The 71,573-nt window shown below is 39.5% G+C and overlaps 2 protein-coding genes across 2 annotated transcripts; both read left to right on the top strand.

Moving 5' to 3' along the window:
* The first annotated feature begins 15,921 nt into the window (after nucleotides 1-15,921).
* Nucleotides 15,922-53,205, top strand: CUL3 (cullin 3). The gene is made up of 15 exons (XM_008638188.2): nucleotides 15,922-16,140; nucleotides 23,488-23,601; nucleotides 30,418-30,578; nucleotides 31,870-31,984; nucleotides 33,252-33,480; nucleotides 35,115-35,260; nucleotides 38,140-38,316; nucleotides 39,343-39,513; nucleotides 40,904-41,011; nucleotides 44,095-44,219; nucleotides 44,578-44,674; nucleotides 45,676-45,810; nucleotides 50,676-50,862; nucleotides 51,612-51,757; nucleotides 52,389-53,205. Exons 1-15 carry the CDS (start codon nucleotides 15,943-15,945, stop codon nucleotides 52,518-52,520), a joined length of 2,241 nt encoding a protein of 746 aa, XP_008636410.1. The 5' UTR covers nucleotides 15,922-15,942; the 3' UTR covers nucleotides 52,521-53,205.
* Nucleotides 53,206-62,683: 9,478 nt separating this feature from the next.
* On the top strand, nucleotides 62,684-67,757 carry FAM124B (family with sequence similarity 124 member B). Its single transcript, XM_008638193.2, has 3 exons — nucleotides 62,684-62,784; nucleotides 63,689-65,027; nucleotides 66,534-67,757. Exons 2-3 carry the CDS (start codon nucleotides 64,299-64,301, stop codon nucleotides 67,158-67,160), a joined length of 1,356 nt encoding a protein of 451 aa, XP_008636415.1. The 5' UTR covers nucleotides 62,684-62,784; nucleotides 63,689-64,298; the 3' UTR covers nucleotides 67,161-67,757.
* Nucleotides 67,758-71,573: the final 3,816 nt, after the last annotated feature.

The following is a 71,573-nucleotide window of genomic DNA, read 5'->3' as shown; positions in this document are numbered from 1 at the left end:
TAGTAGAAATGGACCAAAACACTGGACAAGCACCAGTCTTCTACCTGGAGATCTTAATGCTTAGGAATTTGCTTTATTCTAGATTTCTTTTTTATTATTCTTGTAATTGGTGCCAGATTATCTATCATCCCAAGTATCCATTAAGATTTGCTAGCTCCTGGTATGTGCTGTGATGGACTTTTTCGTACCTCAATGGCAATGACGTGGGGTACACTGTTTTGCTGAAGTGAGTTGTACAGTAATCAAAAGTAACTGAGGAAAATGGCTTTCTGTATGTTTAACCAGTTTTTCTTTTCACAATAGTAAAAAAGTATTTCTTTTCCTCATTTATAAACTGTCTAACTAAAAAGAACTTTCTTGTATTCTCTTGTTCATCGTGACTTAAAGATAAACTTTGCATCAGAAGTAGTTCAGATGAGGCTACATTCTCTGAGGCTTCAGACTTGAGCATATTTCAAACCTGGGAAGAATAATAGAAATAAATTTCTAAGAGAGTTTGTTGTATATTCAGGAAAGCAAACTCATGAGGTTAAGCTTGTGCAGTTATCCTTATGTACCACTGTAGAAGACTTCCAGTGTGCTACTTTCAGTATTCTGGTACTTTTAACACCTCCATAAAATATAGCTGTTCCATATTTATATAAGGTCTATCCAGAGAGTATTCAGGGTGATGTTAAAGCCAGAGATGGAGCAGTGGAAGAGAACTTTTGAGAAACAGAAGGTTCCTTTTTCTTAAGCAATCTTCAAACTTTGTTGTTTCAAATTCATACACGCTGCAACAGATATGAATATGGATGCTAAAAATAACCAAATTTCAGAAATGTCAAATAATTGTCCATGATGTAAGTTGACTGTAGTTAGTAAGTTGGGTTTTTTAAATTATTTGGAAGAGTGCAGTAGTCTACTGAATACATGTGCATCATATGAAAATGCAGGTTTGATACAACTACAGAACGTGAATTAATTGCACCTGGTTTGAAGAAGTGTTGGGGGTTGTTTCATTCCCTGGTTTAAAGGTGCTCTCAAATTGGTTCTCACTCCTTAACTCCCAGTGAGCCCATTACTGCTGGCTACAGGAATACTTTCAAAGCTCTCAAACAAATTTGCAGCAAATCTGATTTTAAGATGCTTTAGTTGATCTGTGAAAAGTGGTGCCAAAAATGGTAGATTTGCACTTAAAACTTCTGCAGAGATGTGATTTCTGTAAGGGAGATCTAGAATGTATAAATTATGTTTCCTGCAAGTATATTTGATCTGTTTTGCTGTGACTGGCTAGCCAGTGGAAAACTGTAGCCTTAAATGTGTTTTGATGGAAAAGTTATACATAATAAAAAAAATGCACCTTTCTTACAGAAATAAACAGATTGTGAGAATTCAGAAAGCATTTGGGGAATTAATTTTCAAAATTTAAAAACAAGTAACATTAAGCATTGTTGAATGAACTTTTTTACAAGAGCTCATTCTTCTCTCAATGCAGGTGTCACCATAAGATTGGTTGAACAGATCTTTCTGAAAACCAGCATGACCCAGTGTAGGTTATTGGGTTTGATCATTACAGTTGGAGGGGGTTTTTTGAATGCTTTCCATAATTTTCCTTTCCTGCAGAGCCGTCTTTCTTCTCTACAGCAGTGCTACAAAGTAATGTTTTGCCAGTTCTCAGAACTATTTTGGTGGATTAGTGTTACATAGTTATATTATGAATTCTTCACAGCATTTAGAGAGGTTCTACGCATGCACTTGCAATATAGAACAAGTCTTAAAAAAATATGTAAGTTTCACTGACTAATTTTATTTGAAATACTAGTGCCTAAGAAAATTCTCATTTTGTTCAATCTTCTGCAGAAAGACAGACAGCCTTTTGTTTCTTTCAACTGTTTATCAATTGATGTTACTTCCTCAAGGAAAGTTATATAAACTTAGAAGTAACTAACTCCAGCTCTTCCATGAGCAAATATTAAGACTCATCTTTTCATTGCCAGCACTCCTTTCTCCTCGCTCTAACAGCCACTTGTTCTGAGTTTTGTGTAGGCAGAAGGCTTTTTTTTTCAAGGAGCACCAACTGCTTCTGTGGTTTGAGTCTTGGGGAATTGATGATGCAAATTGAGATGAAGTTTGTTAAATTTGTACTTCAGCCTGCAATGTGTAGATCTATCAGATCCAGAAGTTCGTGTAAATTTTGTCCATCTTGAGCATCTTAGAGCAGATAACCCCAAGAAAAAACACTGAAGTGTGGTTAAATTTTGAAGCATTCAGGTTATGTAAGCAGTATGTGAGGATCTGCTGTGGCTTATAACCCTCGGAGCCTGAGTGTTGGGGAGAGCATGGGGAGGCATGGAAGGTGGGAAAAGAGTGGAATTGGGGGGTGGTTTACTGCAGGTTTTTTCATCTCTGACTAAAATAATGTGAACATACCATGTGCCGCAAGATCACCTGGTTAACTCCATGTTTTACATGCTTGGCTTGTGAATCTTGATTACTTTATAGTCTCAGACATTTACGAGAGCATCTTAGCTTAACCCATGTAGCATTTGCAGTCGTAAGTTCATATTCACAGCTGAAATTTTGGTAGGCTTAAAAACTAGAAACAAAACAGACCAAAAAATTGAAACACTGTTTGTCATATTCAAAGGAAGTTTTTTTGTTGCAAATTAAGAAAAATAAGGAAATACTTGCTATTTACTGGACATGTAAACTTATGAAGTCCTTCCAGCTTTCACATTATTTTTTTCTTTCATGAAATGCTGTGAGCAAACTGAATGTCCTAATAATATATTTAGAATTTTTAAGAGGTGACAGCACTCGTTCCAGGGTAGTCTAAGTAGTTAGTTGTAAGTGGTTTTTTTATTTGGTTGGTTTTTTTGTAACACAATGTACATATTATCTTTCAGCTTTCGCCTAACCTAATCTCGTTAGCATTCCTCAGTTCTGTAGATGTTCAGGTTTCAGTTGCAAATTTTCTTGTTTTTCCTTGCTAAATTGGTCTTAAATTCTGAGCAATCATTGTTAGAGTTTTGAGCCAGTGCCTCTGCATGGCACTGGAAGGAGCAGTGTCATTGATGAAGCTTGCTGTATTTGAAATTTGCTTGATTTTGCACAGGATGACAAGGCTAAAGCTAAAGTGTTCTGTTAGGATTTTTATACTGGCTAATTCAATCTGAGCTTTTTCAAATGGCTTCATTAGGTGTCTCCATCCCTTCACTTGACTTGTATAGTAATGCACAGGATTTTACTTGTATAGTAATAAGCAGGAATTACTAGTTTTCCCTGGTAGTGGTAGGTAAAAGAACTTTATGAGAGTGGCTATAAAACTGATGAAGAATTTTTGATATTCTGCATGAATAATTGTAATGGTAGTATGAAACATAAAAATAGGCTTTTTTCTATAAGAGTAAAATTTTTCAAAATGTTCCTTTTAATCTATTCTGGACAGTTATATACAGCATAAGTGACCTCATTTTTCAGCATTTCAAACAGGTATTCTGAAGTCTTAGGCTTTGATCTGTAGGGCAGATGGTCTGAGTGCAGGTGCTTTTAAATTTTCATCACCACCACTGATGTGCAGTGTCAGTGTCCCTGTATGTGGTGAAAACATTTTGTGATAGACTGGGACAGATTTTTCTTAAGATAGTTTGATTGAGTCCATTCATAAAACACAGTGATTGTGTTACAGTCTAAAATAGGTTCTTGACCTTGTACATATGTTCACTGGATGTTGTCTTTGATTTCTAGTAGCTGTACAAGTGGAAAACCAGCTCTTGAGGAGTAAGGTCATGCTTTTCATTCTGAGTCAGGTTTTGTGGAAACATAGAGCAGGAAAGTAGCATTGTAGAAAACTCCAGTACAGCCAAGCATACTTTTAATCTCATGATTATTTTATTTTTCTGAAGGTCAGCTAAAGCCGGTAGAATTTTTTAATTACTGATGTTTCTTTTCTGGGGGTACAAGTACTGGCATCTCAGCATAAGTAAATACTGTTAGATGGCTTAACAAAAGAACTTTCATACTGACTTTTTTTACATTTTAGGAAAGGTAAAAAGTGCACTTAATACCTGAGTACTGCAAGGAGGGCAACACTGTAATAAACATGTATGTTTGGATGGTGTTTGCAGTGGAGTGGCCTCAGTTCTTTAATTAGCTGTGTATAAAATCAGTGCTTGAGAGCTGAAGCTGTCTTGCTTGTAGTTTAAGTAAGGTATAATACTATGCAAAATGTGAGCAGATAACTTGCTTTATTGGTTTATGGTTATGAATGAGGTGCATTTGTGGAAATGCCAACTTTTGTTTAATGCTAATGAGAATAAATATAAACTAATGCAATAACTTAAATTATACATGTGAATGATATAAAATTAGACAGGCTTATGTAATAAATTCATAACATTAATTTCCTAGACTACATGTGATCTGAGCATAGAGTATGCATGTCTGTTTCTCTACATTTTGTATGTAAAGAATCATTGTTAAAATAAACAGTTTACTTCCACACTACTTTTGTTTTTAAACTGTTGATAGCATCTGAGTGGACCTATTATTTTATATTATATACATGAATTTAATTTTCTGTATACCTGTGAATTTTTTTCTCTTGCAATCATTTCAGTGTTAGTCTTAAGTTTTCCAGGCACTGCTGATCTGTGCATCTGATCATGGTGTATGCACCGTGTGGTACAGAAATTCCCCAGAGGGATGTTATTGTCAGGACACAGGGGTATTGATTTTCTGTAAATTTGTAAGAGATTTATTAATTGTATCTTCCTTCTCCTACCTGAAGTAATCTGAGGGGGGGAAAAAAGAATCATCCTGTGTTGGCCTCTGTTCACCATCCAATTTTGTCTTTCAATTCCTATGCAAGTTCTCGAATTGTTCTGCTGCTGTTATTATGGAGGAGGAGTTATCATCAAGCCCCCAAAACCTCTCAAGGTCCTTCAGCTCCATCATCTCCCTTTCTTCCTTCATCTCCCTCATCATTCATTGTGTTCCTTGTTTCAAAATGACTACAGGAAATGTGTCTACAATCTGTATGAGCTGGTGTGTATTTCACAGATTTCCTCTTTAAATAGTGTTGATTTTTTGAACAATTGTAAAATACTGAGCTACTTGTAGGTTAATTGAAAAAAAACCCAGAAACGATTCTTGTGGGATTTGCCTTCAGTGTTGAGTAGGTGAGGAATGGGCTATTTGTGGTTCAGGGAAGCTTTCTGGATTCAGGTCATCAAAGCTGGAAAGTTAATGAGCTAATTGATTTTTTTCACTTGGATAAATGATACCTCTGAGGAGACTTGGTGCCTCCACAGAAGGTATGGATGTGCAGACCAGCATTGCTCTTTCCTTTGACACTTCTTAACTGGGATTGAGGCATGCAGCATCTCTGTTACCTTTTTTTAAGGTTATTATAATGTTAATATTGTACAAGTCATCAATACAAAAGATGTGCCAAAAAAACCTAATTAATTTAATCCCTTATTAAATTAAGGCTTTTTAGTTCTGCTTTATAGTGTTTGTTGGGTGATGGTCTTAAAACTAAATCGACACATGACCACATACTGAATCAAAGTTTTAATCTATTTTGGCTAGGTTAAAAACAGTATTTCTATTAGTTTAGGGTTAGGAATGATCTGGGGTATAAAGGTGCTGCTTCTGCTGACAGTGACCTGTTGTCAAGACAATCTGCTGCATGTTACCTGCAATGCTGAGGTCCCACACTGCTGTAAAAGGAAGTGAAGAGAGTCAGGGACCTAAATCCCATTGAAATTTAAGATTTCCAGCGATCTTCAGTCTTTGCTAGCAAATCTTGTTAGGTTATATGTAAGCAAACAACTTCCCTTTTTGCTCTTAAGTCTTAGTAAATTGGAAGTAACTCCAGTGGAAGAGGAATGAGCCACCTTCTCCTGCAGTGTAAGAGCCTGCACATGGCCTCTTATCTCGAATAAGCTGCTTTGAGGAAATTTGCAGGCAAGTATACTTTGTGTAGTTTGCTCAAAGTCACACAGTTCTCAGGTTTTGAAAAGCTTGTCCTTGGCTCTTACAGGCTTTAATTGCAGTGGAATGCTAAATGACTTCAATGAAATTTTTAGGATTTGGCCCTGTTTGTAAATGGGAAAAGGCATGCCCAGTAATTTATAAAACTTTGTGCCACTGTTTGCACTGTCTTATCATTTCACCTTTGCCAAGAGCCTATTTGACAGCCACAGATACACAGCTGAGCTGTACCTGTCCCTCCCCATACTTTTTAGACCTCCAGAGTCCTACTGACATGTGAGAGGGATGATTCACTCCCAGAAATCCAGCTTTTCTTTGTTCCATATTCTGTTGTTCTAATTAGGTTCAAATATTTTCTTTTAACACCAACTTTGTTTAGCATAGAAACAAAGCTATTGTATTTCTTTCAGGAACATATTTCCTCCTGTTACACAAGCCTTTTTATTTTTTTTTTTTCCATAGCTTTAATTTGAGGAAAGTTGTTTTAGGATTACTACTTCTGAAGTGAGTCAAGAGGACTCTGAACTTCTCATTAGTCTTCAAAATATTGATAATAATTTTTATTCTTTTGGATAGGACAGAGGAAGTAGACAGATCTTTCCTGTCAAATCCTTATATTTCTTCCTCTGTTTCATTCAGAATGGGTTTTTCTTGAGTTAAGGAATCCTGACACAAAACACTTTTTTTTCCCCCCACATTATTTGCACCATAGGTGACAGTACATCTACTAAAATGAGTCAAAAACTTACTTCAGGTCTGAAAATGCTTCTGTTAATTTGCAAAGCTAAAAGTGAAAGATCAGAGTTTGTGAACTGTGAACTTAAATCTGGACTTCAGCTCTGAGTTTCCAAAGAAGTAAGAGTATAGACAGTATACAGCAGTATATAGTATATATACAGCAGTATAGACAGTTCTTCTTTACCCTTGTTAGTGTGAAGTGCTCTTGGGTAATGAGTTGTTTCATTGCAGGTGTTTTATAGTCCTCCATTTTCAGGTGCTGTAGTAATGAGCACTGTAGAAATGTCACTGAATGTTTTTGAAAGAGCCTTGGTTCATAATACAGACAATGTCACTCTTTTGGCTGTATAAGCACTTCCATTCTATATCAGTGTCAACTATCTTTTGAGCTAGAATTTCCTAGATTTAGCCTCTTATCAGTTCAGTTCTTTTAGAAGCTTGAACAAAACCAATTGTTTTCTTTTAAATACAATTTTTTTAAAAACAAGTTTCATAATGTGATGTCAGGTGGGCAGAAGCTTGCATCACGGCAGGGGAGATTTACTCATTTACAGCTAATACCTTTTGATATTTGAAAGGCATTTAGATTTGTCTGCACATGCTGGGGGAAAAAAAAAGATGTTATGAAAACTTGGATTTCTGTATTTTAATTAAACACTATTCTGCTATCCTCTTTGGGCAAAGCATGCAACTGTAGAATCAAGTCTTTAGTGTAAATAGTAGCATCTTAGAAAGTTTATGTTGAAAAGAACTTAATTTTGGTGTGTTTTCTTTGCTTTTCCTCAGTATCCAGTCCTGTTGGAGGACAACATCCATTAATCCTTGCTGAATTAAGCATATGTTTATTTCAAGCATTGGGTTTTGTGGGAAGTAAGTAGAAGGCAGATGAGTGTGGAAGAGACAGAGTTAAGCTTTGTGTGAGTGATCACAGATGCAGATGGTACCAACTTTGATTATCCCAAGTTTTTACTTAATCAACTGATGCAGTTTTTATAGAGAACCTTGAAGACTGCTCTGGGTGAATCCATATATGCCAGTAAGTGGATGAAAAATGAGATTGGTGAGCCAGCATTCATTTTTCATTGGCCCACTCAGACAAGTAATATTCTGCTTTTGTCTGTATTAATGAGAGTTCTTTTTATCTGTATTAACAGAGTGATTGAAGGTGGATTTTGTACGTTGTACATCATAAATTGCAAAGTGAACTCATAAGTTGATTTTTGGGGAGTATAACATAGTTTGTAGTTTCTCATTAGTGTGGGATAGTGTTGGGAAAGTATGTAAAGGTCTGTAAGAGGAAAGTTGTCTCTGTTCACAGAACCACTACTGTGTAACTATGTGTTTCAGTTTATTTGTTTGCCTCTTCAGAGTGTCTCCGTTTTTTGCATTTTTTTAAAGAAATGAAACAAAAGCTTTATTTATCTTTTGCCTTGTGTTTATCTGGTAAGTGATGGCTGCTCAAATTTACATAGTTCATAGTCTTAGTTCAGATGAAGCAGGTGTTTGGGAGGAGTCGTTTTTCTAAATTTTCTCCCCTTCAGCATTTTATGTTCCATAGATTTGCAGGACTAAAGATGAGGAAGGGCAAAAATTTGGGAAAAACAAACTGTGTTAAAGGGAAGTTGAAATAGAGTAAGAGAGGTATGTTGGCAGTTCAAGATTAGTCTCATTCTTCTGAATTGGTTCCTAAAATATGAAAGATAAATGAGTATCTGATCCTTAATTTTGTTCAGTTGCCTAAACATGTCAAAACTGTTGCTGCAGTATTACATGTTCTATTAAAGACTTGTTTTAAACTTTTCATATAGGCTAATGTTGCTGTAGTGTAATGAAACTCCTGTTAGGCCTAGCTACTATGCAGGCAAATGTTAGATTTTGAGAGAAGAAACAAATCTATTTCCCTGGGATTTACTATTAAAGCAAGTTCTTGGAGCGTATTACATTTTGCTGTAAAGCTTAAAACCAAGCAGCCAACCCCCTTTCCTCTTCAAGCCTCTACCCCAAAGTAGCACTTTTTTCGTGAAGAGACTAGCATGCTCTGAGACAGTGCCTTGGAGGTAAACCAAAGCTGTCAATCATTGTGTGGGAGGTGACTCCTTCTCTTAAGGAGCAATCACTTTTAGGCTACTTAACCCATCTGCCCCGTGCTGGCAGAACGGCTTTTCAGTGCTGCCGAACCAATTCAGGCAAAGTGGAGAAGGAACGGGTTTCGCCTGAAGCTCTTGGATGTTTCAGTTGAGGAGGACTCCTCTTTGATTTAATTGCATGTTCTGCTTGCTTCTGCTGAGTAAAGCCTGGGAAGGAGAGGTGGGGTATTCCAGTTCCTGCATTTTTATTACTGGTTAAGTATTGTCGTGGAGCCCTGCCTGCAGAGGCTCAAGCCTTTCTGAGGGTGAGACTAGAGTTGATTCTTCCCTTGGCCTTTAGAGGATTTCACTCAGCACTGGTTATTCAGCTCATTTTCTGAGCCTGGAATGGAACATGGTGCAGGCTGTGAATCTTCCCTGCAGGAGGAATCTGGATAAGTTTATTGTAGGATTTGTCCACCCAAACAAGGGCAATGCTTGAATATCAATGGAAGAGTGAAGAACAAAACACAGATACTAAAAATTGTGTCAGTATTTAATCTTGTAAATGACAACTGGCAGATGTCATAAGCAAGCCATAGGCATTGATTCCTCCCACCACACACACCCTCTGAGGGAGTATAATAGTGTAATGGACATTTCCTGACACTCCTTAGGAGATGTGGATAATACTCTGTTGTCATCTTTGATTGTTGCTAAAGGTCACCTAGGAGCAAAAGGTGTCCTACTTGTTAGGACAGTTTTGGTAGCACATTTATATGATTTCCCTGTGACTCTTGACAGGTGTCCTAAGATTAATAGCCCAGATTCAGGAGAAGAGCAGTGAGACAGGGTGCCCCTTACTTTCTTCATGCTCCTTCTCTTAGCTTCCAGTCATGTTTTTGGTGTGTCACAGTCAACCTGTTCAGATAACACTGTTGAGGACCTTTGTGGAACTTTGTGTGTGGTGGTTTTGGTTGTTCAGAGATCAGTTGATTTTTTTTTTTTTTTTTTTTTTTGGTGGGAGAGTGTGTGTAGCCCATGCATCCTCTTCCAGATACTCATCATTACATAGTGAGGAAAACTTCAGAACTCAGAAAAGTGTGGATATTGAGCTCTCCATTTGACATTAATAGGAGTATATTTTATCTTTTCTGTAGTTGAAAAAAATGTAGTTCCATATGCCATTTTCCAGAGATATTCTTGGAGCAAATGCTAGACAATATATCTCTGTCATTGTAAATTCTTGTCTTTTAAATTAACAATATTCAAAGGGTTTATAAAAATTCAAATAGTGATTAGGTTCTGAGGCAGGAAATGTGCTGCTCTTGCCCTTCTCTGGGTAACCTCAGCCAAACTTCATCCAGAATGAAGGATAAAGGCTAAGGATACTGAGTTATTGTGTAACAGACTATTTAATACCATCTTGATGAATATCCTGTCTTGCAGTGGAAGGGAAGACTGTTGGTGACAATCTCCTTTGCCTCTTGGACTGCACCCCTGTGGTGGCAGTTTTAGATGACAGCTGTCGGACCCTTCTTGTTTTTTCTGCTGAGGGATAGGAAATGGGGGAGTGAGAATAGGTTGCAATTATTAGGTGGAAGTGTTACTCCCAGCACTGCTAGCTAACTTGAATTGTTGGTATCCACTCACTTCCTTCAAGGTAGAGAACATGAACACTTGTATTCTGTAATTTCAGTTGGTTCTTGTCCCAGTGCTCCATGGTATTAGACCTGTGAAGGATGTCATGGAAAGGAATGAGGCAGATGGTTGCTTTCTTTGAAGACTTTGAGAAGCCTTGTTCTGCAGTAATCACTTTCAGATTGATGTGTTTCACCTGCTGATGTGTAGAATCGTGATAAACACTCTGCAGCTATGCAGTAGAAAAACTGAGTAGTAGTGTTTGCAACCTTTTTAACAGTAAAAATGTCCTGCAAGTGTGTTGACAGTCTGTTAAAACTTCTGAGATTTAACAATGGCTGTTTGGTCTGAGATCTTTGTGGGAACTTTATGGAACTTGTCTAGAAATTTCTTCTGCAAGAAGGATGAGAAGCTGTGTCTGGTCACTAGTCTTGAGAGTACTGGTTTGTGTGTCGCTGTTGCTGGTGGATACTCCTACTGACACTCTGTAGGATGTTTATTTACCTCTATCTCACTTCTTTTTTAACCACCTCTTGTTAAGAAAACTAAATAGCTACTTTAATCTGGTGTAAACGATCAAGAGTTCAGCATGCTCTTAGCAGCTTACTCCTGTAATTTTTCCTTGCAATTTACAGCATTTCAAGCATGGTTATATAAGAGGAGCAAGCTCTGTAGTGTTAAGGGCAAAATGGTGACAAGATAAAACAACTGACAAGAATATGGAATGAAGTTGTGTTCAGAGGAATCTGTTGTAAAAGTTAAAATAAATAGAATGGAAATTATTCCCCAAAGCATTTATTTCTCTGTAAAGTAATATGGATTTCCAGCAGCAGGTATGTTGGATGTTCCTGCATCTGGGAGTTTTAGTGTTGTTTTTTGACTGTAGTTGGTATAAGCTAGGGAACGAATGCCAGGTTCTACTGGTGACCACAAGTTATTTTGTTGCTCACCTTTGTTATCCTACAATGCATTTCCGTTGGAAGACTGGTACAGGCAGTTTGAAAAGATCACATTTACTCAGGAAGCTTGGTTTTCCGGCTTCCTCAGCCTACAGCTGTAATGTGTATCACCAGATCACCCAGTGGGTTGAGGTTGGAAGGCACTTCATGAGGTCATGGTGTCCTCCCCGCTGCTCAAGCAGGGTCACCTAGAACTGATTGCTCAGGACTGTATCCAGATGGCTTTGGAATATCTCCAAGAATGGAGACTCTGCAGCCTCCCTGGGCAACCTGTGCCAGTACCTGGTCACCCACTCAACAAAAAAGTTTCCATGATGTTCATGAGGAATCTCCTGTGTTTGTGCCCGTTGTATCTGGTCCTGTCACTGGGCACCACTGCCCAGGCTTGCTCCCTTTCCAGTACACCCTTCCTTTGGATTTTACATACACTGGTTTGATCCCTGCAGGGTTGCTCTAGAGGCTGACTCTAGAGGGTCGTTTGTGGCCCTTCACTGGACTGTCTCCAGTATGTTCACATCTCTCTTATACTGGGGAACCCAGAACTGGGCACAGTGCTCTACATGTGTCTTTTCAGTGCTGAGTAGAGCACAGTGCTGAGCAGTGCCCCCTCTTGGCCTGCTGGCAACTCTTCCAAATGCAGCCTAGGATACCATTAATCTTCCTTGCCTCGAGGGCCCATTGGTTTGTCATTAACTTGATGTCCACCAAGAGCCTCAGGTTCTTTTCTGCCAAATCTGCTCTCCAGCCATTTGGCCCCAGCAGGCATTATTAATGCATGGGGTTGTTCCTTCCCCCTAGGAATGGGATGTTGCACTTCCGGTTGAACTACATGACTAGAAGGGGGTGGATAACATTTTGTATAAAGTTACATGTTAATCAGAAAACAATCAGAATTGCTGTTTGCTTGTTCCGATTGAATGCTGGCAGGTTACTCAGAAGAGGTGGTGCCTGTGAGCTTCTAGGAGGGAGAGGCTGAGAAGTCTCTTCAGGACTGTTACCAGCTTTACCTGCTTTACAGGTGATAATGGCAATAGATTGCTGACAGTGTTTATTTGACTTGATTTTAATGTGGTAGACAAACATTGTTAAAGGAAGGGGCTTGAGTGTCTCTGATCCTGCACTGTGGAATAAAGGACCTTTTGAGTCCTTTGCAGTCTCTTTTTTGTGAAATGATTGCACTTTCATGTACACTGACATTTTAGTCTAATTTCCTCAAGATGTACTTGTGCTACACTCTGAGTTCAGATGTTTGTGCTCGAGTTGCATCTTTGAATCATTAGCATTTGGGCAGCAGTGTGTGGAAGTTTTCCAACCAGTGGCTTCTTATAAACAGCTCTCTCTCCTGCCAATAACAGACTTGGTTGCTTTCCCATTCCCCAAGAAAGGTAATGTTCAGATAAGCGCGAGTACATTAACACATTTCCTCTGCTTGGATACTGGCTTCTTAACTATCTTGGTGAATCTGGGTGTAGACACTACTGAAATTACTGGGATTTTCCTTCTGAAGGCCTTTCCAAACATGTGTGGTTTTTTCAAAGACCAGCAGAAGCAGCAGTCTGGGTTCTGCTTAAATCTGCAAGAATACAGGACGCAAGCAAGGCAACTGTGTTCTAGCTGTGGATTTCCCTTCTAAAATATAACTATTAGAAGAAATCTGGGAATTAACACAGGAAAACATTGGGGCTCTGATCTTGTATTTGTGGAAGTGGATCACTTACAGACTTTGTTGCTGGGGATCTAGAGAGTTGCATAAATCTTCATTGTTGGGTCAGACTGGGGGATTAGGATCGCAGTTCTGTTTTCAGAGATGCTTTTGTAGAGAATTCTGAAAAATGCCAGTGTTCCAGCAGCATCAAAAACTTACTGGTTATTTGTTTGGATTTTAAATCTGCCTACAAGCCTGATTTAAGGAATGAGAATGAAAAGAGATAAACCTAAGAGTTAAATAATCCAAGAATAGATTTAGTCATTGCAATTCTTGCATACCCTTGAGAATACAGGAAGACCTCTTCTGCTGAAATGCTAAACAACTTTTCAGCATCAAAGAGGAAATAATACATTTTTTCTCAAACTTTACTGCAGTGACTTTCTGCCAAGTAGAATGGAATTATTTAAAGTATTAGGAGTCTTTGCTTTGTTAGAAAACACTGCTACAAACAAGTTAGTTATGCTAGATCTTTTTGGAAGGCAGTGCTCTTCTAACTTGATACCCTAGAACCTGAGCAAACCTGTTCCCATACAACCTCACAGATGTTAATCTGAGTCAGAAGCAGAATAGGAAGCTGCATTGAAAAGCAGAGTTTTTAATGCTTAATCCTAAAAGGTAATAAGATAATTTTATAATACTTTTTCATATATTTCTGCATATTTATCCTATGGAGATGTGTACTCCTTAAAATTACCTTCTGTGGATCTTTCTTGTGCTTTCAGAGTAGTTCGTGGTGTGTCAATTTTTAAGTGGCAAAGAGCTCTGTTTTCTTGTTTGTATTCAGGGACTTGTGAGGAAATAATGTTGCAATCATTCCTTCATCTTTTTAATAGCATTTGGATTAAGAGTACAAGAATTAAACAGTTTACTTTTAGCTTTTTGCTGAATGGATCTGAATTATCAGATGTGCTGCTTTATCTCTCTATGTAGCATACAGAGATGTTCACTGTGACCAACCCAGGAACAGGACCACTGTAAAACCTCTGCAAACTGGTGCACAGTGATTTGCCTGGTTTATACAGATCATACCTTTTCTTAGAATACAGTGTGCAATTAAGTTGCAGTTGAGATAAAAAGGTTGTGTTGACTGAGAGTTTTTTGATTAGCAAGGGGAGTCTCTGCTTTGTTTGAAAACAAAACCTTGGTTTTTTGAAAGGAAAGCTGAAAAGCTTTTACTTGGATTGCTGTCTGCAACTCTAAACGGTTGCCTTCATTATCAGTACATGTAAAATTGCTGGTTCAGGAAGGCTGTAGAAAATAACTTCCCTGAAGAAGCACCAATGTAGCAAATGCAAATTAAAACCAAAATTACTGACGTTTTAATGCTGTGCATAGCAGAATGAGGAAGAACTGTGGAGGGACCTGTGACATTCCATCCACCATTCCTCTGTTACTTTGAGGCTTGGCTTTTAGGAGATAGGGAGCTAAAATTTTTTCAACGTGTTTGTGATTTTATTTTGGTTTTGCTTTTTGATATATAATGACACTTCTTAAGTTTGGGGTGCATAGAGTTTAGTAGTCAAGTGGATCTGGTATCAGAGGAGTGGAAAAAGTAGCCATAGGATTATTTTTATAATAAAAAGCCTTGTTTTTAACCAAAACTCCAAAAGATGAGCAGGATAGAAGATGGTGTGTCTTGTTTTGATTTTATTCAGAAGCCCATTCCCTTCCAAGGAAGTGAATGGCTTATCTTTATTGTGAGCTGTATTGTTATTTATCATGCCTAGAAAACTTGATATGATATTTTGAAAACAGATGTTAAAATATACTTGGAATGAAAAAAATTCTGCTAAATAATTGTGTTTGATTACAAATGCAGTCAATCTAGTCTTCGTATCTTTCCCCTGTTCACTTAGTGTGTTTTGGTGGAAGGAGGAGAGGTAGATTAGAGCTGGTCATGATTTTCCTCTATAATGTCATACTATTATTCTTTATTCTTTTAATACTTTCAGTTCCTATTTTCAAGGCTACTTTGACAGTATTGATAGACTCCGGGATATTTTCACTTCCCATAGTAATTCTGGCAACAGCAGCTTTTTCCCCTTCTCTCTTCAGCCGTTTTCTTTAGCTATAAAATGGTAAATCAGTTCCTGGTTCTGTATAAACTAAACCAAACTTAGCTTTAAACATTGCTTTTTAAAGTGCTTCAGTTTAAAAGTGTTTGGGTTTTTTTTTTCATTTGGGCGATGAAACTTGGCTGAATCACAGACTTAAGCAATACTGACGTCTGATTTTTTTTTTTTTTGCTACACTTACTTGCAATCCCAGATACTGCTTTATCTATAAAACATCATATACTGAAGCACCTTTGCATTGGTAAAGCAGTGCTGTGAAATGATTCTCACTAAGTACTAGATAGAAGTTTGCTGTTGTATTGAGACTATTTCTTGTAAGAGTTTCTCTCCTCTGAATCGTTCTTTTTTCTTTCTTTTCATGTATTTACTGAAGTTTACAGCATTTGAATAACAGATTAAGCAGTACAGATTATGAGGTGCCAAATACTGTATTAATATGGAATGAGAGTTAAATATCTATCAGTGTTAACACTGTGGAAGAAGAGTAGGGAAGAGACTCATGTCCACGATTACCTGCCTTTCCACCTGCAAAGGCTCTGGAGTTGGATTCTGGGGATTTCCAGCTCTGATATGAAAAACCATTAAACGTTTACAAATTACAATTTTTATAAATATTCCTTGAAATCTGTACTAGTTTCATAAATACTGTTTTTCTTTTAATAAAGTTTGGGACATCTTGTGATAATGGAATCAACAAGATGGGGCAGAGCAATTACCTCATTATCTATATTCTTTTTTCTTGTTCTAAACAGTAATGTAATGTTTTGTTTTTACAGATGACTATGGATGAGAAATATGTGAACAGCATTTGGGATCTTCTGAAAAATGCAATCCAAGAGATTCAGCGTAAGAACAATAGTGGTCTCAGTTTTGAAGAGCTGTATAGAAATGCTTATACGATGGTGTTGCATAAACATGGTGAGAAACTCTACACTGGACTAAGAGAAGTGGTCACTGAGCATCTAATAAACAAGGTTTGTCCATTTATGAATTAAAATAGAAGTGTTTTATATGGAAGAATTCTGAACAGTTACTTAAATGACAGAAAATCTAACTTTACTATGTTACCTTGTGTTGCAGTTGTGTAGCTTCTGTCAAAAATGGTAGCATGGAGCTAATATCAAGCTCAAATGATTTCATGTTCCAGGTACTGTTTGTTATAAGTTACTGATGGAAGGCAGACCATAGGAAGCGCTTGAAAATGTGTAACAGGAAACAACTTTTTTTGAAGAAAAACTGTTAAGACCTGATAATTTTTTTTTTTTTAAGATTTGTGGCATTTTTGGTGGCATTTTGTGACTTTCTTAGGCCAAATTTTGTGTTGTTTGCCAGTCAGTTTTTTCATCTGTGGAACAAAATAAATACTAATGTAACAGCTTGTTTGTTATGGGCTAATGAACTAATTCACAAGTTAATGAGACAGTTGTGCTGGGATTATGCTGTTTGAAGAGGTGGTAGGCACTGTTCAAAACCAGCAGCTCAGCAATAGCAAAAGTCCTGAGTGCCATGGCAGCCTTTGCAAAACCATGTAAGTCAGTCAAAATGACATGCAGAAACTTTCTGTTTCTGAAGATGTATCATCTGAGAAAAGGAATCTTCAGGTCTTGTGTTAAACCATGGAATCAACCTCTTTAGTCTTTGAGAGAAGTTTAGAATTGATTAATAAATATGTAAGTGGAAAAAGTTAACACTCGCTTTTTAGGACTCCAGATAATATTTAGTGGCAGTAGGATTCTAAGCCTATCGGAGATGCCTGCCTTACTCCTCATGGAAACATCCATAGCAGGGAGATACGTGTCCACTTTGATCCCATATACTGGCTGTGGGTTCAGATGGAGTATCTGAGTTTTTGTCCTGTTTTTACAAGATCTGAGAAGGAAAGTCAGAGACCATCATGTGTCTTGGATGATTACTTCTGGCTGAATTACAGAGAATGGATGGGAGATTTACGGCTAAATAATGCAGGGTGCTTGGGGACTTTTTTGTGCATTCCAACCGGAGTTACTGCTGTGGCAGAGAAATGTGTTATTTCTTTTCTACAATCTTAGTTTTCAAAGGTGTGGTCCAGACAAATACAGTCTGAAACTGCTTTGAATGTGGGGCTTTTTTACTGTTTGTGCCAGAGGAGACATCCTCTATGAAGTATGAAGTGGCTAAATAATTTGCAGTTCTTTTCTATAATTGTAGCACATCTGTGACTCTCAAACACTTCTGGTTTCATTATCTGTGCATTCATAATCTGTACTATTCATATAAAATGTGGCAAATGGCTGAGGCTTTTTGTGCGTTGTTCTTGTATGTGCCTATGCACTTAATAATCATGACACTAAACTTTTATTATTCCTAGGCTTTAGTTTATCCTGGTTTAATTTGAGGGGGGTTTTTTATCTTTGTTCCTATGTATTCTGCAACTTATCTTATTTCCTAGCTATTTTGTATATTTTAAATTACGCATTTGCAGAATTAATTATTCTGAAGTGCTGATTGTGGCAGGCTGACAAAAGAGCAGAAGATTCTGAGTTTGTACTTTCAGTGCAGAGGCTGAGGGGACTTGCACAGATAGCAGTGTAGAGAAGTGACTTTCTGATACTTAATATTCCTGTATCTGATGCTTTAAAAAAAATCTTCTCTATCTGATGATCTAGTATTCTGATCTTTAATGTGATTAATCAAATTATATTCATATGTGTGGGTAACATAAAAATAGATGACCAAAGCTTTTTGAAAGGCTAACTGAGTTTTAGTAGTTAATTGCTGTAGAGTTAAAGAGGCTGAATTATTCTGATGATGCCAGCCTATAAATTAAATAATCCAAGGAAAAGACTGAAAAAAATGTGACTTATGCCAAAAATTTCTGAACAATAACAAAAACTTATATAGAATCAAAGCTACTGTTTGTCCCTTTTGAATGTTTGCTTAGACACGTTATTTTGAGGCACTTACAGATGGAAGTATGGGGAAAAAAAGTGCATTGTTTATCAAGAATAGGATCAGTTCTATAATGACATCTTATGTTTGTGCCATTAGTACTTGTTGTAAGATAGATAAAAGTTTTGTTTAACCTCACATTTTTTTCATAGAAATTTTAGCAAAATCTTTTATGTTCGCTGTCTCTTTCCAAGAGCAATTCTCTGGTAAATTTTAAGTAGCTAATGAACAATAAATGCTCTCATCACAAGTCTTCATAAGACTTCTATTCAGAGAATCAGTGATGGATGCTGGAATTTAGAAGAGGGGAATTTTGCCAACTGAAATATTGTTCATTAAATTTCGTAATTTTTATAAAAATGGAAGTGTTCTCAGATGAATAGATTTTACTGAAGAACTATACTCAGTTCAGGGAGCACTGCTGAGGAGCCAACCCCAAATTTGAAATTGCATTAATCATTGAGTCACAGTTGTCATTTGCTGCCCACATCTCCGTGTTATCTTTTTAGAAAAAAATCTGTGTTCCTGTGGTATTCCAGTCATGCTGGTTAATTTACAATAGATGAAGAGACTAGGTAGAGGCAGTGTGTATGTTCAGTTGTTTTTACAAGTAGTTTTAAAGCTTGGAAAGCACAAGCCTTCATTTTTGGCTAGGCACGGTTAAGAATTGTATTTGTGCTTTATGCTTATTTAATTGCCAGGTGAAAGTTGTGCTTATTCAGCGTTTTAATTAATAACCAAACGCTAATGAGAAGTATTTAACTTCTCAACAAGAAAACATTATACAGTGCACTGTCTTTACAGCTTGTTTAATTGTAAATAAAATAATAGGTGCAAATATGATCAAGACAAGATGATGCAAGTGAGGTACTATCAAGTATGCTTGGTTTTAGACTTGCAGACCCCAATGGTTTGTAGTTCCAAATCACCAGGTTCTGGCTGTGTGATGACGGCACTAGTGAGCCAGGTATTCTGCATCACTGAGAGAAGTCAGCTGTCTTGAACTATCCTGTTTTTACTGTGGGGTAAGAACATGCTAAAACTTGTCCTTACCTGTGTACTGACATCATTATTTTTAAGTATAGTACATGTAGAGCTATTTAAAAATACTGTTGAATTTTGAAAGTATTGAAACTTTTCATCTTAATTCAAGTATTTAATTCCTGTGCATTTGGTACTTCACAGATTTCTCCCTTTCTTGCCCATTGACAATCTTGTAGTTTGATGTGGATGGTCTTCCTTCACACTTCTCAAGCCTAGTCTTATTACTTCACACAAATGTTGTTAAGTGTTTTTAAAACACACAGAGCTTAGTTTACTCCTCTCTAAACCATTGGATGATAAGCAACATCATTTGTGTTACAGTAAAAAAAGAAGCTGAAGTTAAAAAGTTTACAGGATAATATTTTTAATGTTCCTTTTATGCGTAAATCAGTGGGGTCAAATGAGGTGCAGCCCAGAGTCCTGAGGGGAATTGGCTGATGTAGCTGACAAGCCACTCCATGATATTTGAGAAGTCATGGCAGTCAGGTGAAGCTCCAGGTGACTGGAAAAGGGGAAACATTGTACCCGTCTTTCAAAACTGTAGAGAGGAGGAACCTGGGAGCTACAGCCTGTCAGCCTCACCTTTGTGTCTGGGAGGATCATGGAACAGATCCTAGGAGCTATGCTAAGGTACATGGATGACAGGGAGGTGATTTGGGCAAGTCTTTCACTAAGGGCAAGTCTTGCCTGGCCAGCACAGTGGCCTTCTATGAAGAGTGACCACATAAGTGAATTACAGATGTAATTTCTCTAGATGTCCATAAAGCTTTTGACATGGCCCCCCAAAACCTTCTTTTGTCTAAATTGGAAAGAGAGAGATTCAATGAGTGGAGTTAAATGGATAAGAAATTGGTTGGGTGGTTGCACCCGTTGGCTGTGGTCAATGGCTCAGAGTCCCGATGGCCATCAGTCCCTCAGGGGTCTGTCCAGTACCTGCTATTTCAGAATAACAGTACAGGCAGGCATGTGAGAACACATTTGGTCAGGAGGGCACAGAGCTGGTCATGGTGGCAGTGTTCAGTGCAGAAGGAATGCTGTGGAGTGCTTGTGCAGGTATAGGCTGAAAGAAGTGTGTCTACTCTGGGACTTAAAAAGTTATGTCTGGGATTCTTTGCAAGCTTTAAAATTTGCTCTTACTGTTGCAGAGAAAAGGAAGAGATGAGAGTCATCTCCATCAGGGAGTTTGAAATATTTCCATAACATCAATGAAATAGGGAGGAATGACATGAGAAGTTGTGTAGGAGGCAAATTATCTACTGAGCATTAGAGTGTACTGTGAGCCTGACTGACAATGTATGAAGTGTTATCTGCCTTTATATTCTCTTAATGATGTTTTCAGATGATCTTGAGCAAGTCTGCTATTATATGGAGGGCAAAAGGATGCGAGGGAATTGCTCAAAAGTACGTTACAGTGCAGAATCCTCAGTATTCTTCAGTATTTGTTTTTTCCTTTCAGCAGTAGGATAGCAGCAGCAGGGATGAAGAGACATTTCTGGTAGTCAATCCATTAACCTACTTGGGACTCCTAAGGTTTTAGAATATTATCTTTTAGACAACTTGGATTTTTCTAAAAGAAATGATGGTAAAAGTTCTGAGAGCTTGAGGCCTTAGTTCAGAAAGTGCTGTTCTGTACTGCTGCTCCCCTCAGGAGGTTCTAGCTGTCTTTACAGTAGTAGAAATTACATAACTGAACTATTTGTGCTGCTGCATCAGGCCAGGCACTGTAAGAAAGAAATAGTAGACCATAAGTCTTCTTTATGTACACTTAATAAAGAGTTATTTAAAGGTATTGAAAGCTTATGCCAACAAGCTACTCTTATTTGGGGGGAGGGTTCTGTATTTCCTGAAGAGCTGTATCCAGTATAAAATACAGTTGAGCCTGAAGTTATATGCAAGATTTCATCCTTGCTCCAACTGTAAGAAGATCTTACATATATTATGAAGCTGCTAATTTATTTTCAAGTGAATCTGTGAATGGACAGTCCTATTTAAGCTGGCTTTCCCTTCAATTTACTTTGTAACTGCAATTATTGTCACAGAAATCATTACCAGCTCTGCTCATTGAAAGTAATATTCTGTTGATAAAAATCTTTGAGACTGAAATTTTCTAAGGCTTTGGCAGTGTAGCAGCTGTGTCTCTTCTCTTGTTCAAAGAGTGTGGGCATACACATTTTTTTACTTCAGATCATTTATTCTACCAAGGTGGTGTGACTCTGCACCTTTGCACGGCTAAGATGTTTTGTGCATTATAGCAGTTTCCCTGTAGTATTGCTGAATTAATGGCCCATACAAGGAGTGTGTTGAACACTTGTTAACTAGAAAGTTTTTGTAAGCAATAATTTGCTTGGCAATAGTTTGGTTGCCTTTTGTAGCAGCTGAAGGAATGGCTTTCCAAACCTCTCTGCAGTTTAAAATAAACCTAGAAGAATGTCATTGAGAAGCTTCACAGGGAAACTCTGACGGTAGTTCTGTTGTACAGCACCCATTCCTGAATTTCAAGCCCATTTCCAGAAATCCACGTGGCATACCATATGGAGCAGAAGTGCCACTATTGCAGAGCATGCTGGTGTCTGCTTGGAAGCAGGTTGTCACTGCTACCTCGTGGCAAGTATCCACTCCTTTTGTTACCAGTTGGCCTGTGATTTGGCACTGGCTAGCCCAGCAGGATTAGTGTGATGGATGTGGGATGTGTGCAATTATAAAGCACACTGCCTCTGCATTGTTAAAATAAAGGGTATCATAAAATTGATCAATAACTACCCTTGGTTATTTGTGCTTATGATCTAATCATGCTTTGGTAAATTTTATCAGTGTGGATGAGCTACCAAATCATGTTTCCAATGTTTTTCCAAACTGACCAAAGAAGTGAAAGCAACCATGTCATGTTTGTTTCTCTTGTTCTGGGAGATTCTGCATATTCTTCACAAGTATGTCTGCTGAAGTTTTTAATGCATATTTGTTTTGGCTAAAAACTATGGAGATTGGGTGACAACAGAGCACACATTTGGGAGACAAGAGGGTAAATGATGATCGTGATCAGAAAGAATGAGGCAGCTAAGCAGTGCTTATGACTGCATATTTTGTTTTCCAAAAGCAAGGAAGAGGGCCTTGCTCAGGTCTGCAGAGTAGGTGTTTGAAGATGTAAGAAAGCTTTGAACAACCTAGGCATACTTTTGTTGCCTGGATGCAGTAACAAGGTGAATATTACTGGGATTAGTTTCCAGAGCTTCTTGAGACCATTGTGTTGGATGATGTGCCATGCTCTGTCTCTAGTTTGCTCATCTGAGTTTGTGAGTGTATCTAGTAGTGTAGCAGACAGAATTGTTACCCTGGTTTGGCCTAATAACTTCATAAAACTGAAATGACAGAATGAGGCCTGTGGTTGAAGAGGTGGTTGCATGAGATGTTGGTGCAGCTTGTGGCTGCTTGGCATGTGTGTTTTGTTTCCTTGTATGATCCTCTGTACTGAAATTTACACTATCAGCCAAGTATCCGTGCAAATCTATAAATGTGAATATTCTGTTTGGTTACAACAGCGGGCAGAATATATTTTGCATGTTATGTCTAAAGTCAATTCCCACATTTTGTTAACTCTGATACAATTTTTTTACATTCTTTGACATTAGTTTCAAGTTTGAGCACTGCAGTGTATGCCTACTGTGTAAAATCAAAATATGAAACTGGATGGGTTTTTTTATTAGTAGGGAGAGTAGTGGCAGAGAGGCATGAAGTCTGAAGTTGAGGAGACAGATCAACTTGCAAATTGAAAATAGATTCATAAAAAACAAAGATGACTTTCTTTTTTCTATGAATTCTTGTTGGTGGTATTAATGTAAGAGTCTGGTCTTCACAAAGCAATTGGTTCCTTTCAGAATTGTTGTTTCTATATCTTTATGCTATCTCAGCTTGTCTCTCTAAATGTCATTATGGCCCATTTTCCACCTGTACTTGTTCCTGTTTGTAGCATTTACTGCTGCTACCCAATGTTCTGAAATTACTTGTGATAGTAAAATTACCAGCAATTGAAACACTACAACACAGGAAATAAAAGCTTTGAGGAGTTGTCAAAGACTATTTTTAACATGTGAGATTTCAGGAATTCCTTTGAAATTTAAAACCCGTGTTTATTTTGTTTCTCTTGTTTTTAGCATAATTTTTCTTACTTATTTTTCCACAGAAGGGAAATAAGAGGTAGGGATAGTCAGCACCCAGGAAAAGCAAGAACTTTTTCGCACAATTCACATCCACAGAGGAGCAAGAATTTTTGTGCTGAAGCTAAGTTTAAGATTTAAATGCTGCAGGAGAAGCTGACTTGAGTTTATGTCAATGCATCTTTTTTTTTCCTTCAGGTGCGAGAAGATGTGTTAAACTCCTTGAATAACAACTTTCTACAAACACTAAACCAAGCGTGGAATGATCATCAAACAGCAATGGTGATGATTAGAGACATTCTGATGTATATGGTGGGTATTCTGCTATTTCACACATTTAACAGTGTAGTAAATTTACTCTTTGACAAATCCAAGCAAATAAACTAGAGGGGTGAAAACCAAGGCATGCTTACCAGTCTTTTTCCAAAGACTGCTCTCTGTCCCTTGTTTAGAATTTTTTGTGTGCATGCAAGACTGCTGCAGGCATTCGAAAAATTGTAATTGGATTCATCTTTTAGGTTATCTCATTATCACTTGAAAAATTGATCTAAAAAATAGTTGAACTTTGCAGTTCTTACAAAATAAGCTAGTCAGACCCATTCTGGCAGATTTTAGGTGTTTGTTCAGCTCGTGATGTTTTCTTGCTGTGGAAAGTAAAGCTTCCTGAAACTTCCAAGTGTAGTTGTTCTTTAAGCTTTAGGATGAAGAGGATAATTTGGGTACAGTGTGTGTCCTTGAATGTTGATTTCTGGTTGGATCCTTTGCTGTTCATGAAGAACTTGTGCAGAAGATTAAGCAGTGTACATAGAATGTGATCTTTGGCTGCATGCTCACAATTTCTTACCTGTAGCCAATGGAAAAGGCTTTTTTTTTTTTAAGAGAGAGGGCCTGACATTTTTGTGTCTGGATTGTTATGCTTTAGATAGTTTGTATGTATTAAAATTCCCATAATGCTGGGGGTGTTCTAGGATGCAGAAGAATATTTTTGCTTAGCTTCTAGACAAAGGTTTTGACTTCAATAGGAAGTGTTGAGATGCTGTGTTCTTTGTGTAAATTTTTTTCCCTCCAAAATATCATCCTGAATATAATAATTGATTCAGTACTTGACAGTGAAGGACAGACAATAATGGACTTTTTTGGTCCAAAAAGCAGATTGACTGGAATTGTACTCTATTTGCTGAACAACTGGAGTTAAGATCTTGCCTTACTGCTGTTAAAGATCTCATGCTGTGACATTGACCACGTTTGTATTCAGTGTGAAATCCTCTTTGGTCAATAAGCTAGTACAAGTTAAATAATTTGGAGTAATTACAGAATCACAAACATAATTTTTTTAATGGATTTACTGGCCTTCATGTTGGGGGAGTTGGTTTGTTTTATTTCAGTAGGTAAAAGACCACATATCAAAAAATAGAGTGCTGGATAAAATGCCTTCAGTGACACTGAATGATTTGTGTGTCTTATCATGCCAAAAGGCAGATGGACAGATTATTTTGAAGATGTACTGTCTTTGCTGTGAGAGATCCTGGACTCCTTGATCTGTTTGTGAAGGACAAATACAAATCAATTGCTGCTATGTGCATCTAGGCATATTCAAGAATAGGTAATGATTAGATTAATCTACCAAAGGTAGTGGTGAATTTTCAGGAAGGTTAGAAGATGGAATCCAGAGCTTTTAGGGGAGTGGCTGTTGTATTTTAGCCAAATATTATAGTTCAGCACAGGAGGTGCTGGATGGTCCAAAGTAATGGATAATGCAATGTTATCTGCTGCCCTTAAAATCAATACATTTCTGATCCTTCAAACAGTGGCAGAGAAAACTGGCTTATAAGCTTTCCTTGTTCTAGTGGGTTGACCAGTATATTAAAGGCCAAAATATTTTTTCTTTGAGGAAGGGTTGCCTGCTTCAGTTACCACTCCTGGAGGGACAGGAGAGCCATTTCGTAAGTATTTTTTGTGCACAGAAGAGCAATGCCTTGACTTTGTTTTGAAGCTTGCAAGTGCTGTTCGAACATCCAACAAGCCTTTTCTGTTTCACCAAAATTTCAGGAGATGGAAACCTGCAAAATTCCTACAAGTGTAAATTGAACTTCATTGGTTATCTTTTAGATTCAGAGCAGAATAATAAACAAGCTTGGGGATCTCAGGACTACATAGCCTTCTGTGTGCTGTTTGACAGTTCCTAATTATTTCAAGTGGGTGTTCAGCTGAGGCCTCTGCTTGACTAATTGTTTGCCTCCCACAGATTTTTTTTTCCTTGTACCAAAATAAGACCCACAGAAAAAAAAAAAAAACATCCACAATAAAATATATTTATAGTATAATAGTAAAAATAGAACAAAATTTTCTTTCAAAATGCTTACTTAAACTTAGGGGCACTGATGTTTGTTTGTTAAACTTCTGTAATGGAATATGGGGTTTATAGTTACAATTTTAATCTTTATTAGGTAGAACTATCTAGTGTGAAGACCTAATACAAATGGGCAGACTCCCTCCTTTTCTTTGACTTGAAAGTACTTAAGACAAATTGTCAATAATACATGCTTTGATTGCAAATTCAAGTATAAGCAGTGGTTTAAAAGAGGACTATTTTCAGAGATTTGCAGTTCCACCTTTGTCACTAGGATGTTCTCTTGAGTTAAACATAATTCTCTTCATTCAAAAGAGACTAAGAATAAGAAACTTCAGTCTTGAATATGTGTTCATTCAAAAGGTTTGGAAAAGCTGCCAGTATCACAAAATTATAAAGCACCTGTGAAAGGTCAGACCTGGCTGCTTTTCAAAGAAACAATTTTCAAGAACTTTATAAAATAAGGAATGATTTGTTCTTATTTTCTGATGTTGAGTCTGAATGACCTATACGTTTATAATGATATGCTTATATCAGAAGTAATTTATACATTTTTATTCAAGCAAATCTAATATAACTGACATTAAAAATATTTTACCTAAAAAAAGCACCAAACACTGTATAACCTCGGTCACCAGGCATTGTAAATTGATATGCTTGTGTTCTACCAGGAGAAGTATATGCAATTATCATTTGTTTGTAAGTAAAGCATGACCCAATCCTTCTCTTATTTTGTAGGCCATCTCAATTACCCACCAGTTTCAGGAAATGCACCTATTGCCCAACAGGCCACACTGTGACATCAGTGAAAGTAAAACATTTAACATCCTCTTGAATTCTGGTCTTACTCTGTTGAATTCCTGCTTCAGCCTAGTGATTTTACATCTTAAACTAAACCGTATCTGTTTTACTACCACGCTTGTTTTCCAGCTTTGTTTCACCCATTGGCTCCTGTATGATTTAAGTCAAAACAAACACCTTTCCAAACCACCTTTATTTCTTTCCTGTTTAATTTTGCCACTTTTAAAATAAAAATCAATTCAAATGCATCTTTTTTAGAAAGGCATTTGTTTTGTACAGTGGGGTTTGTGCATTATGATGCTTAATGACTAGAATACTTGCTGTTTGAGGTTATGGCAGGATTTTATGGTTCATGCAGAACCTCTTCCACAAGACACTCTCAAGTTTGCCATATGTTTTTAAAATTGTGTATTGCCTTGTCTCTTGTGATTACTCTCTGGTAAAAGTCTGTTGGTTTCAGTTCTGTTGCAGGTGCAGTGTGAGGTTTTACAACCTTTTGCACAATAAAGATTCGTCTTGATTATTTTGAGACATTCCAGTTTCCCTGACTGAATTTCAAGTTTACATAGTTCCACTGGATTTTGTAGGATATAGCATGAGCTATCGTCCTTTTCACATGTTCAGGCTGCAGTAATTGGTGCCAAAGTAGATGTAATACACTCTGTAAATTCTGGCACTGTCTGCAACAAGCAGTGAGGCACCGAAGCAGTAAAGTCATGTGCTAAGTAGCGTCTTTCCTAAGTCAAGTGAGGTACTAAGATGTGTTGAAGTAGTGAAGTACATTTGGACATATCTGCAATTCAGCCTCACAGCAGTAGTGTAGGTAAATATACCTATAATAGGGTTTGTTCAGCTGCTCTGTGGAATGGGAGCAATGGAGGTGGAGTTGTTTGGGCTTTTCTTCAAGCAGTGTGAGTGTGTGTATTCTTAGAATATCTAATGGAAACTGGGTTAAACTGGATTTGTGGTGTCTCTTCTTTACTACTTATGCTTGTTAAATTTAAAGCAATTTCAGCTATGCGAGCTCAGCAGTCACACCCCTGGCTGCATTACAGGCGTATGAGTAGTGCCAGTTACACACTGTCAGAAGTGAACAATTGCTCCTGCAAATACAGCTGTGGATTTTTCAGAGGGCAGAGCATTCCCTTCTCATCTCTGCTGTGCGCAAAGCTGGTGTCTTTTTTTTTAGGCCAGCACTGACAGGTTGGATATGTGAGTTTTAATGAGATGACTCTCATTGTCCATGGCTTACACACAAGGTAATAGGGAGACGTATTATTTTTATTTCCAGAAGTAGGATCAAAGACACTTACTATATACTCAAGGGTATACTGAAGGCTGCTGCATCTTCCAGGCAGTGCATCCATGCAGAGATGGGTAAAATGTGGCTATTGGTACCTTACAGTAAGTGACTTCAGATCAGAATTATTTTGCAGTGTAAGCAGGCTTGTAATTTATGATAATTGCTGTCTGAAGCTCCATCCTTGTCTCCTGAAAGTTACTCTTACCTTTACGCACCCACTGCTTCTCTCCGTGGGAAGTGATTTCTGTTCAGTAGTGTGTAGCCTTGTCAGTCAAACCTGTTCCCAAATGGGGCTTTCTGTGATTCTTTTTTTAGATTGGGAGAGCTTCCCGCAAATGTGATCTGTTACCAAGGATGAGCAAATCAGCAGGATTAGAAGTGTTAATGTTGCTGCTCTGGTTTGGGTATTGTAGAGAGGTCTGGCTTACTACAGAGGCTGCTGATAAACTGAGAGGAGTTACTATTTCACAATGGCACTGTTTAGCACTGCCACAACAGAAGCTATGTAGATGAGTCATGGCTGTGGCTTTAATCCTTTTAGATACCCTGCTGCCTGTGCTTCAGAGGGCTGAATATTTTTTTGAAATAATAATTTTATTCTTTTTTCTTCAAGTTATATAGTATTAGACGCTACTTTTTAATTTGCTTTTTCATTTCTTTGAAAATGTATTTTAAGTTTGTCTTACTTGAGAATCACATTTACATCTGTTCTTGATGCAAGTGTGTAAATAAGGAAGTAAAATAAACAACCCTGTTTTTAAATAACAGAAAACCAAAAGTAACCTATTCCAAAGACCTAGCCCACCACAAGTCACTGAACTGACTTCATGAGACCAATTAGTAAATGTTCTGCTCTGAGACACAGCTGAGCGTGCTTCAGAAACCACAGAATAGGCATATCTGACCTGTTCCCGTCTTGTTTTTTCATTTAAATTAAGTGCTGCCTGTCTGAAGGCAGAGAGTGGGAAATCACTCATTAATTGCAGAACCCAGTGTTTTGCTTTCCTCTGGTCACCAAGTGGGAATCTGGCATATAGTTAGTATGTGAAGAATTTTGCCATGTGAATTCAGCTGCTAAATTGTGTGCTGTCTGTTCCTTCTTATTTTTTGAAATTGTGGAATTTATGTAAACACACAGTTTTGAAATACTTTTTCCACCGTCTGAAGCATATTATTTTTTCTTTTAATGGTTTCATTTTCCGGGTGTTTGAGTAGCTTTACTCTTAATTCTGAATGTGATAAAGCACTTAAGATAGTGATACAACCAGGGGAGAAGCTAATCTTTATACTTAATTAAGTAAATTGACCATCATCCTTTATAGAATTTGATTTTTTTTTTTTAGTATTATTGTTTTGTTACAGCTATGTACATTTTTATAGAACCTCATCCCAGCCAGATTTGTGAGTGGGTACAAAACTTGCATCTTTTTCTGATGTCATTGTCCTGATGCTTAAATGGTAGCAGAGCAGTATTTTTAGTAATTGCCCAAACTATGGTATTAGAGGAATGGATTATGCCCTGACAGAAATTAACAAAAATAATGATTGCTTATCTCAGAAAGGGGTTGTAAAAACTCAGTTTTTCTGTTCTTAATATTGTTGTAAGTGGTCTGACCTAGTTGTGGCTATTAATCAAATACATGCATTTTCTGCCTGCTAGTGACTTTGTTAATAGCCTTCCTTTTTTCGGAGTTGATTTGGGAGAGAGGAAAGGAGAGACAAATTTTTGGAGCATTTGTTTGGGTAGCAGTAAGAGACTCAGGGTCTGCTTAGCACTCTCAGTCAATTTTGTATGATGGATTTTGGGCTATGCAGTCTTTAAATGCTGATCTGAGGATCAGCATTGGTTTTTAAAGGTAGGTGGATAAAAAATGGATAGTTGAGGAACTTGATCCTTCCTATAGGCGGAGATTGTATAGGGAGATAGAATTTAAACTTACATTGAAACGTAAAAATACTTTTTTCTCTTCCTCTTCTGTTTTTTTTTTTGAGGGGGGGAGTGTGTATGGGCAAGATTATAATGAAACATAAGGTTTTGAAATACTGCTCAAGTTGAAAGAAAGTGAGTTTGGGGAGGGTGGAAGGAAGGATGTCTACAGAAGTCCTTATGTACAATTTTGCAGTACTAATCCATAAAGATTTTGATCGTAACTCTTCTTGTTTTAGCTCTATATTTGCTGCTCTTTATCTAATGATGCTATTTCAGGAAATTTCACTGAATATTGACTATTTTTTGCCTAAAAGGAGTGGTAGGAAGACTGAGGGTGAGGGAAATTAAATGATTTGTCTTAAAGATCAGAAAGAGATGGATGGAAGAGTTTGAGTAGGTAAGTAAAACCTCCTGCAGATAGTGCTATGGATTTAGTCAGTAGTTGGAGATTCCTCTGCACCCAGACTAAAAAGTGGGAAGGCTGTAGATCTGTTCTGGCATGCTTTAGTCATAAATGCTGGGCTTATGCTCCTAAGCCAAGTAGAACTTTCAGTGTAAATGAAGTTTTGGAAAATGGGACTGATTTTGAATTTTGAGGGTATACATAGTTTCTTTCTGTTAAGACAGGGAAAAAATATATTTGGTCATAGTTCCACAACAGAGAAATAATTGCTCTCTTGTGCTTTTCAATAGCATCGATGCAGTGAATTCCCAATTTTATTGCTGTTTATGCCCTTGTTCTAGGACCGAGTATATGTGCAACAAAACAATGTGGAGAATGTCTACAACTTGGGCCTGATAATTTTTCGAGATCAAGTTGTACGTTATGGCTGCATCAGGGATCACCTGAGGCAAACTCTCCTGGATATGATTGCAAGAGAGAGGAAAGGAGAAGTTGTAGACAGGTAAGATGTTTGTAAGTGAATGTCTTTGGTTGTAAATAATACCTGTCAGTTTTTAAAGAGTGACTCAGAAACATACACAAATAATTCATTACTTAAGACCACATTTGTGATCACAACTAAAATTTCTCTGTATTCTGGAGTAACGTATTTCTTTGTGTATTAGATTATCAAGATTCCCTGTTTACCATTATGCTGAAATATATTTTTTTCAATATTTATCTCACGGTTTCTTATTAAAACTTTCATCAAATGTCTCCATTATCACGCTGTGCCAGAGCTTTTGATCACAAAGCAGAGTTTTGACAATTTTCCGCCTCTTGCTACCTTGTATTTCCCCTGTACTTAGAGGTTGTTTAATTTTCTTGTACCTTTTCGTTTATTTATGATGTTTCCTCTTTTAATTCCAATTCCTCTTCCTCATGTTTTGATCGGTTTGTTTTTCAGCAGTTTAGTTGCATCTCTAAGTTTTAAGTCTGTTTCTCAGCTTCATTGGTTGGTTTAATAGAAGTGGAAGTTTTGTACCACCCACTGCAGATACTGCAGCTGAAGGAGCTGCAGATTTGCAAGTATTCCTGTGCTTCTCCAGTTTCAGAACAGCTGTTGCATGTAGGGATATGTAAACTCCTTGCTACCCTGGCTGCAGTTCTCTGACTAAGATTGCCTAACATGCAATTTAGGAAAAGAAAAGTACTCCCCAGCTACAGCTGTGTATTGTCCCCTGCTGCCAGAAAGTGGAATCTTTTTCTAGATGCAGTTATTTTGTTTTCATTAACTTGCTGATATATTTGAATTTTGGTGGTGTTTATTTTGTGTTCAGTTGGGGGTTTTAAAATTTTTTTTTAGATTTTTGTATGGTTGGCTTTTTTTAAACAGCCAACCATCCAAAAGCTTCAAACTTTGCATAGCAACTTCCATGTGTGCAATTGTTTTGAATTGCTCAATTCTGACCTATGTGTGCAGTTTTCTTTGAAGTAGTATTTTGGGTTAATTTCTTATATGTTATAATATATTCTTCATCATTTTATGACTTAGTAGAACTTGAGACCTGTGTCCTTGTCATTGCATTTAAAATACTTAATAAATATTGTCAGCTATTTAGTTTTGAACAAAACCAAACAATTTTGCTGCTGTAGTGTTCTTGAAAATGTCATGTACTGAACAGATTAGAATGGACTTTCTATTACTACTTTTTATTAAAGCTAATATTGTGTTATGAGTTGTTATTCTGCTGTGTACTCTGTCTTACAAGCACGTAGATTTCTCAAGTTGTTAACAACTTACTTTTTGGCAGAGGCGCAATAAGAAATGCTTGCCAGATGTTAATGATTCTAGGTCTTGAAGGAAGGTCAGTCTATGAAGAAGACTTTGAGGCTCCATTTTTGGAGATGTCTGCAGAATTTTTTCAGGTACAGCAGTATTCTAATACCATATTTGGAATGTTATTATTACTGTCTGGAATTGTCAGATTTGGTGGTACTTAACATACTTGTTGCTTTTTTGAAGAGTATGTCCATCTCCATTAAACGAAATAAGAAAAATAGTCACTAATTTTGCAGGAAAAAGTAACACAGATTTTACAGAATTAGTGTAATTTGAATGTAGTTTTGAGCCATGGGTGCCAATAACATATAAAGTAATCATCATGCTAATCTTGTGCCTGCTTTAGGCTATTTCATGTAACTTAGTCTACCTCTGCTTTGCCCCCAGTCTTTTTGAAATGCCAGTAGCATGAAAGGCTCAAACTGAGGCTGGGAAACCTGTCAAACTGCTTTTGAGGAAACTTTGTTTCCTTCATAGTTCCTACATTTGTGAGTTATTTTTTGTAATAAAATAAACCAAGTCAAGGAATTAAGCATATCCAAGTGGCTCTGCAATTGTTGATCAGCCACCAAATAATACATTGCAAATATTTTGTGAGGTTTTTGTTTTGTAAGATACTTGGAGGAGGAAAGCCAGTTGGTGCTTGTTGAGTGTAATCATGATCTTCTATTGCTGGAAATTGATAGAAATTTTAAAATCATGTTAAAATATACCTAGATAAGGTAATTTGTGAGTCTCCCAGTTCTTATGCAGGATCAGCTGTCATATGCTCTGATCCTCCAAACTTCCTTGCAAAGCAGAAGTATATGTTGCACAGCCATTTAAATGTCATTGTGTTCTGTTTTTCATAAGTGCTTATATAAAATTAAGAAAAATAATTACTTTCTTTTAAGTTCTATTACTTAGCTCTGCCTGAAAAATAAGACATCTTTTCTCCAAAGACTCTGCTGACCAATATGAATAAAAACAGTTTGACATGAAATAATGTGCTCAGCATTGTCAGTAAAGAAAATGAGAACAGCCATAAACTGATGTTTGGAAGGAATTTTTGATCCTTCCCTTTCCCCATCTTTGTTTTCTTTGAACCTGTGGCTAACACCCTAGTCAGTAACTAGAAACCAGCTTGGCTTGGGTTGCCTTAGTATGAAAAATACCTTGTTTATATTGCATGTACCCCCTTATGTAACACATTTAGCATAATAGAACCTTTATTTTGTGTTAAGTGTGTATGTAAGTCTTGGATGTGTTGGACATGCTGTGTTTGATTTGAACTTGCTTGTAAATGCTGATCTGACATGTTTTCTTTTTACCCTTTACAAAAATGTCTAAAGTATTAATTTTTGTTAATCACAGATGGAAAGTCAGAAATTTTTAGCTGAAAACAGTGCTTCTGTATATATAAAGAAAGTAGAAGCTAGAATTAATGAAGAAATAGAGCGGGTGATGCATTGTCTGGATAAATCAACAGAAGAACCCATTGTGAAAGTTGTTGAGAGGGAGCTTATTTCCAAGCATATGAAAACTATAGTGGAAATGGAGAACTCTGGGCTAGTTCATATGCTGAAAAATGGGAAGACAGAAGGTAAGACTGCATCACTGGTGAAACACAAATGCTTCTGATACTGTTTATTATTTTTAAACATGGGATAAGTCAAGCTTAACATTTGTGTTCCTGTGCAGTTGTGGAAACACTTAGTGACTCTGTTTTGCAAACATCTGAGAATACTCAGTGACTATTAGATGGCTCTTAAAACAGAGCCCATACACTTAACTTGTTTCTATTTAGTACCAGATACAGGTACTTTTTTGGTAAACCAAGTATCTCATGAGAAAAGCACAAATCTGTTGTAGTGGTTTTTGTCACCAGTTGTCCATGAGCCATTTTATTACTTCCATTCCTCTAATATGTATTTGTAAAAATGCATCACATTTTTTGGCCCACAGGCAGTTATTTAAGAAATACTTGTGTAAAAGACTTAAACAGAAGTATTGCAGGACCAGTTCTTGGGGAGGGAGCATTGTTGCAGAAAGGAGTTGGCCGTTTCTAAGGAAGTGGTTGAAACAGAAGGGCTTGGCTTCATTTGCTTTTCCCTGATAGACGTTAATGTGGGAGAGAGTGACTGAATGAAAGCTATTATGGAAATAGAGCATAAGTTTCTAAAGCAGCATAACGAAGAGAGTGATTGTAGTATCTATATTTAGAAATGAGTGCTCACAGTAAAGCCATGAGAATGGGGAGCAGCCTTGCTGCGTAGATTAATGGCCTTTGTTCATTAAAGCAGCTTCACAATTACTAGGTGATATTCAGAGCACAAAGTGAGCACATTTCCTAGCTGTAAAAAAAGAATTATTGTGTTGAGAAAGAGATTTTACCATACTTAATCGCTTTTTCTTTAATATCCAGTTTAGATAACCTTCAGGCTGAGGGTGCAAGGATATTGAAGGTTATTAATAAAATACAGGAATTTGTTTAACTTTTATAGGCCTTGGTTTGATTCAGGTAAATAGTAGAGTGTAAATGCTGCTTTGTGAAGATGAGATTTTGCATAAACGTACAAGAATGGATTGTTCTTTTGGAAAGCAATGTTTAGCCTAAGCCACTTCTCAGTATTTTAGGTGGATGAAACATAGTGTAAAAGTATATGACTGGCTTTAAGACAAATATACATTATACTCCAAATTTTTACCAGGTTTTGCTTTTAATGCAAAAACAAGCTTCTCATTAGTCCTGTCCTATTTGGTTTAACTTAGTTAAAAGAACAAAAACAAAAAAAAACCAACCCAAAAATAAACAAGAAAAAAAAAGCCACCAAACTTTTGATACAGTGCTTGATTTTGGGAATGATAATCTTTGGAGCTACCTTCTTAAATACCACTGGAAAACATAATATTGCTGAAGTTCTAATAGGTTCACTATCCTTTAGCATTAGCATCATGTTTTGCTTGCCTGGAGGTCAGCAATGACAGATTCCCTGCTACAGACAACCTAGAATAATTGAATACAGTCTTTGTTTTTCATTTTGAGGCTGCTGCAGTCAGCATGTTGTCAGGGCTGAAGGAAAGATGAGATTAGAAGAATCTTATGCTTGAGCTGTTACAGGATGCTTTCTGTGGCTCAAGTGGCTGAACTTCTATCAGCTTTAGCTCTGAGATGAATGAGTTACAGAAGTGTAACACACAGAGGTGTCCTGCATAATGTCTCATTCTTGTTTGCAGACCTTGCTTGTATGTACAAGTTGTTCAGCCGTGTGCCAAATGGTCTGAAGACAATGTGTGAGTGCATGAGCTCATACCTGAGAGAGCAAGGTAAAGCACTGGTTTCTGAAGAGGGAGAAGGAAAGAATCCAGTTGACTACATTCAGGTAGTTAAAGTATTTAACGTCGTTCTCTTCCCCACATTCCCTGTATTAGCAGTTCACCACCTACACAATTTATAAGGTATAGCTTAGTATTGATTCAAAAGGGGTTGTTATTAATAAGCTAAATTTAAACATTTTTTTAATGTACATTCCCTGAACCTTCAGATATGTTTAGAACTCTTACTTAGTATGTGCTTTCCAAGCAACTTAAGTTTTTGTGCTTTTAGTAGTTGCTTTTAATAAACAACATATTCAGCCTAATTATCTAACTGCTGGGAACTTCTTGGATTTCCCTAAATGCTGTGTCTCCAGAGTGAGTTGTACATCTGCTGGCAAATAGCTTTATAGTGTCCACTTTGTTTAATTTTATGTAACATTAGCTATCAGTGTTTATTGAGGCAAAAATCACATGGCAATATTTCATGGCAAGCTTAACTGTGACTGAGAGATGAGTGTTTATCAGTCATAACAAATTACTCATTCCATTCTCTGTCTGCCTGAGAAACAGAACAGGTCTGTATGTTTAAAGATGTGAGTGTTCTTTCTTGTTCTCTCTCACTAAGTGATGTGTACCATTAATTTATAAAGATCACAAAATATGCTTCAGAACTTTTTGTCATCTTTTCTCTTCCATTGTCTCTGAGAAGATGGTTTGAAATTTGCATATAAAGCCTTTAGAGTTCATTGAACCTTAAAGCTGTGTTTCTATAGCTGGAAGATGTTTTGTATTTAATGTGAAGGTGTGTATTCATTAAACATTGAGGTTTTTAAAAATGTGTGGTTCAAGTCCTTGTGTCTGTTCTTAGTGAGAAACATGTAATATTGTATGTCTGTCAGTCTCTGGTGTTCTGTTTGAAAACAGTAACTGCACTAGAACTGGTTACTATTTGAAGAAGCCATTTGAGTATAAAAACATTTTTGATTGGATTATTAATTTTCTGGCAGTGCTGAAGAAAACTTCTTACCAGGCTTGAACAAGAATCACCTCTTCAAGGCCTGGTAAAAGGAAGAGAGAATGCCCTTGAAAAAATTATTAGGTGTAATGATTAAGGACTCTTAAATTTGTGGTGGTGTGATTTAGGAAAAAAAAAAAGGGGGGCGGGGAGGGGTGCAAATGATGTGGAAAATAAGTATCTGGATTACTTTGAAGTAATTTTCACTCCTCATGGGCCTAAAGAGGTATCATAAAAAATACAACTGAGAAAGATAGATATAGAAACTTAATTATAACGCTGTTATCAAGGTTTCCTGTCACAAAGGCGAAGAGGCTGAGGAAGACTTGCAGCCATACCCATGTGCTTTGGCAGAGCTCAGCCCCTCAGTATGGACCCCAGCATCTCACGAAGATGTCCCAGGGCAGGGATTGACATTCAGTTACTGAAAAACCCCCAAAAAGGCTTATCCACCACTTCCACTGAGGTGATGGAAGCAGAGAGAAATACCTATGAATTGAGAAACCACCTTGCTCTTCTCATCTCAGCCATGTTCACATGAATCTGTCATGGACAATAGCACTAAGGAGACAGACATAGAAGCTGCATTAAACCATCAAGAAAAACAGCTCCGTCATAGCTCAGCACTGCTTCCACAACATGACATCACCCTGAGCATAATTGGTGAGATGATTGCACAAGCATTGCCAGGGGATTAGATTAAAAACTTTGTATAAATAGTTTGAAGGGATGTTGAAATGCTTTTGTAATTCAAGGTACTAATAGTTTCTCCTGTTTAACACCAGGTTGTTCAGATGGTGTACTCCTGGAGAGGAGACATGAGCTAACCTTGGTAAACAGAGAGACAATGAGATTTACTTTGAATTTAAAATTTCTAATACGCATTAATTAGCCTGTCTAAAGATCATTCCTTTAAGTGAGATGGTGAGTTCCTAAGAAACATTACTACTTCTTTGAGTAATTCTTGAATGGCTTCTTTAAGTAACCGCATATGAATAATTTCTTAAAAACCTAGAGACTTAAATACCATTTAACCTGAACAGTTTTTGCAGGCAGTGGTTGTCCATTACAAATCTAACTCTCAAGTGAAATTTCCTCCCCCTGCCTGCCAAATACTGTCTGTTATAACCTTTGTGTGTCATATATACTTAGCAAGGTGCTCAGGTGATTTTAAGATGCTTTCACCTTCTATATGCAGTTGCTTTAACCCTGGGTGAAGATGGTGCAAACCCTAAAAATGACGCTAGGAGTCCAATGGTTTAGTTCAGAGGAAGTGGTTCAGTTCAGGTTCCTGGTGCTTGTATCCAACTTTCACATGCGCCCAGTGACTCCGAATCAGCAGTTTTTTTTTAATAATGCAGAACATGTCCCTGGATTAAATTAGAGGGAAACAAAAACGCTGACAAGTTTAGGCCTGTTGTTGCATTGTGTTTTAGGAGAAAACTTGTTGAGTAGCTCTAGGGATGCACTTAATGGGTGCTTAACCTCAGCTTTCCCAGATGCTGTGTTTATGGTACTGACTTTGTCTGTGTTGTTTGAAATAGAAAAGGCTTAATGAGTGCAACAAATACCTCCTTTAAGTTGCAGATTCAAAAATACAGGAAATCAACCTGTTTAACAAGGGTGTTTAAAAAGCTTCCTTAATCTGAGAAGTGTATTACAGCAAACTGCACCAGTATTTGACACCAATAATTTAGCCAGTTTATCTGAAAATTGCTTCTATAAGAGATTCATGGCAGCAATAGAAATGTAAAAATGGAAACAAAATTTCAGATAGTTTCTAACGATGCTGAACAGAGAGCATTGCAGAACCTCTGACTGTAGATCTGGTCTTGTCTATTGCCTCATCTATTATTATTGTTTCCCAGCTTACAACTTCATAGCAGTGAAAATGGTTTTGTTGGTTTTTTTTTGGGTTTTTTTTGAAAGGGTTTACTGGACTTGAAGAGTAGGTTTGATCGCTTTCTTCAAGAATCTTTCAATAATGATCGGCTCTTCAAGCAGACAATTGCGGGTGACTTTGAGTACTTCCTCAACCTCAACTCCAGGTCTCCAGAGTACCTCTCATTATTTATTGATGATAAGCTGAAAAAGGGAGTCAAGGGAGTAAGTATAAATCAACTCAAAATATCATGCTTTTTGCTGTGTAAACTTGGATTGAATTAAACTAAGCTACTTTTCTAAGAATTATTTTTATATTAAGAGAAATGACAGTACTACCTTAAAAAGGTATGTATAACACATCTGAGCTCATAATACTTCAGATCTAAACTTACAGAAAAATCAGGCACAAGATCTGTGTGGCATGTCACCTCCCTCTGAAGCAGCATACCTAAACTACTTCTAGCAGATGCTTCCTCAAAAAACAGTCGGGTTGTAGTAGATTCTGCAGCTCCCTTCTTTTGAAACCTTACATATAATTTCCTTAAATATATTTATAGTTTGGAAGCTGCTCTCAATATCTAATAATTTCTTTTGAAAATTAATTTGGTTAGGGAAAAGGGTTTGACTTCTCAGCTTTTTGCTGTTTTTACATACCAGGGGTCTATTACCGTATCTGTCATCTAAGTACGTCTGTTGCCTTCAGTCTTTGCTTCTTTCATGTAATTTTCTGAGGTACAGAACCCAGAACTGGACGGATGGTTCAGCTGAGGCTTCAGTTATTCTCAATAAAACTGAATATTAGAGCATGCAACTTACGCTTTGGTAATCAAATAATAAATTCTATTTTTTTATAAAACAAATAATCATTTTATTTGTTGTGGCACTAGACGGGCTTTGCAAAACAAATCTTAAAAGCTTTCATTCCAAATTAACTTTTCATACTCCTAATACTGATTTCTATCAGTGTTTTTTAAAACTTACACAGGAACTTTTAATGTATTTATCAAGGCATTCTACCCATTCAGTGTTTCCCTTCTCCCTTTCTCTTGCCTTTCCCTTCATTTTAGGTTTATTTCTTACTCCACTTTATTAAGTTTGTGCACTGTTCTTTCGGCTGTCAGTCATATGGTGAACCAGTTTTGTTGGCTACTGTTAGACCACCTGCTGCTATGAATTACTTTAAGTATGTAGGTTGTGTAAGACACTTGTGCTGGAAGATTAAAACCCAACAAATTATTTCTTTTACAGCTAACAGAGCAAGAAGTAGAAACTATATTGGATAAGGCAATGGTATTATTCAGGTTTATGCAAGAGAAAGATGTTTTTGAACGCTATTACAAGCAGCACTTGGCAAGAAGACTTCTCACAAACAAGAGTGTTTCAGATGACTCTGAGAAGAATATGATCTCCAAATTAAAGGTAAAACAGTACTTGCTTTCTTTTTAGGGGGTTTTCTCTTTATTTTTTATTTTACATAGATATGGTTTCTTCTGGTTTTACATGAGATGTATAGATAACATTAATCTTGATTGGTGCTAAATACAGAGTTGATTTTGAAAGCCTCAACCGAAAATGCAAAGGGTTTTTCCGAATATTTTCATTGAACTGAAAGGAAGGAAGTACTGAAAAGCCCCTGTGATGAGTGCAATCTAGAAAATAAAATCTTTTTGTACGTTTAAAACTTTTTCAATAATAGGACAACTGCAGTGACTGAATTTGAAGATAAGACTGTGTGTTATCCCAGGTTTTCTGTTATTCACAGTGCAATTTTATTATTGCTTGTGGTGTTGTTTTTTAGTTGCCTCCATCAGCAGACCGGTGATAATACTCAATTCCTTTTTGGTTAAGGAGTTTGGAAAAAAAATACCTTCATATCAGTCTCTAGAAACACATTTTCCTTAGCTGGTTAAATACCAAGAGATGGATTAAATAGACCAAGAGATGGAGAAGAAAGTAAAGCCTGAAGTTGAACAGACCTTAAAGGAAGTTCTGTTGCCGCTTCTTCCTAAGTGGCATGACAAATAACTAGAGAACTTCTGAAGCAGAGGGATCCTAAAATCAAACTTCACTGATCCTTAATTTTTATGTTTATATTCTATCAGTGAGTGAAGCCTATTTGTATCAGATTTCTCCAAATTTCTCAGTATTAATTCTTTCTCAATTACCTCTCCACCACTTTTAGCCTGGTGATTCAGAAGGCACACATTTGGAAGATGAATCAGTGGACATGAAGGACCCTCTTAAGAACTGCTGAAGCTAACATGCTTCCTTTTCCATTGTATCACAGTATGGCTTAGAAATGGGCGCACAGTCCTGTATGTGCAACTGAAATGCATCAGCTTGTGCACATCTGTCTGTGTGCAGATGTCCCTGATTCTCACGAGGCCTAGGAATCTTGCTGGGTAACCTGCAGACAGCCTTCAAATGAAACAGTCCTAGGACAACAGGAGTTTCCTTGTGATATAAGTAGTGTTCATTTCCCTTTACAGTCTTGTGGTCAAAGCAAGTGGAAGTGTATGTCTTGATTTGATTAGCTTTCAGAGTTTTTTTAATATGATCTAGAAAGCTAAAACAAAGATACAATAATGGAGAAAAGAGAAGGAAAGCAAGTTAAGAGCTGTGTAGGGTTAGATCTTTATATAAGATAGGAAACTTTTCTAAGATCTGAATGTAATGCAAATGGAAATTCCAGTAAAAGTACAGAAATGTAATTTTGGGGATTTATAAACTAGCTTTAGTCTTGTAGTTTGCCTATCAAAAGCTTTATTTTCATAGTGCTGGTACAACAAATTATTTTGTGTGATTTTAGACTGAATGTGGATGTCAATTCACGTCAAAACTGGAAGGAATGTTCAGGGACATGAGCATCTCAAACACAACAATGGATGAGTTTAGGCAACATCTTCAGGCGACAGGGGTAAGTGCTGGGGTCTGTGTGCTTGTCCTTTAAGTTCAGTACAAAACCTGCACTTCTGTCCACGCTTGTGGTTTTTCATTTGTTCCTAAATGTGTGTGCCGAGAAGGACTTTGTCAGCTTGTGCAGATTGTTCCTTTTACTGTGTTTCTTATGTTATAAACTGTGTTAGCATTGCCTGAAATGCCAGAGTCGGTTCAGAGCTCGATCCACAGCTCGAGTAGCACCAGTTTTGTTCCGTAAAATCCGTGTGCCCAAAGGGCTGGGCCGTGGGTGTGCGGCTCAGCAGCTCTGCCGGGCGGCACCGCCCGGCCATGCCGTGCTCCAGGGGCCAACTGCCAGCTGCCATGTGTGTTTCCCAAACCCCGCATTGCCAGCAAAGCCGTCTCGCTCCCATTCTTCAAAGTTAATCGCCAGTTGTGACGTGTATTTTTTGCTAAGAGCAAGAAAAATACTGCATGCTGCAGGTATTTGCAAAGCACGCCATCTCATATTGAACTTTCCTGACACAATTAATGCCTTTGCTAAAAGCAAAACTGCCATTTTATTGCAAATTTCAAAATTCAGTTTTTCAAATTTTATGCAAATTGTCAAATATGAATTTAGTTGTTTAATTAGGAAAAAATTACACCTTCTTGTAAAAGTAGGCCTCTGGAATATTTTATGGAGACATCATTCTTTTTGAGATACCAATTTACTCTCTCTAAAACACTTTTTTTTTGTACTGATACTCAGCAGCTAACAGTATATAATAAGCAGCCAAGTAATTCCCTGTGTGCAGGTAGGCAGGGTCTGTACATCAAGTCTGTTTGAATTGGTTTCAGAAGTCTGAATGCCAAGAATATTTTCATGGATTTACTCTGTCCAATGTCCCTGGTTGTGCAAGGTGATATGAAATCTTTGCAGTCTTGAAGCAATTGGCTGAAATCCTCTTCATCAGCATACTGTGAATCATCATGAGTAGAACAGCAGCATGTTCTCTTAAGTGGATTCAGAAGAGGAGAGGATGTGGATAAAGGTGTTTGTGGACACGCACCTTTTACTACTGGTTTGTTTGGTTTCCTTGCTTTAGAGGCTAGTCATGTTTTGCTTCTGGAATGCTTGAAATATTAATTTCAATAAAAACTTGCTAGAGCATTCCCATTTTTTAGGTGTCATGCTAGACTTCAACATGCAGAGGGAAAGGGGATTGTGCTAAAGGTCCATGTACTTTACGTGACAGTCTTAAAATGAGTGAGTTAATAAATGATGTCTCTATCTTCTTTTTAGCTATGTACAGCTAAGAAGATGAATTTAAAATGTTAACAGATGTTCTGTTAGGCCTTATTTGAAACTTCACCTTTCTCTTGGCAAGACACCAGTTCATGTGATAGTTGCCTTTTGGTCAACCTAATCGTGTCCTTTTATAGAAATTTCTGGAGTTACTGTTTATGACAGAAGTACATGTGTTTCTATTAGTGTCAGTAATATTTGAGAGGAAATACAGGAAGATTTGGGCAATTTTGTTACTGTTAAATTGCTGGTGATACTGTGTTTTATATGAAATAGTTTGTTCTGCTCCGGTTTGAACAATTTGGGTACCTTGAATGTGTACAGTGCCTCCTAGAGGAGTCAGGCGTCTGCTTTTCTCTAAATAATCCTACCTACAAAGTTTCCTGCTGGATCCTGTATCCTGAGATACAGGCTGTGCCAAGGTCTTTGTAGATGATTGGTTTGCTCTCAGGAAGTGGAAAGCTCAGCACCAGGGAAAGTCCAGGCTAATAGATTGAGAAATTTCTGCAATGTGTTCCTGGAACATTTGCTGGAGCTCTGTAAAGACTGGATCACTTCAGGGCACTTTCCACTAGTTCATGCTATTTTTATGCTGAAAAGATGTCCTATATAATAAAGTGCTTCCAAAACTTTTTCATGTCACCAACTGCTTAGTGCTCTTAATAATGTAAGGTGGGAGGCATTCTAAATTAATGCTGTGTTCTGGTCTGGCAAAGACCAAAAAATTTTGGGAAACAGTTGCCATCGCAGCTCAGATCCTTCAGTTCCAGATAAATATATTTTTTGTGTCCTCCTGTCTGCACTGATGGCCTTTTCCCACACTTTGGCTAAAGGAAGAAAACTGTTGAAGCTTGTTTAGGTTTTTCAGAAGTTTCCAGGGCACAGTTGGTTGGTGCACACAGGCATTCAGTACACACAATTCAAAAACTCTGCTGTAGTGCATGGGGATGCTACTCTGCTGTTGAATAGTGAAAGTTTCTGAGTTCAGGTGGCAGTTTTTGACCTTCTAAAACATAATATGCTCTATTTCTGTGTAGTGGATTTATATAAGTTGAATATTGTATACTTTGGTTTTTATTGTTCATAATGTATGTTCTTTGAAGGTATTGGTTCTACCTCCTAGAGCTGAAAGCAGTCAGTTTTAAGCTTAAAAATGCTCAGCTTAGTTGGGATACCTAGTGGGAATTATGCGTCACTGGTAGCCAGATCTTTACCGTCTGCCAACACATCTTTATAGATCAGCACTTCAGCTGGGGCATGTTTCCTCACCAGTGCTGCATATTCACAGTCAGGGCTGTCTTTAAGGAAAGAGGATAGGTGGGCTGTGTTAAAGTGAGTAACTGTTGGCATTGCAGTCCACAGGTAAGCTCTCTATGGTTCAACATCAGATATTCAGTATTTCCTCTCTACTTCCAGAGAGTACATTTAGAAAGAGTTACTTTGAAACTGACACATTTAGTGCAAACCAGCTTTATTGCATGTCATCAGAAAACCTATTTAGAAAGATTTGTTGCACATATTGTAAGTTCTGTTTATGATCACAGACATTTAGTTCTTGATTAAGAATTTATTTTGTTCAATTCTGCATGCTTTTAAATGCCAGAGGGGAATAATGTAGAGGATTTTTGCTGTACCATCTACTCTGACAGTGATAAATTAATTTATTTGTCTGGTTTTGTAAAAAGAATGTTGACAGATACATCTGTTTCTTTCATAGTTAGACAAAATTCCAAGCATTTTACACTGATATAGAAAAAGTGGTGAAACATGGTCTTGTTTTAAAATAGTGTATGTTTTCTTCCAATTACCCTTAGGTCTCATTAGGAGGTGTTGATCTCACAGTGCGTGTCCTCACAACAGGTTACTGGCCTACCCAGTCAGCCACACCAAAGTGCAACATCCCTCCAGCTCCCAGACATGCTTTTGAAATATTTAGAAGGTATGTATTAAAACAGATTTTTAGGTAGTTTCTTCTTTTGAGAAGAAACTTTTTAAACTTGCCTGTACAGATTTTTTTTTTTCATGTGTACAGATTTTTTTAACAGTTTTACTGTTAAAGATGTGCTGACAAACTGCTCTTCTTTAGCTCATGTGAAAATTGGAGAATGCAATGCTTGATGTTTTGGGAGATTTTAAATAGAATTCTGGTAAAAGTTAATGTTTTGAAAAAGCGGAAGGTTATAAATGTTTTAAGAATGTCCTCAATAGCTCAAAAAGGCTATGTAACTTTTTAAAGGTATTTATTCTTCAATACGAAATGTGAACTATGTATTATTTTCAATTCAATTCTATTACAGATTTTATTTAGCCAAACACAGTGGGCGACAGCTGACACTCCAGCATCACATGGGCTCTGCAGATCTCAATGCCACTTTCTATGGGCCTGTTAAAAAGGTAGGAAATCAAGATTATGTAAATATTGTATCTCTTTTTAAAAGTAAACAAATGCATATTTTTTAGTAACTTCAGAATTCTGTAAAATAAAAGCAAGCCCATTGAGAATGTAAGGATGAGAAAAAGATGCCTTCCATCAGCCTTATAGTCTGATTCTTTCTTTGTAGCAGTTTTGCTTTGACTTTTTTCCCTCCCCCCGAATCTAATTTGAATGCATCGCTCAGCATTACTTGTAGAAAAGTAGTAAATGTGATCTTGAAGGGACCTCAATGGTTTGAGTGGTTTGGGTTTTTTGACTGGGTTTTTTTAGTCAAAAGTGAAAAGAAATTTGTTAGAGTTTTTTTGCTAAGCCAATTTCAGCCTGCTTTTCCTATGCAGAATGCAGTGTAGACAGCATTTTTTCAAAAACAAGATTCTAAGCAGAGTTTATATAACTACAATGCTTAATTTGTATGCATACAAGAAAGGAATTTCATAGTGATTAGACCAGTACTAAAATCCCATGTTACAACTAGTAATGGCATGATGCTTGGGAATGTAAGAGGCAATCCAAAACGAAAACAAAATTCTTATAACAAAGTATTAATAATAACATGCATTTGTGAGGATGTTGAAATTGTGTTTCTGTAGGATAAATATGTTGGTAATTTTAAGCATAAGAAAACTTGGAGGGTGGGCAAGTAGTGAAACAGGGGCCACAGAGGTGGTGGAGTCTCCATCCTTAGCAATGGTCAGTATTTGACTGGTGGCTGTAGATAGCCTGGCCTGGAGTGGTGGCTGGACCACAGGACCTCCAGATGAGCCTCCGACCTCAATCCTCCTGGCATTGTGAGGCAGCTACTGGAGGAACATCCTGGTTATGCCCCCAGGTGGTTGCTTTTCTGTCGCTTCTGTAGGCTGATCTCCTAGACAAATTTTTCATAATTTAAGTTTCATCTTACCAGGATAAAACATTTTTGAGTTAAGAATAATCTAATAGTAGTTTTGGAATTTTAAAATAGGAAGATGGCTCAGAAGTTGGTGTAGGAGGTGCCCAAGTAACTGGCTCAAATACACGGAAGCACATATTGCAAGTCTCCACTTTCCAGATGACAATATTAATGCTATTTAACAACAGAGAAAAATACACATTTGAGGTAAGTGGTGTGGGTTTCTTACCTGATTCTAAATAACTGTTTTAGGCAATTTCTTGTCCTCTTTGAAGATCAGGTGCCTGTCATTCTATTTGAGTATGGATCAGGCCAATAAACGCAAGAAGCAGATCATTAGCAATGCACCTGGGAAGCAGTTCTAGGGGAGGAAATTATTTGGAAGCAGAAGGTTTCAGAAATGTTTGAGAATTGTGAGTGTGGTTGTTCTAGGCCATTGAGCTGTAGAAAAGCTGAAGTTGAAATGCAGTAGGTGGCTCCATTTCCTCATTTTGTCTTTGAGAAACTGGATTTAGAGGCCAAAGGGTAGAGAGGGGTTTGTATCCTGGCTTCCTGAATACCTAAGTAAAATTGGCAGGCTGGACTGAGCTGGAGGATGAATCAAAGAACTTTCAGCCCTTCTCTGAGCTGATCAGCCAGAAAGGACAGTGAAGAAGGGTCTGGAGAGATTCTTAACAAGGAGACTAGAGGGGTGTTGCTGGGGAAGGCTGGCATGTCAGCTAAAAGATGATGATGAAGAAGACCACCTTAGGAGTGGAGGAGTATCATGTGCTTTGTTGTGTGAACATTATATTGTTAATTTTAATTGATAGTTTTGTTTTAGACATTATCTTCTGTTTGAGAGGCCATTGGCAGCCTTGAAAAGTAGTATGGGTACAGTTTGAAACAGAGTAGATTTCCAGGTTTTCTCATCTGCTCTTGACTGTGCTATGCATAGTAATCATTTGCCTTTTTGTTTGGATTGTGTTTTCAGCTTATTTGGCACACTTCTAGCTTGTTAATAAAGCAGTTTCTTTGAAATGGTCTCAGTAGTGATTAAAGAAGGCAGGATTTGATAAGAGATTATTAATAAACTACTGATAATTTAAACATTATTTTAGAACACAAAGTCCTGTGTGTTGTGAAATCTGTTGCAGGAGCATTACAGCTTTGAGTACTTTGCAGAATATTTGAGGGAGTGAAAACAAGGAGGGAGACTTTACGGCTCATTTTTTTTCTTGAAGCTGATTCTAAAATTGGGCTGGTGGCTGCCTTATTCCACCAAATTGCAGGCTTAATGAGTAGTAGAGCCTTACCCATCTATGAATAAATAACACTTGGTAGAGCAGGGAAAAATACAATTTTTAATACATGCTCTTAATTATACTTTATTTTACCAAGACCAGATGATAGAGAAATCTGTCCATCTGCTTTTAAGTTGTGTGTTTTGTTTATTTCTGGTTTGGGAGTTCTTAAGCTCTCCCTTTGTGTCCCGCTTGAACTAAAACATTAAGGAGGCATATTTGTGTTGTTTGGTTTCTTTGGTGAAGTGTGTGGGAGTTGTCTTTAACTCCAGCCAAGAAAGGTTATGAAAACTTTGGAGGAGAAGGAATTTTATCTTTGTTCATTGATTATTGAATACCCTGATTAACTGCTGAGTGCTGGGCAACTGTTCCTTCTCTGTTGTGTCAAACTAGTGCTTTCAGTGCAGCAGAGCATGTGAGCTGACTTGTGTGTGCTTGTGTATCCTAAAACTGTCTGATACATAAGTGTTTCTGCAGATTCACAGCTCAACAGATTCATTTGAAGTTGCCTTCGCAGCTGAACAGACTTTGCTGTTTTATTTTGCATTCAGTGTGATTATCGATTGTAAACTTGATAAGATCCTCATAATAATCCTAATAGCCATTAGGCCATGTGATTGAAGAAAAAATGGGATACTGATAATGCAAAAATTATCCATAAAATGTTATGGAAACTTTAAAGATTGTTGCATAAAAAAAATTCTTCACAATAAATATATGAATTTATTGTATTACTGTACAGCAACATTTTATTTGTATATGCAAAATAACTGTTGGCCACATAGGCTAATGCTGCTGAAGTGGAAGAGGAATGACCTTCATTCAAGCTTCAAAGAATGCTAATTTTTTTTTAAGAATTCAATTCTTCTAATCAAGTCTCATGTAATAACATATTTTTCAGTTGATTTACATTGCAGCTCAGTATTTTAAAAGGTGAAATGCACACTTTTTGTAATAACATGAGAAATAAGGGTGGTTCTTTATGTTTAACAAATAAGAAATACAAATGTGACTGTAGTAGAAGTTAGGTTGTGGAATAATTCCACAAAAGTGAGAGATTAGAACTGTAAATTAGGCTACCTGTTTCATCTTTTGCTGATGTCTGCTTTGGAAGGCACACAAGTTGAAGTCTGTAAATAAAACTAAAAATACTTTTTATTATTTCAACAAAATGACAAAATTCTTTTCCTTCTGATTTTTCTGCATATTTTGATTCTGTTTTCTTGTGTAGAACTGACAGAGTTCATACCTAGAATGATCTCTTTTGTAGCCTCCAGATAGAGGTCACTTGGTAATATTTTAGCACTGAGATTGTGTAATCAACACTACTCCTGTGCATGAATCTAATGTGGCCTTTAAAATAAGGCATTCTTATTGGGGAGAGATGGGGAAGAAATGCACATTTCTCATTGCTACATCAAATATCTTCAGAAAAATATGTTTAGGAAAACTTTATGCTACAGGCTGAAGGAAACAGCACAGGAACATCTGTTATCCCCATTTACATTCATAACCTTTTTTTTTTTATTCAGCTCGAAATTTTTGGCTCCTTCTGAGGCAGCATATTGCAGTACAGTTCTTTGTGGTCCTTACTTTAATGCTGGCTTATAAATTCTAAAAGTGAAATGGTTTGAGTGCGTTCATGGCTCAGCTGGAATGCTGCAGAGTGAAGTACAATAGCAAATACACAGTGGTCTATATAAGGACGGGTAGCATGAAACCCCACTCAATTTTCCTTTTGGCTCTATATTTCATTTTTGTTAAAAGCAGACTATATATATGGCCTTGTAGAACTGATTCAGTTTTGAAAGGATTAATTTTAATTGTTGAGCAAAAGTCAAAGTTTGGCAATCTGCACGTCACTGGCATTACATCATTAATAAGCTGGGGTTGGTTTGTAGCCTTTAAGGCTTTACATTTATATAAGCTCTGAAACCTGGCACCTTCCCTTGGTTTCTTAAATTTTATGCTGATCAGTCCATTTCAGAAAGACTTTTTTGTTGTGACCATGTAAAGGATTATAGCTTCTTGGGATATTTTTTTAATGCTACTTTGTGCTGAATCTAAAAAAAAAAGTATGAAGGTGACAGCTGTGTTTTAAATAAAACAGCAAAGGAAGAAATAGTAACTTTCTATGAGCAGCTTGGGAAGAGACATTTTGATACTAGCAAATAGTTAAAATATGTGGATATTCACAATTTATTTCAAATATGTAAGTATTTCTGAGTGCATTATGCTAAGAATACTCTTAAGACCATTTTAGTATTTCCAAATCACCTCTAAGCAGGAGGTACCAAAAATTCTGAATTTTTAAAATTTTGGACTTAGTGATTTTATTCTTTTTACCTCGTTCCAGTTAACTTGACCTTATGTCAAAAACAGTTTCAGAGTCAACACTCTGTGTGTAGTGTTTGGTCGAGTTGAAAAATAATGCCTATTTTGTCTGAGCCTTGGCATCACAGAGAAATTATTTTTATTGCATGTTGTCCGTGGTGGATGACAACAGAAAAGTGGCTGTTTTTTCTGGGTTGATTTAGAAAATTTAGAAAAAAAATTCTTGAGTATACTCAAGAAATAACATTATTTGATAGAATTTAGTTTGATTTTTCTGGTCACTCTTTAAAGAACTTGTTAAAAGTTCTTTGTAGTTCTTTACGGATCTTAGCATTTTGATCACTTGGAGTTGTTACTGCTCTTTTTAACTTAAGGTCATCACATGGACTTGTGTGCCATGAGAATCAGGAATTTATGGGGACAGTGTAAGGGCTTGATACTGCCCTTGGAACCAAAGCTGGGGAAGCTGAGACAGTATTTGCTCTTGTGGACAGCTGCATGTCTGCGAGGTTTGTTTTTTCTCTTTAGCAGCTATGAGTCCCTCAAGAGTCTGAATGGGAATGTGAAATCAGAAGTGTCTGCAGTTTCCTCAGGCTAGAAAAAGGAAGAAAAGAGATGAGGAAAAATGAACTTTTACTGAATGGGAGCTCAGTAAACACTTCAGGTCTGAGAGAGCAACATAGTTGGCCTTCTCCTAGAGCATATTAAAGCATCATTCTGCATCCAGTGTAATTTATTTACTAGCTCATGACCACTGGTGACTTGCCTAACATCCATTTCTCAGCTGACTCTTAAGAACACTGACAGAGGTGCACCAGGTTATGTACATGTTTTTACAAACAGTCTTCAAAGTTCGTATGTTTGCTGCACTATAATGGGGTCTTTTTGTATTTCACCTGGAGAAGTCCTAGCGAAAGGCATCTGGGCTGTAAATAAGTTGAGTTATTTAGAAAGGAAGTATGATGAATCTAGAGTATTTCTATGCTACAGTGAAACCAGACATTGTTTGCTCTATTTGTAAAGATCTTCTTTTCAACAGCATGGCTGAATGCAAAAGCATTTGTGCAGCTCTTGGTCAGGAATGGTCATGAACGTCATGGATGTTTTCCATACTGAGTTAGTCAGAAGGTTTGGTTTCACCCTGTTCAACAAACCTCGGAAACAGTTAACAAATCCTTTCAGCCCTCTCAGAAATTGCAGGGAAATGGAACAGCTGATTATTCATTCTTCTCCTTTCAGCTCATGGCGTTGTTCATTTGACAGAATTCACTGTCTGTGCACTGACCCAGGTGGATCATTTTGCACAGTACCAACTGAGACCTTGCTGCTGAACGAGTTCTTACCCTTCAAGTGCCACAACTGTCACAGTATTACTTTTTTAAGCAGTCCCTGATGTTGGTTGCAGCAGGTGATACTTGTGCCACAGCCATAAGCTAACTAAGTATTCTTCTTTAGGAAATTCAACAAGAAACTGATATCCCCGAAAGAGAACTGGTTAGAGCCCTACAGTCCCTTGCATGTGGCAAACCAACACAACGTGTTCTCACAAAAGAGCCTAAATCAAAAGAAATAGAAAATGGTCATATATTTACAGTGAATGATCAGTTCACATCTAAACTACACAGAGTCAAGATTCAGACGGGTAAGTGAGCTTTATATTCTACTCTCTTGCAGTCCCAAAACTGCCTTAAAACTTTCAAATTATCTTTTACAGGTTTGATGTCCATAGAAGTGAAAGGAAGAGAGATTTTTTTTTTTTTCTTGATGATTAGTTGCATCAAAATGAAAATTCAAATACCAAGAAAAGTGTGGAAGTCAGTTAAGCCTTTTACTTTACAAAATTTGTAATTATCTCTTACAGGAAATACTGAAAGAAAAATAAAATTCAAATTAAATAATAAAATGAAAAATAAGCTACTGATTGATTCAGAAATAGGAAAATTGCCTCATAAGTTGCTGTACTGTTGTGAAATGAGTGATGTTTTTAGCCCATGATACAACAGCCATTTTCAAGTACCAGGTAGCTTATAATGGTTTTGGGCAATGATTTGGGCTGAACAAATAAGGGAAGCGAAGTGTATAATACCACTTCATTAGCTTATGGAAGTGCTGGTGCTTGTGCCTGTAAGCAGATTTGAGTACTGTTCAAATTTTAACATAGTAGTAATTAAATAACAGTTTGTTATCTTGTCAGTTGCTATCAAAATATACCAGAAAGTGTTAATATGTTCTTGTAGCTGGTTTTCATTTAAAAAAAAACATCGACTTTGAGAATGTCAAAACTCACAAAAATATAACTTGATGTCTAGATGAAATAAATAGTGAAGCTAACACACAATGAAATAATTGTTAATTTTGCTAACATTATTTACATTCTCCATTTTCTTTAAGTTGCTGCCAAACAAGGAGAATCTGATCCAGAAAGGAAAGAAACAAGGCAGAAGGTAGATGATGACAGAAAACATGAGATAGAAGCTGCTATAGTTCGGATAATGAAATCTAGAAAGAAGATGCAACACAACGTGCTAGTAGCAGAGGTATGCTTGTACAGAGGTTGCTTTTGCTAGTAACTCATCAAAGTTACACAGCTCTCGCTAACATGCTGAAAGGCTTTTGAGGGATGCTGTATTTAACCCATCCATTCTTTTCTCCCTGTCTGAAGACACACCTAAATCCTTACCCTTCACTTTAGGATGTACTCACAGGATATCTAATTTTCCTTCCTACTTTTAGTGCTGTTATGATGTTAAATTCCTTGAAAAGCAAACCACTGTGCTTAACATTATTTTCTGCTTTGATCTTGTTACTGACTCTTGGGTCCAGGTTTGAGAGATTTGAGTTCTTAGCAGACAAACAGTCCTGCTGCTCTTCACTCCTAAGCTCACACAGCTCCAGGACGTTACACGTTTTGCACTCCTGAACTCCCTTAGAGCTGTGAAATTGGGAGCAGTCTCAGGTTGTGACCATGCCTCTGTAGAGCTTTGAATCATACTCCAACATGAGCAAGCAAGTGGAGGGATGGTCAGAAGCCTGCAGGCTGCTTTTTATGCTTCATAGTTGTCACCATCTCTGTCTTAATACATTTTTCTGTTTGTTGTGTTCTGTTAGGATGCTTCAAGATCTTACTTGTGCTGTGATCTTATATTGTCGGGTTTTATTTTGTTTTAGGTAACTCAGCAGCTGAAGGCCCGATTCTTACCAAGTCCAGTTGTTATTAAAAAGCGTATTGAAGGACTTATTGAGAGAGAATATTTGGCACGAACACCTGAGGATCGCAAAGTATACACTTACGTAGCATAAAATGCGTTCAGAAAATTTGATTTATTCTTGGACTATACTCTTCGCATGAACTGGGAAGTTCTTTTAAATCATTAATATTAAGACGACCATCTTCTCTATTAAATTACAATACATGTTCTAGACCATTCAGATCAAGCCTTTTACTCCTTTTGAGAGTTTTTGACATGAATTAATTGAGCTTCAGGCTTTTCAACGTTATCCCTGTAGAGATCATCCTTACAATTCTTCGGGAAATGTGAATGTGCCGCGTTTGTTTTCAATACTGTATGAAAACAGAGAAATAAAAATGACTTTAGAAAATACAGCTCATTTAAAAAAATAAATTTGTTGGAATTTCATTTCCCCAGATCTTCAGTGTTGATGTAAATGTGTTTCTGTAGTGTTGCTTAGCACTTCGCGCATTGTATAAGTTGGGTTTAAAAGAAACCACAAGTGGTAAGGCAAAATTCCCACTTATCTTGCTCTGCTTCAAATGTTTCTTTAACTAGACATGTTTAATTTAAATACTTGCTAATAATTTTTTGAAGACCCGAGAAGACAACTTGAGCATGTTTCACTCTTCCAGTTGCACTCACTGTTCCAACAACATGAATCAGGAACTTCTGGGGGCTCAGAAAAGACCGTAATAATTTTGGCTTTCCCTTCTGTAATTTGAGTTCTTCTAAATTAAACTCTATATTGATTAGGTTTGTTCTGGTTTCTTTATAGGAAAAAGGACAAGATTTTAGTGTGTATAAACTGTATAATAATTTTTGCTGTTGTACTCACTGCTGATGGTGGATTGTACAGGGCGATGTTTTTATTTCACTAAATGTAGACAAAATAAATTTAAAATAAATGGACTTAGTGTACACAAACAACTAACTCAAGTGTGTTAGAGTACAGGGTTGACAATCTTTTGGAACTAAATACTGTCCCCTGGGGAAATGTACTGGGATTATATTTTGTTAATAAACATCATAGATGGATCTGTAGCCCCAGGGCTCCCCATCATAAGTGCATATTTCAGGAGATTAAAGTGAAGTCAGCATGCACTATTTGTTTTTAAAAATGCATTTTAAACATGCAATAAAAAATTGTTACTGTAATGAAATTTTTAGTTCTTACCCTGGAACTTTTTTCTTCTTGACAGTATGCTGCAAAAATAGATTAAAAATAGCACTTTGGTGGCATCATTCTTCTCACAGTTAGAAATTTTTGAGTGTGCATTGTACTGCAGTTTTTATTAAACCATATTTCTGGCATTCCAGTGCATATATTCCCTGGTTTCCTGGCCATAACTATCTTTCTGCTTTAATTCAAGACAGTATTTTTGTCTTGGTTCACATTACTGTCACCCATAGATCTTGAAAAATATAGTTGGGATGGGCTTTCCAATATGTAGAGCTGGAACTGAAGCAAAAAAAAAAAGCTCGGTTGTAGAGCATTTCAGTTCTGCCATAGCAGTTCTCGATGGGCTGTACTGAACAAGTGCATGGTACTGGTGCAATGGTCCACTGTGACTGGAGAGTATTTCTCATAACATGTCCACACTTTCATCTCTCTCCAGCCTGTTAGGCTACAAATCCTGGCTATTGTTCAAGAGCGTAGGATCTATCTTCTAAAGAGAGGGACTGGAATTAGGATGAGATTTTAGCTTGACTATTTGGAAGCTTTTTTAAATGAAGCTTTAAATTTACTGCACACCCCCAACACACCTACACACACACAGTAGTTTTTTGAATCAGCAGAAGGCGGTGGTGGCTGAAGAACTTTCTTGCCCTTGTCCATCAAGAATTCAGCCCCAAGAGAAATGAGCTGGGCCACTGGTCCTTCTGAAAAGGTGTTTGCTGGCTGTTACTAAAGCACCTCTGTCTCTGCACAGTGTATGCAAATCTTCAGTAGAAATGTGGTTATTGTTTAGCCATACAACAGTACTAAATACAGGCTGGAGCTGATTTGGAGGTTTGATTTTGTTCAAAGTCATCAGAAACATCTTTCTCAAAATATAAATCGCTCTTCCATGTACCAGTATGAAGGTTTTCTTTTATGCATAACTTACTCTTTATTAGCATGAATGTTGTGATACTGCATGTTAATGCTTTCCCATGTGCTTTGCTGGGAGAAATGGGTTCAAGTCCTTTTACCTGTGAAGTCTACAGAGCCATGAGTGTTGTGATTTGGGACAGGAGGTCTTTGTCCTTTGCTTTGCCTCTGTACTTCTGTTGTGCATCATCTGAAGTTTCTTTCTTCTGGTGGCTTTTGGAAGCTCTGAGGCTGAGTGTTACATGACTGACTGTATAGTTAGGTGTTGAAAAGTGTGTTTTTAAAAGCTATGTGGGCAAGAGTTTTTGCCAGAAGAACAGCAGGCGGTGATGGCTATCTTCAGTAGCAAATATTAAGAGCATATTTTCCATTTTACTAGAATTTTGAAGACACTATTCAGGAAGGGATTTCTGCTGAAGTCAGATTTTTAAAATATGCCCTTTACCATTGAACAGTGAGGTAGAGGATTGAAAAATGGAGACTATGAAAAATTTTGTCAGAGAGAACAAGACATCACTAGAACATTGCGTAAGGTGAGTTTGATGTTTACACATTTGTACGTTAATGGGATTCCATTTGCGATCTATAGTAGAATTCTGCTGTGCCTTATCTAATTTCATTTCTCTTTCTCAATTTCTACTTAAAGCTTCTTTGTAATTTTGTTAAAATTTCATTTGTAGGATTGTAGTTAAATGTGTGAGTGCAATTAATAAGTTTGGTTTGTTTGCATTAATGTGCAGCTAAATGCAGTAACAGGACTTAGTAAACATGGAGTTTAATACTTTGGAATTTTTTAAATTAAAAGTAGGGTTTGAGTTTTATAGCTGTTTGAAGATGTGTAGGCATGTACTTTCCTTGTACACAAGTTTATTTAAAAGGATTGAGAGTATGCCTCATTTACCATCATAACAAATATAATCCTATGGATCCCTGGTGCAGTTCTTGCTCTTTTCCATGTTAGCTACCTTTACAGCTTTGATTTACTCTTTGTGTCTCCTAGAATTAGTCCATACAATTTTCCCACTGGCTACAGAATAAATGAATGCCAAGCAGACCAAGTCTGTGATGCTAAGCTACTCCTGAATGCAATGTCTTTCCTCACCCCTTTTTCCAAGGACAAACTGCTCTGTCAACCCTAAAGCTTCCAAGGCAACACTATTTGTTGTCCTTGCCACTGCTCATTGAGAATGAGCCACTGGTGTCAGATTTACTTTGCCTGTGGAAACAGAAGCCTTGCACTAAATGTGCTGGATGACTGAAGTATTTTTATTTACATGTATTGCAATCAAATTGTATAGTACCTGATGGGTGGCACTTTCATATATATATATATATATATATATGTATATATATATATATACAGTAATAGAGCCTGTCATAATGGATAATTTTGGGGATAAGCTTGCACAGAGATGGAGTTCCCATCTTTTCAAAAGTAGCAAAAACTGGAACTGCTTATGGCCTCTGCATGTCCAAAACTGGCCAGAACCTCCACAGCTCAATCAAACCCTTTGGCTCTGCTTTGTTCCTCATGATGCTTAGCGGTGAGCTGGGCTCTGATCCTGAGCTCCCCCTTCCATAGAGCCCTGTGCTTTAGGGCAAGGGTTTGGCAGCCTAGAACTGGACTCAGTAGTGTGCACAGCTGGTAACAGGCATCATCTTGTGTGTGTCTGGGCCAAAGTTGAGTTTCTGTTGATACTCATTTTGATACATTGGACAGTAAATGTAATAACCATTGTGCTCAGTCTGAAGTGTGAGTTTTAATGGCTCCTCTGTCCTCTGGAATGTGTCATATGAAAAGATTGTAAGATGCAGAACTTATATATCCATCCAACTGAAAGCTGGATAAAAGTACAGGACAATAGTTGACCTACTTTTCTGTCCTTCACTGTGCAAGGAAGTGTTCATATATTGTGCCCACAAACTGCATTTAATATTCTGAATCTTTCAGCTGTGGTTCATGTTTGGTGTAACAGTATGGACATGGCTGGACCTCTTGCCCCAGGACAGTGCTTTTTGTGCTGGCATTAGTGTGTGTCAACTGTATAAACAACCTCCTTTCTGCTCTTCCTTTCTTCAAAACTGGAGCTTTCCTGGGGAGTAAGTCCATGGGAGCTAATGCATTCAGTAGCACTGAGATGAACACAGAGTTTATGGGTAGGAAAAGAAATAACATTTGAACATACATCAGTGATGTTTTGTTAATTATTCTTTCTCCTGCGGTTCAAAACTTAACTTTTATCCCAGATACAACAGATGCAGCGGAACCCTCCGATCTTAGAGCTACTCTCTTCCTCCTGTGTGAACATCGTGCTGCTGCGGTTCACTTCATTTGTGTGCTGTATTCTTCAAATCCTGTCAGAGCAGTGATGTTTGGTCTGTCAGAAGCTGAAGCTGAAGCAAAGGTGGTGCAGGATGTGGTGCATGCTCAGGGGAGAAATGTCTACGTAGCCGAGTGAGGTGTGTTTGCTCCACAGGGCTGTTGGCTGTCATCATGCCGGCTGCCTTGCGGGGAGGCAGCTGCATCTCGGGAGAGCAACGGAGGGCTGGAGCAAAACTTGTTCTGAGATTGTGCTGAGCTTTATGGGGCAGAGGGTGCAAAATGCGGGATTAGTAACTTGTATTCACTACGTATAGACGTTAACCTGTGCTGGTAGCTTCGGGGCATCCTGGGGGACTGCCAGCAAGAAACGTGTACTACTGGGGATGCGGAGAGTGCAGTACAGACCTGCTCTGAACATCCGAAGGCGGGAGCCGGGGCAGCCGAGCCGGGCGTGTCCCGGGCAGTGACCTCACCTGCCTTCTGGTCTCACAGGGCTTCCCAGTCTTTCTTTTTCCCTTTCCCTTTTCTTTCTCCCCCTTTCCTTTCTTCTCCTTTCCTTGACTGAAGCTATGTTAAGCACCCAGTAGCGTCTTTAACAAGGTGTTCCTGCAGGTTGTGTCTCAAAACTTTTGAGATTGTGTTTTGGAATAGCATGGAGTGACAGGAAAAGCAACTTCCCATGTAGCATAAAATGTTTGAGGTGAATGAGGACTGAGAGTTACATACACAGCACCAGATGATGAAACAAAACACTGTTAGATCTGCAAATTGAATCTGAAAATCACGACTTTTTAATGTAGTCATGGGACGTCATCTTTTTAAGTTATAATGCCAGATTTTATTTCTTGAATATGTTTCTTAGAAGCTGAAAAAACTTTGAGATTTCCACAGGCCACAGAAGGATGTGGATTAGTTTGCAGTGACACATATATTTGTTATGTTTATTATTTATTATTTATTTCTCCCTTACTGTAACCACTTCTTTAGATAAGTGTGGCACCATTGGAGTGACTTATGAGATTTAGCATGTACTGAGAGTCTTGCACATCCTGAACTTGGAGTGGGTTTCAAGAAGTGAACAGAAAAATACTAACAACTGTCTAGGCTAAAATCCTGGTGCCTTGAGCTCTGTTGTTCCAGAAGCTGATGTGCAGTTATGTGATATGACAGGACCTGGGCTCACTGGTTGTTACTTGTATAAGGAAACAGGTATTGTGGAAATCAGGGAGGGATTTTGCCCTCCCAAAATGAGTATTACTGGAAATCTTGGAAACAGGGTATTTCCTGTGCATGTTTCATGTTCTTTGAGTGATGAAATTTGATAATGAACTCTGATTTTTCAGTTGTATAGAAGTTGGATAAAGTGCTTCCAGCCCCTGTTTATGAATAGCATTCATAACTTTAGCAATCCTGTTCTTGGGAGGAAAAATTCACAATAAGAGCTCCTGAAGTCCTCAAAGTGATGCCACATCAGAGCCTGGTGGTGCCTTACTATGGCTTTTGAGTTCATGTGCAGATTTTCCTTTGCAAAGTTACCAGCATACGCCCCAAATCCAAATAATGCCTGAGTTTCCTAGACCTTGAGAACCACTTCTGCTAATATTTGTTGGCTGTTTGGATCTTGCTTCTTTTGAAATTCTGTTAAAGAAGAGACTAATAATCTCCTGCAGCTTGTCTGTCACAGCATTTGGTATCAACTTAATTATGCAAATCTTCAATTCCAGCATAATGTGGGATCAACACTTTTTTTTAATTAGAAGTTGGGGTGTATTATTCTGTATCTCAGGAAGGTTGTCTTCAGGAAAGGGAGTAATTAGAAGCCTTCACACTGCGTGGGTCTGACTTGTTCCTTAAGCTGGAGCTTGGCCTCGCTGGCAAGGTCACCATCTCCTGGGGACTCGCTCTTATTAGCGCCCGGCAGGGTGCAGTCACGGCCGGCTCTGCTGCTGGCCTTCCAAGAAGTCTGCTTTGAATTGCCTTCAACAATGCCAAATGTAAGCTGATTAAACAAACACTTTGCTGGCTCCTGCAAGTCTTGGGTTTGTTTGGATCTGCCTGTTTTCTTTTTCTGGAAGGTTTTTAATTGAGGTGTAATTTATATAAAAATTGCTGGGTTGAATCTTTCAGAAATGAGTCCCTTAAGCTGGGCACTTAAATTCACACATAGGCAGGCTGACTTCCCCCTTGTCCCACTCTGACCTCTGTGGAAGTGGACTGACACTGGGGATGTGGGCAGAGGGATCCCAAAGATGCCATCTTGGGTCAGTGCTGAATGTTGGCTCTTTGAAGTCAAGTCACCACAGGAAAGGCTGAGAAGGTTGGGCTTGTTCAGTCTCCAGAAGACTGAGAGGGGATCTAATCAGTATCTATAAAAGACTGAAGGAAGGGTGTCAAGGGAATGGACTGGGCTCTGCTCTGTGGTGTGAAGCAATAGGACAAGAGACAATGGCAGAAACTGATGCCCAGGAAGTTCCACCTGAATGTGAGGAAGAATTTCCTCTGAGCACTGGATCAGGTTGTCCTGACAGGGTGTGGAGTCTCCCTCACTGGAGATATTCCAGAACAATCGTCTGGACACAATCCTGTGCCATGTATGCTCTGGGATGATGCTGCCTGAGCAGGGAGATTGGAGCAGATTCCCCACAGTGGTCCCTTCCAATCTGACCCATTCTATGATTCTGTGATCTCACTTTTTTTATTGAATACTTGTTTCTGCTATGACCTGCGATTGGCTCATTATTTTTAGTGGATCTTGGTTTGGGTGCATAGAGTGTTTTGGTTGGTTTTTTTTTTTTAAATATTTTAGACAAACTGAAAAATGAGGAAGAATGGAACTATCTGCAAGTGTCCCATAACTGGCTGAGGACACATAGCCCATGTTTGGTGGGAGACGAATATAAAAACCAGCCAAGGACACACATTGCCTTTTTACAACATATTTGTTACTACTAGGACACTAATCTCTGTGTCTCATTGCTCCTCTCTCAGCCTTGCCCTTGCCCCAAAGCCTGTGTCACCTGAGGATAACTTTGCTGTACTCTCGTTACTGTAATCACCAGGTGCACAGGGAAGATGTGGTTTAATCCTGGGTGTCCCTCTGCAGCGTGTGCCGTAGTGCCACGAGGATCCCTATTCCCCCGGGAGTCGTGGCTCAGTGTCAGGAGGAACCCCTCTCACTTTACATTTTATCTCCTGTGAGCCTTTAAGCTCTCCCTTGTCCGTGCGCCTCCAGGCGAGGTGTTCCTCCCGGCAGGAGCTGGAGTCTCTGGGAGGACCTGAAGCCGCGGTGCTGCCAGGCTGAGCTGCGGCTCCAGCAGAGCCCAGGGCAGCGCTACAGAAGCTCTGCCAGGTAGGACAGGCTGCAGCCTGAGACAGCTCCCTCTGGTCTTTACGGCTGTGTTCTTGTTTCCTTCTCCTTGTGTGTGTATGTGCTCGGATCCTGACTCACAGTGTATGGTGGAGCTCTCTGTATTTTCTGCCTGCTGACAGACCCTTGCTGGATGCTTACTTTTTGATAGCTGGCTAAAAAGAAGAAAGAAGAATCGTTTGGGAGAGAAGTCCACTTAAATAAATGCAGTAGGTTAGATGGGTTTTTGCTCTTTTGGTCATTGGGTCTTTGGCTTCTTCAAAAGCAGTGATGAATTGGAGTCATGGGTTTTGAAGCCAAACTCCGAAAAGACTTTTGTATTCAAGTAAGGCCTTAATCTTGATTTTTATCTCAGTACTGTATATGCTATATATAACTGTCACCTAGCAGGTTAATTTAGTAGTTTTGTCCTTGTTATAGGCAGAGCTTCAGATTGGTGTAAAACAAAAAAAAAAAAAAATAAAAAAGTTTTTAAAAGAAATTAGGAAGCCTGAGTCATGTATTTAATGAGGCCTTCTCCCAAGGTGCTTAGGTAATACATACTCAGCCTCTCTCAAGTTAATTATGTTCTAATAATCCTTGTAAAGGACCTTCCTTACAGATGTTTCTATGAACTTTTAAATCCTGTGATGCATCATCAGTTTTGGTGGTGTCAGCTGAAGCAAAGGGCTCTGAGCAGTGGAGAGGACTAGGCACAACTCAGGAATTCATTATGAAAAGGAATTTTTAATTATTTTGCTGTACCTTTCCACTGTAGGATTTTAGACATACAGCAGACAGTATTCTCTGAGGCTTCACATCATAAAGTGTTTATTAGTTGTTCACATTTGGACTTTAATTTGTGCAGGGCTTACCAGTGTATGTATTAGTGCCAGATACAAATATTCATCTTTGACTTGCTCTTACACACAGCTGGAGTGCCCCAGCAGCTTCCTGTAAGTTCTGCTGTGTTACCAGTCACTGCCATGTGGGAATGGGGCCCCAATTTTTTTGAGTGCCATATCAGAATTACCTGCCCCTCCTCCCCTCAGCAAAGTGACTTTTCACATAAGATTGAACTGCTATTTTTCTAATCTCCTGAAGAAATCTTTCTTGTTGTGTTCATTAGGTCACTATGAAAAATGTGCTTTTCCGTTTGGCAGCCAGACTGGAAAGCTGGGGGAAGGGGAAGCAGAGAGGAGGGCAAGGACTCATTCCATTCAGGGATCGGAATGAAATGAGCGCTTTGCTTTTCTTAGGAGATCCAGCAAAAGCCAGCACTTTGTTCTCGTGGCAGCCATCCCTTTTCCACCTGAGATGAGCTGTGGATGAAGGGTCTGAACTCACCAGGCTGCAGCAGTGAGGTCCATGGCACCCAGGCTTTATTCCAAGGCTAGGGGGGGGGCAATAAACTGGGGACCAAGTGAGGGCATGAGGATACCCTTGTCTGAGGCTGAGGAGCCTGGTTTGAGCCCTTCCCCAAGGATATTTAGTTGTCAAAGCAAGTGGAAGAGGAGCAGAGGTGCTCAGGCTGGGTGGTGGGGCTCCCCTCCTCTGAGGGAGAGCGTCAGGCAAAGGCTGAGCTTCAGCTCATCTCATGCTCCTGACCTGGAGCTGCTGGAGAGCTGAGAACCAGGCCTAAAATTGTTCTCCAGGCAGTTTCATTAGGTAGAGTTTCAGAGCTGAGATTGTTTCCCTGTCCCACCCCAGCAAGCACAGAAGAAATACATGGCGGAGGGTTAAGGATTTAACCCTTTTTGTGAGTAAGGCTCAGGTTTTTGGCTGTTATAAAACCAGGATAGATGCTGGTCACCTTCAGCAGTCTCTGGAGCAAGCACCTGCCCATCTGGGAAACAATTTGGCTCCCACTGGCCACAGCAGGAACTGGAGAGGGCCAAGGTTTCTGCATCATTCCCTAACCAGCCCTTACTCTCTATGGCTGCTCTGCAGGAATTTGCATACCCAGTCCTCTGTCACCTTCACCACACTGCTGCAGCTGCCCATGGGATTTTACCCAGCAGATTGGAGCAGGAGTGGGGCCGAGAGCTGCCCAAGCCAGCAGTGATGGCACTGCACAAGGAAAGCAGTGCTTGTCCCCCCACTCCCTCTTCACTGCCCTGAGAGGGAGCAGTTTGCAGGTGCAGGAGTGGGGGTCCTGCTCCTAGGGAGAAGGGGGAGTGGGAGCAGGCACTGGGGCTGTGGTGCAGTAGCAGCCCGAGGGGTGCTCACCTGGGGTGGGAATAGGGGAACCTGTCATGGGAGCTGCTTCCAGCTACAAACTGAGCCCTGATGAACTTGCTCAGTTTCAGGGTTTTCCTGTACAGACAAAATCCCCCTGTTCTTCACAAGCAGGAAGGCAGATGACTGTCTGCCCCTGCCCTGTAGCAAGGAGTTGATGAATCATTTCCTTTTCCATATTTTAGTGAAATTGTGTTGTTCAGAGCTCATCTAGAGCATTTTAATGTTTTAAGCACTTGCACTCTTCACTTTCTTCCTGCAATTGTCTGAAGGCTGGATTTTGTTTTTGTCTCCCTCCCAACAGCAGTTGTTACTTGCTCAAAGTGTTGCAGGTGGGTGCAAAATAATTTTTTCCTCATTTTCTAGACAGTCTTTTAAATTTTTATTGTACATAGGTGCCAGCATAGCTTTTAAAGAATGAATGTGAGTTTCTACCAGTGAGAGGGATCTCCCTAAACGAAACCAAGGCACTGCTGCTTGTACTTTTAGACCTTGGAGATTTTACTTACGAAGTTTGGGTCATATTAAAAAAATAGTTCAGAGTTATGAATAACACACTTACTAATGCTGGGATTTCTGCACAGTAAACCACTGGTTTGTGTGCTTGGCTGTTTGAGAGGGAAGTTGGTATGTCAGCAGAGAGAGGTGTGCTGCTCTCAATTAGATGGAGCTGGACAGACCACCAGAGGCCCCAGTTTTGATTTACATACTGGCTGCAGTGGGGGCAGTTCTGTATAGGAAGTGGGTTTGGCTTGACCTGTATTGTGTTGCTCCTGGGCTGCAAATAGGGAGATGAAGGGTCAGTGTGATTTATTGTCCAGACACTAGAAGAGACCTGGAAAGAGGTGTATTTTCAGCACTCCTATTGTAGCTTATGAAGTAAGCTAAGCTAAGTACTAATATGTAAAGCCAAGGAGCAAGGAAAAAAAACCCTTGGACTTTGCTTAAGGCTGCTGATGACATGGGTATCTCAGGAAAAAAAAAAAAAATAAAGGAGGAAAAAGAAGAAAAGAGGGCACTGAAAATGGAAAGCCAGCTTTTATGGGCTACAGTACCCAGGACCTGGTTTCCAATTAGGCAGCAAGGTACCTGTGTTGTGAAGGGTGTAACTAGGAGTCGAGGTTTTTTCCCAAAGCTCCTCTTTCCTGATTTATATCTGCCCTTATTGTTATCTGTTGTGTTCACATGGCTGGAGTTTTTCTTTTGTTATTCTGTTTTCCTTCCTTGTTTTCACAGAATAGCTTATCTGTGTGCCCCAGAAGGGTGGGACTCCCAGAGATCACAGGCTTTTTACAATGAGCCAAAGCCAGCCTGCTGACTAGAAGAAAACTTGCTGAGGGTTTCAGCCATGAGTGCTACATGGGCTTTGCAAAAGGCAGTGATTGCACTGGTGGGACTCGGCTGGGTCCAAAGCGGCCACGGCTTCCACTGCCGAGAGACAAGTGAGCATCACCTCATCCTGGAAGATCGCTGCTTGTGTTCCAATGCTGTGCATCTCTGCTGTCCTGTGTCATGAACGACAGGAGCAGGAGGACACAGAGCTGAGTCTGGACACTTGGATTGCACGTACTCAGTGACCAGAGCTCCAGAGCTGGGAATGAGCCCTGAGCCGAGCTCTGCTGGGATGTGACCTGGGACTGCTTGCTTAAAGCCTTGTCATTCTCCACCTGCCAGCTCTGCACGTTCACTGTGCTTACCCACGTGTTTCATCAGGCTACTGCACAGCCTGCAGGAGTCTGAACTCATTCTGTTCAAGTCTCAGAGTACACCTTGTGTTCCTGAGGCCACAAGAGTAGAAGGAAGGCACCAATTTGTCTGTTTTAATTTTTTGCCATCCATCTTTGCAATGGATGATGGAGCAGAGTCTCTGATGACTGTGCATCTCCTCACCCATTTGGGACACACATTTCTTCTGCAGCAAACTCTGGATCGGCTTTTGGAGTGGCTCTGCCTGGACATTCGCCTTTTCCTGGTGTCTGAGCGGATTCCTCCACTGAAATACTATGAGAGATACTGCAAGAGGAGCTGCAGCTTTCCTGGAATATCTGTCCTCCTTTTTCTGCACGAGGACTTGGGAGAAGAACGGATTGTCCAGGTCCATGAGCAATTCCAGCGCCCACCCTGGCGGTACCAGCGTGCCCAGTTTGCTAACGGGCAAAGCCCTCGCTATGCCCCAGCCCACCAGGACTTCTATGGCCTGGATGAGCAGCTGCCCGTGTGGGGCATCAGGCGGGTGCACTGCAGCCCCGAAATCCTGCGCATCACCCTCTACTGCAGCTTTGATAACTATGAGGATGCAGTGAGGCTCTACGAGATGATCCTCCAGAAAGAAGCCACTCTGCAGAAAACCACTTTCTGTGTCTTCGTGCTGCACGCCACCCCACACGTGGCCGTGCAGCTGTGCCTGAAACAGCTGCCCATCGGGGTGGCTGCCGAGCCCAGGGACTCGTCAGCCTTGCAGTTCAAGGTACAAGAAATCGGGCAGCTGGTGCCCCTCCTGCCCAACCCGTGTGTTCCCATCAGCAGCACCAGGTGGCAAACACAGGACTATGAAGGAAATACAATTCTGCTCAAGGTATGTGTCTGTGGTGCTCTCAGAGGAGGGGATTTACCTACGTTTTTCCAAGGAAAGCAGGACTGGTTCAAAATGGAAATTACGATTTTGTTTGTTCATGTTTTCTTTTGAATTTGTGAATGCAGTAATCGGAGTCTGCCAGTGCTGTGATGCTGTTGATAAATATAAGCACTGATCCTTGGAGTGTTTTTGTACTGTTAAATTAACATCATTACTGCTTGCCTGAAATGGAGATTATTAATGCTTTCTAGGGTACACTAGCTTAACATCTTCCCTGCTCTGCCTCAAACAAATGATTGTAGCAGCCTAATCTTTTTCTGATAAGTCATTGCTGTTTAAATGTTTTTCAAAGCTGCTTTTTGGCATCCAAAACCAGAAGTTTTGTAAGTGTAATGTTGATACAGCACCGCCTGCAATAGAGGCTGTGAGCTCACAAGTGAGTTGCAGTTGGGCAAGAGTGACAAAGAGATGTGTCCTAGGAAATCTCGGCCTTTTCTGTTCAAGTGTGCAGTTCAGCGGTTATATGAATACAAATTTTAAAAAAGAAAAAGTCAGTGCTGAGATGACATGTAGTGAGAAGTATACACGTGAGCAGAATGGCAGTTTAGTTCAGTGTGCTTTCTTTCCATTGTAACAACCCCTCCCACCTCTGGTTTTTTTTTTTTCTTGTAATTTGGATTTTAGATTATTTGCCCATCCTGTTCTTTTTCCTTACAGAAATCGTTACAGATAAAGTTAATTACTCGGTTCAGCCTATTTTTATGCTGCTCTGAACACTAATCTCAGAGCAGCCCTTGCTGCCTCACTCAGTATCAATTTTATAAACGGGTTTGCACCCTCTCGGACTGGTCAAGGCCCTGGGTATCTTCACATAGCTTTGAAGTTGGTCCTACTTGGAGCAGGGGACTGGCCCAGGTGACCTCCAAAAGTCCCTTCCTAAATTACTGTGTGGTTCTTCCTGCTGTAGATACAAGGTCTTTGAGCTGTCAGATGTACATTAATTCACTGGTAGGAAATTTGGAAGCTTTTTTGGGGATGTGACCATGCTGCACTGTGCTTCTCGCAAAGGAAGGCGTAATCCACTTGAACTTGAGGATACATCTTGTGTCCAAGCTCCACTCAGCAGGCTGACAGCCTAGTGCTTTATTTTGCAGCTCTTCATCTGTAAATCTTTATTCTAAGTACCTGCAATTTACCCCCCTGCCCCGACTTTCTGCCACGTTGCAAACTGAATCCAAGGCTCTGCTTGTAGACTCCACATGGAGTTGACATTCCCCCCTGAAGCTCATTGTGGTAACTGGCAGTGGCTCTCCTTTCCAGGTGTTTATCCAGGTTTCCCTGGAATCCATGTGGATCTTTTGTATTCACAACCTACTTCGGCAAGGCCTTCCCCAGGTGTACTGACTCAGGCTGCAGGTGACCTCAGCACAGTGAAGCTGGGCAAGAGCATCATCACTGGTCAAGCTAAAACTGTGTGTTAACTGGGTTCTCTCTAATTTTCAACAGGTTCCAAACAGCTCCAAGACCCTTGAAACAAGCATCGGGCTTTCCCAGCAGTGTAATAGTACAGGCAGTGGAAAAATCCCGCAGGACTGTATCCCAGCCCCTCTCCATGTAAAGCAGGATAATGCTGGGCGGAGGAGCCGGGAGGTCAGAGCTCTGAAGAGTAAAACAAAATCTGACCCAGGTGGAGCCCTTGCCTCTGAGCAAGCCAGCAGTGACCTCCAGAGGCACTCCTGCTCTCCTCCTGGTGTCGCAGCAGCCCGGCCGTGGTGGGAAGCGCCATCGCTGCGCAGGCAGGCGGGCGGGAGGCTGCAGGCTCCTCTCCCGGAGAGCGGAGCCGCACGCCCCCGGGGCCGGGGCGGGGGCCAGCGCTGCCCTGCCCGCCCAGGACGGGACCCGGCTGCTGCGAAGGAGCAAAGCAGCGGCGCACGGAGCTCCGGGCTGCCACTCGCAGACACCGCGGGCCAGCCCCGCACACCCAGCAGAGGACGACGAGGAGGAATTCTTTATATGACTGAAACCAAACGTGCCAGATGGACTCATCCTTCCCAAAGGACAGCAGAGCACTTTTGGATGTCCTGTGGCTGCTGCTGCTCAGGTTGTCCCTCTGTAGCTGTGACACCTCAGTAATGCGGTCACCGAGGCAGACACTAACTTTCCATGGAGAGGTGCTAAGGAGGCTGCAGGAAAAATAACACTGTTTACGGAAAGTTGTTGTTTTGGTTTGGTTTTTCTAATGCACACTAGGTGATGGGTATGTTGTGCAATGAACAGGAATAAGCCATATGACTCCTACAGCTGTTCTAAGATGCTAAAAAACAGACAGTGACATCTTCAGACGGTTTTTGAAGGTGCAGCTTGCCTGAGCTGCCCAGGCAGCTGGATGCCCCCAGCCGTGGGGACTCACCATCCCTTGCCAGGACGTACTGGAACAAGGTTGTGGCATGGTCACAGGGCTTATGCTGGTTTTCCTTTGTGTTCTTTCTTGTTTCCCCTATTGTTGGTATTTAAAATCTATCAGTGCTGTCAATTTTATGCAAGCTTTGAAACATAAGAATGTTCTTTTAAATATTTCTCAAGAAAAATATTTCTTGTGAGGCCTCTTTCCCAACTCGGCACAGTACATGCAAAAAACCACACACTTGAAGAGAAGTGCCAGTAAAATCTGCTGTTGCCTATTCATATGACACTTAAAATAAACACAGCAACGGGCCAGGCTTTGTTAAACCAGAGTGCAATTAGCAGGCAATCCTAGCTGGGTTTTAATTAACAAAAGACAAGAGAAGTTAAGAGTCTTGGAGGGAATTGCTAAATGCTCGAGAGTAAAAAGGATGGGAGAAATGTGGTCATGATTCAGCATCAACAGATGCTGAAATAACTCCCATCTTGATCAGTTTTCTTTCTCAAGTAGGATTAAATAAATCTCAGAGGTTAAACCTCAGAGGAAAAGAGATGGGAAGAATATGAAGGAGGAGTGAAATTATTCAAAGAAAAGCCACATCTGATGATACTTACCGTCCAAAGAGTACAACAAAGAGGTATTTTCTCCCTTAAAGATACCTGAATTCTGCTGGGGGTATAGGGCAGTCCCTGCTCTGGGCCCTCCCAGCTGGTGCTACCCTGCCAAGTGATGCTCATGAATCCTTCAATTTGGGGGCCAAAACCTTCACAACAGGACAATTCATCCACTGGACACCTACAAACATCCCCCAGGTTTTCACAAGCTCTGCAAAAATTGTGGACTTTTTAATGACTCATACTGTGCTATTTTATATCTACAAGGGTGATTATTTAATCTTTCCTAGCACACTAGAAACTCAGCCAGGTCTTTTCAGAGCTGGAGAAAATGTCTGGTCAGTGGGGAAGCAGCAAAGAGGAGCTTGCAGGGGCTGGATCCCTGGGCCTGCTGTGGTGTGTGCAAGGGTGGGCTGGAGGCACATGGGGAGAGGAGGGGGATCAGAGCAGGGCAGTGCTCTTCAAACACGAGGTTACAGGCCTGCAGTGGGCATGGATGGGATAATCATGAACTTGGGAATAAAGCCAGAAGTGGGAGAAACAGCTTTAAAGAGAGATTTCATGGCCTTCTCTCTACTCTCTCATGCCAAAGGTACTTGAGTGAGAGTATTTATCATAAATCTTATTTTACCTAAAAGAAAGGGATAGAAGGTCAGTATCTAGCCTGGGGGAAATGCTTCATCATTTGGAAAAAAAAAGGGACAAGTTTCACCTGCCTGCAGCAGGTCGTGGAAAAGGGCTTCAAGTCAATGGAGAATGGCTCTGAAAATATTGCTTTTAACAGGTAGTGTGTAAAATCTATGTATTTTAAGCACAGGATATATCTAGTACAAATTCTCTATGACACAGGCAGGTGTGCAAGGTGTATTGGGTCAGAGGGCACATTTCTCCATGGATGGCTTCAGTAGTGGAAAGCAAAGATTCACATTTTCCAGACCGTTTATATCTCTGCAGCCTCTATTTTATCCTTCTTCCTTGCACACTGTGCCATTTCTTTCAGGCTTTTAAAAACAGTCTAATAAGGAGCACAGGTTGGCAGGATCTGCTGAAGGTCTGTGTTCCACACACCCTGAGAGGAGCTTCCTGGTAAGCAGCCAGAGGGAGTGGATGCATGAGGTGTGTGGGGCTGGCAAGGCTGGCAGCAAGCTCAGCCAGGGCTTCCCATCCTGTGTGCTGGTCCCAGCAAAGCACACTGGGGAAAACAGCCTTGGTGGGAAACTGAAGAGGGAGTTTGACAAGGGTCACTGGGTCACTGGCACAGTCTGGGTGGTGGAGGCAGGAAATCTGTTCTTGCAGGAGCAGGGTGTGTGCTGAGGGATGGAGTCATGAGCAGTGGGGGTCAGAAGAAGCAGGAGAACTTGCTCTGGGGTCACTTTAACACAGCCTGAAGAGGTGACTGCTGTTGGTTTGGTGGGGGGTTTTTTTGTTGTTTAGCCCCTGGCAACAGAAATTGTGTCTTTTGTCTCCGCTGAAGCAAGCACAGTGGTATTTCTGAGGGATGAGTTGCCCAGGAGCAGCGGGAGCACTCCCTCATGCCTGGATACGAGCACAAAGGCAGGGGATGCTCCCTTGCTCCCCACTCCTGGCACGGTGCCGTGGTGCAGGCAGGCACCCAGGAAACCACTGGCATGGTCAGTGAGATCACAGGCTCAGCCTCTCTTGTTAAAAAGAAGCTGGCAAACTTGATTCTTTCGGGGAAGAAAATGCTGAAAGCACTCTTCTTTCCTGAATTCTGGGCCAATTTCAGCTTTCATTAATGCTTTGGTAAATCCTAAGGCAGTCCTATGAGGACAGCTGAGCTTCCCAGATTTACACTGGTGGGTCTGGGGCGGGAGTTTGCTTCTCTTCACCTGTGCTGGTGCCGTGCTCTGTACCCAGTACAAAGCTTTGCAGCTGCTTGATAGAGGAAAACACGCGTTTCAGAAATCTTGTGTTTGTAACAGGAGCGCAAACCAGAAATTGTCTCGTTTGCTGAAGACGAGTGTGGCAGCTCCAGCCCCTGCACAGGCTGTGCAATCGGGGCCCACTGCTCACCTGTGCAGGGCTGGAGCAGCGATGGTCACTTCCTCTATTGTCCCGTCACCTCTTGGTCATTGCAGAGTTTGCCAGATTATTGTTGCTATTGTTATTTTTGGTGTTATTATTGTTGTTGTTATTATAGTTAGGTTTGTTGGGATTCTGTTGTCCCCGCGTGTCGCGGCTGCGCTGGGCGGGGTCCCGGGGTGCGGGGGCTGCGGGGCTGGTCCCGCCCGTCCCTGTGGCACCAGCTCCGCCGGCATCTTTCCTCCCGCGGGTCCCCGTCACCCTCCTCCCCGGCGGTGTGTCTCTGTCACCCTCCTCCCCCAGCCGTGTGTCCCTGTCGCCCCCTCGGGAGCAGCAGCTCAGGGTGCACGGGGACCGCGGGCAGGCGGCAGCTGCTGTCTTCGTCCCCCTTTCAGCTCAGTCCCAGCGTCAGTCTGCCCCTCACCTCCTGCCCTGCACGGCCCGAGCAGTCCCCACCGGCTGGGCGATGATGCCTCTATGGCTCCACTGCCCCGACAGAAAGATGGGAGCTGCCTGCCAACTCCAGCCACAGGTCCCTCTGCACTGCTCTCCCCAGGCTTTGCCTTTCTGCAGCATCAGATCTCTAAGCCCAGCCGTGGTCCAGCTCCTTACGGAGCTTCAGTCCCTGGCCCCACCCTTCCAGCAACTGGGGCTTTTAATCCTCACTTTCCTTAACACGAAATTAACCTGATAGATTAGAAAGCAATAGAGGTACTAATAACAAAGAAAGCCCATTTCTCTCTCATTCATTAATTTTCTCTGACAGCAAAGTAGTTAATTAAGGAGATCTGTCATGTAAGTGACAGGGGAAAATAGAGTTCTTCTTAATGTATTTTATTGTTTTTTGGCAGCCTCAGTCACTGATGCTCTGCAATGTCATGTGCAGTTGTTACTGTGCATCTGCTGTGTGTAAGAAGAGTTGATATGGTACTGACAAGCTTGCAACAAAGATGTTTTGCTAAAAAATGCTATGAATTCTCCCTTTTCTTCAGTAGTTGAGCACTGAATGATCACTCTAGGAGAGGCGTGATGGAGCAGGGCAGGGAGTGGGGTGAGGAGTGGGACCTTTGCTTTGACAGGGCAGAGCAGGAGGAGATACCGAGCATTCTAGGTCATGTCTGTCTCTCTCTGTGCCTCGCTTGCGAAGTGAATTACGAAGCTCAAAGGCCCTGAGGTTTTGCTTTTCTCTGAGGAACAGGAAATTTCTGCTGAAGCCAAAGTGAAGCCAAAGGAGAGGTCTGGGCTGTGAGAGGGACACAGAGGGTCTGGGGTCGCCCTGTGGCACCCTGTATGTGTGGCACACATCCTTCTCTTCCCCTCCCATCATTCTGTGTGGGCTGGAAATCAGGAGAATTCTGAGCAGCCCCTTTTGCCTGTGGTGCTGCTGACACTGCTCAGGGGAGGAAGGCCTCTGCAGCCTGGAACTCCCTGGCACCCTCCTGGCACCTCCTGAACACAGACTCGGCTTTGCAGCAGCTGTTTGGG

The sequence above is a fragment of the Corvus brachyrhynchos genome, unplaced genomic scaffold (genome assembly GCF_000691975.1).
Source record: "Corvus brachyrhynchos isolate BGI_N302 unplaced genomic scaffold, ASM69197v1 scaffold1337, whole genome shotgun sequence".
NCBI classification, from domain to species: Eukaryota; Metazoa; Chordata; class Aves; order Passeriformes; family Corvidae; genus Corvus; species Corvus brachyrhynchos.
This window is presented reverse-complemented; position numbering and strand designations above follow the sequence as displayed.

Bases quoted from the DNA above. Each gene is read 5' to 3' on its own strand.
- CUL3 (XM_008638188.2), top strand. From the start codon at position 15,943: ATGACTATGGATGAGAAATATGTGAACAGCATTTGGGATCTTCTGAAA. The intron at 23,602-30,417 runs GTGGGTATTCTG...CCCTTGTTCTAG, and splicing joins GAGACATTCTGATGTATATG to GACCGAGTATATGTGCAACA. The intron at 30,579-31,869 runs GTAAGATGTTTG...ACTTTTTGGCAG, and splicing joins AAAGGAGAAGTTGTAGACAG to AGGCGCAATAAGAAATGCTT.
- FAM124B (XM_008638193.2), top strand. From the start codon at position 64,299: ATGGATGATGGAGCAGAGTCTCTGATGACTGTGCATCTCCTCACCCAT. The intron at 65,028-66,533 runs GTATGTGTCTGT...AATTTTCAACAG, and splicing joins GAAATACAATTCTGCTCAAG to GTTCCAAACAGCTCCAAGAC.